Consider the following 64,275-nt stretch of genomic DNA (forward strand, 5'->3'; position numbering starts at 1 on the left):
TAACGATAAGATTTCTTGTTTATGTTATTGCTATGGTAAATTGCTTCCTTTCATACAATAAATCTGTGGTGAGAATTTATGTCACAGGTAGGATGCCTGCCCTCTGCATTTCAGTCTTCAGTAAACGTGGTGCTTGCTTTACAGTTTCACAGTTTTTCAGTTCATGCAGGAACTACCATTTTGATTGAAAAAGTTCTGCTGCATAGAGTACAAGATCTCCTTACATATGCTCTTCAGTATTATCCTTGTGTTTTGGAAATGGGCTTCCATCACTATTAAAGGCTCTTGGATACATTTGCTGTACCAAATGTGTGTGTATGTCCGCACACGCTTACAGGTATACTGAGTGACACAGTAATAGATCTGTTATATGTTATGATACATCATAATAAAAGCAGAAAAGCAACAATAGCACAAGTGCAGGTTGTTTGGGTTTGCTGATTGGTTGGACTACAAAACTGGCTGGGCTGCTGACTCTTGAAAATGGATACTGTGGAATACACACCAAAATTATCTTCAGGAGTACTCAGCAGGGTTCATGCTATTCTAAAATGAAGGCTCCACAGAGAATTACAAGCATACTTCACACACATGAGCCAGAGAGAGGAATTGGCAAGGAGCCAAAAAGTATTGGGGTAGTTAATGCCACACTATTTCTGTATTTTTAATTCTTGTTTTCTTGGGCCCCAAACTCTCCCCCTTAATTATTTGTCATTTCTGGAAAGCAACTGCATTATTGCTGCACCTCAGTAGGTCACTTCCCATGTTCTTCAGCAATCACTGTTGCAAGGAGGCCTTTGGCACTTAAACCTCAGTTGCTCTGAACAGCTGTTTTCTCTGTGTGTTTGGAGCTCCCTTCAGCAAGATATCAATCGATGTTTTAAGGAGTCGTGGTGTGCTAACAAATGTGTAATCAGGAAAGAAGTGGTCTTTCATGTGTCTCACACCCAAACGGATGCGTAGGAGAGGGAAGCAAATGGGATGTACTTCATGTGTTCCATTTGATGGTTATGCCCAGGTTATTTTTTGCATGTTTTTTTGGGTCATAGCTCTGTCTAGCTGGCCCTGAAGACATCAATAACAGCTGTCTGCATTAAAAATTTTGCAGCATCAAACAGATGATGGCCTGCTGATAAATATTTCTGAGCTTCCAAGGACCAGTCATTTTTCTCACTATCCAAATATCTTTTACATTCATTTATCTTTGAAAGCAAGGAAGCACAAACACTGCATTTCTGCTCTGGGAAAGCAGTATTTTCCATGAAGTTCAAATGCCACTGCAGATCATCATGATTGAACAATAGTGAATGATGGGCAATTACTCTGTCCATGAAATGCTGCCATATTCTATCCAATTTATAAATTAATTCCTGCAGCAGCCAGCAATTTTTATTCACTGACTGAATAGTCCAAGCACTTCAGTTCTTGTGTTTCTTACAAGCAGTAGCTCTTCTAATTAAAATACTACACAGTGGGGAAGGACAGAATTCAAGAAACACAGAGGTGCCCCTGATATGTTGGGCTTGGGCTTGACTACCCAGCAGTATGACAAATTAAAAATTATGGCAGTAGAGCAGATTGTACTAAACACTGGAGGAACAATAAAATGTTCTTTATTAGTGTCTGTCTGATGAGATAACAAATTGATGTTAAGTTGCTTAAGATGAGTTTTTATACAAAAGCTGGAAGACCGTCATGCTGCAGTTACAGTGCACCTTGAAATCCTCTGGAAGTTTTTGGCATTTTATGTATTTGTATGAGACTGGAATTGTGTTAGGTTTTTTTATTGTTGTGTGGACAATGTCATCTCCTTCTTGTTTTATTTTTATTTTCTAATGTATAAATTAAAGAAGCTTCTTGTTCAAACTAGCTATATTTCTATGTTTTTATGCCAGTGGAGGGACTGTGTCAGAACTTTGATGATTTATAACTGCCATCTAATTTCTGACTGGAAATTTATTCATGGCCGTTTCATACCTACTTACACATCAGCTAATATTTTCTGTTACATAGTTCTTATCTGTCTCTAGAATTTACAGAATCACAGAAACATTTAGGTTGGAAAAGACTTCTGAGGTCAAGTCTGGCTTTTGACTGATCACCACCTAGGACAATGCTCCAGTTGTTTCTTGAACACCTCCAGGCATAGTGACTCCACCATTTACCTGGGCAGCAGTGCTTACATACTCTCTGTTAAGGAATTTCTCCTGATGTCCAACCTGAACCTCCCCTGGTGCAGCTTGATGCTGTGCCTCTTGTCCTGTCGCTGGTTGCCTGGGAGTAGAGGCTGACCCCCACCTGGCTACAGCCTCCTTTCTACAGCCTCCTTTCAGGTCATTGTAGTGATGATGTCACCTCTGACATCCTCCTTCTCCTTTTTCCCAGGATAAACAACACCAGCTCACTCAGCTATTCCTTACAGGACTTGTGTTCCACACTTCCCCAGTTTCACTGCCCTTCTCTGGACATGCTCCAGCCCTTCAAAGTCTTTCTTGTCACAAGGGGCCCAGAACTGGACACAGTACTCAAGGTGTGGTCTCACCAGTGCCAAGTACAGGGGGTGAATTTATCTCTCCTAACATGTTCATAGAAAGCAAACTTGTTCTGGGTAAGCATTATGTTAGGCTGAATAGGCCAGTATATTTTAGCTTCCTTTCATGAAACAGATTTTTCTGTTCGTCATTTTTAGGGTTTTTTGGGGGATTTTCACATCTTTTCAGTTCATGTTTCTTTACCACATCTTGTAGCACGGTATTTGGTATTCTTGCTAGGGTCTTATACAACTACTTTTATTTTTTGCTTCTGGGAATATTTTGTTTCTTGCATACTAGGCCTACAAACAATGTTTTCAAGTCTTCCTACTGTTTGACTCATATAATATGATAGGGTAACTGCTCGTATGTGTCCTTGATTTTATCAGCAGCTTCCATATTATTGGAGAGTTTCTTTTTATTAGTCCCTCTGTGTAAGGTCTTGCTGTTGTCTGTTGTTTAATTGCATGTCATTATCAATACCCACTTATGATCCTCCGGTTCTTTCTCTATTATGTTTCAATCCTTTTCTGCATATATGATGCTACTTGGTGTTATCAGGAAATGTCATTAGCAAGGTTTTTGATATATGTTTAATTATGGCAAATAGCAAAGCTTTTAAAAATGCAAAAGCTTAGACCTAAGACTCATTTTTATGAACTCCATTAGTAACCTTCTGATCCAATAGCTTTCCATTCAGTGTAGACCACTGTTATCTCTGCCATCAACATACTTGGTTCCTTTCCCATCTTTTCTATCTTAACTGATATGGCACAGTATCAAAAGTCCATACCCATACAGCATAGTGTAAAAAGTCCATATAAACTTCCTGCATTTCCTTTATCTATAAAAATTAGTGGTCTTATCAAAGAAATATGTCAAATACATTTGGCACAATCTAATTCTGGTGGAACCTATGTGGTATCCTCTTTGATGCTCATTTGTTTTCTTCTTTGTCTTTGAATTGTGCAAGAAAGAATAATTATTCTCAGTAGCATTCTGGCTTTTGATCAATTTCATAGACCTGACATACTCTTGATTGCTTTTTCTCCTTTTAAATATAGGCACTATGCTTGGATTTTTTCTGGTTTTGAGTTGATAGATTTATTAAAAATCCTTTCTGCTGCATCTTTCATCTCCTGTTCCCATTCTTTCAGAACACTTGGATGAAGGTGATCCAGCTAGTGCATTTTCAGCTTTCAGTTTCTGCTTTCAGCTGTGTAATTTGTCCTATATTTTAATGAGTTTGTGCAAGCTTGTTCTTTGGGGTTTTTTTTTTACCTTTGGATAGATACTTAAGCTGCGCTCACAGACCCACAGAGTGAGATTGAAAGGGACCTCTAGAGGTCATCTGGTCTATCATCCTGCTCAAGTAGGGTCATGTAGAATGACCCAGGGCCATGTCCAGATGGCTTTTGAGTGTCTTCAAGGAGGGAGAGAGATCTCACAATCTCTCTTAGCAACCAGTACCAATATTCAGTCACTCTCACACCAAAAAAATTTCTTAATGTTCAAAGGGAACCTCATGTGTTTCAGTTTGTGCCCATTGCCTTTGGTCCTGTTACTGGGCACCACTAAAAAGTAACCATTTCTCCCCTCTTTGCACTCTTTCAATATGAGACCCACTCTGAAGTTTCTCCAGGCTCACCAGTCCCACCTCTTTCAGCCTCTCCCCACATGTGAGATGCTGCTTCCTTCAGTTTCATCCAGGCCACTGTTGAAATCTCAGAAAGTGATTCTTACTGTGTCAGAGCAGTTCTGGTAGAGGGGTTGTAGGTGACTTTTGTTATTTTCCATTTTAATTCTGTGTATTTAGAAGAAAGTTACTCAGACTGCACAAATACATGATTTTGACACACAACATTAAACTGCTACCACCTTAGGTTTTTAAGGGCTTTTGCATATGCAGTGTTTGAAATACAAGGCTTTACATGTAGAATTATGTATATAGAGAATTGTGTAATACTGAATTAATTTCATTGGCATAAAATCTCCATTTTTAAAGTTTTTAATTAGGAAAGAAATATTTTCTCACTTGAGACGTTGTTTTAATTAATTTATGAGTTTTGTGCAATTCCTATGACTAGTTCTGTCCATATTATTTAGTTAATATTGCTCTTCATTAGCTATTTCAGTACTGGTAGAAATACATGTTAATGAGTAGCTGGCTGTGTGTCATGATGGTTGCATCACTGTTCTAATGAATCTAATGTTTTATTCTAGATCTAGAGGATCTGATCATTACTGTAACTCCAGACTTTTAAATTTGGTATTGTTTGGCCCAGCAGAAATCCCAGACTGAACAATACCATATAATTTATGTATGTGTTCTTTCTTGACTTCAGATTCTCTTTTGTGCAAGTGGGATAATAATACCACATTAACAAAATGAGGCTTTCTTTGTTCACCTGTCTGCATCAAATTGCAGAATCTATGCTAATCTGTATTTAAAAAGAAGGCAAGCACACAAAGAGCATCAAAACCTCATGTCCAAATTCAGAAGTTTGTACTTGTGTAAAATACTGAACACAGCTCTGCTGAACCCACAAATTCAGAACAAAGATTTTGAAAATGTAACAGATTACTCTCATGTCACAACCAGCCCCTGTTCAAGCAGTCTTCCCATCACTGGAGCAAAATATGCACAGAAATGGAGTTACCCTTCCCAGAGTTTGAAGAGACACGTTCTGTGCTCTATGTCTTCTTGCTGTAGTGGAAGGAGATGGTGTGAGAATTGAGTCCTGAAAATAGTGGGGAAGTGGTTTCTGAGGAGCGTGCCATCCTGAGAGGGAAAGGAAGCACCAGGGCCCAGCAGAGCTGGCAGCTGTGGCAGTGGGTCAGGCCTGTGATGAGGAGAGGTAGGAATGGTGGAGTCTGTGTAGGAGGGGTGTGGCACAGAAAGGAAGTACTGGGCAACATCTTGATGCCTTCCAACGTCAGGGTCAGAAAGACAACTCTCACTGCTTATTTAGGCATCAAACCAAGATGCTGCTTGGTGCTGAGGAGTATGGAGGATGCCTGCATATAATGTTCTGATCCACAGATTTCTGTAAGATTTGAAAGAGATTCTAGGAAGAAGCACCATTTCCCAGCATGATACACTGTATACAGAACAGCCTTTAAATGATGTGTTCTCATGCCTACAATAGTAAAACATGTCTAAAATATAGTAGTTCTTAGAATATTGGGGTATCACTAAATATTCAAATCCATATCTGAACCCTTATAAACCATATGTTTAAAAGGCTGAGCTTTTATCAAAACACTCAGTCACGTGTTTTCACAAATGTTGGGTTTTTTTCCTAAATAAACTGTTCTAAAATAATTTTGTTAAAAAAATTAAAATCAAACCAGGGAATCTAACCTCATAAACTTATTGTGATGAGAATTTTAAGTCACTTTAATTAAAAAAACTGAAACCTTTAGGACTTGCAGAATAATGCAGTTTTTGTCAAGCATCAGACTTGTAATGTTGTATTCTGAAAACTAATGTCTCAAACACTCATTAGGAAAAAGAAGCAGAAAACCAGCATTCACACACCTTTAACAGTACTGTCAGTAATACTCAGCAGGATTTTTCTCACTGAGTATTGGGTGAACTAAAGCTGTAGACTCTTATTTTTTACATATGCATGAAATAAAGCCAGTTATAAATACACAGCTCTGTCAAAGCCACAGTTCACTTGTCATTCTAATGAGCTGATTTTGGGATTGTGCTTTGTCTGCCTGAAGTGTGGGCTGTTGGCAGAAAAGGTGTTTGGGCTCCACTCCTCTTTTGCAGTTTATTCCCATCCTCTTCCTTAGGTTGGCATCTGGATTTGTGGGTGATGTGGCACAACGGCTCAGGAGACTGATTAGACAAACTAACTTGGCTAAGAATGTGGGAAAAAAAAATCCATCTTAGTTTTTTTCTATCAGATTGTTTCCTTGTTCCATCTCACCGCTTGGCTGCATAAATACTGCATCGGTGTTCTGAAGTGGTACTGCAGCTTTCAGCTGCACCCACTGGTAACAGCAGATTAAATTGACCATGTGAATGCAGCCTGGGGACATGGCTCTGCTGAGGATTGCAGTGTACTGTACAGACACTTGGACTGGTGATGGATGGACTGTTTCAGATATTTTGCTTCTCAGCGGTTTGCTAAGTTGAAGGGGAGGACAGACTTTGCTCCTCTTCATCACATGACTGGGAGCAGGTGATACCAGAGAGAAAATAAAATAAACCTCAAGCTTAAAACTATGTGAATAAAAGTCTGGTTGTTGCAGAGGCCAAGTCAACTCATCTCTGGATATCAGAAGAGCTAGATAAAACTATTATATGGACCATATAGTGTGTAAATCTATATTGCCATTACTATTTTTAATAGAAAATTTAAAGATGAAAGTACATGATGATCCAGAATACATTTTGAGGTCTTTTTTTAATCCTCCTCTGTATTACTTGCTCTGGAGTCATTTACAGAGGGTTAATACTGCAGTACTCCTCTTACAACTTCAAGTCATGAATCAACTTCCTTGAGACACTGTAATAGAAAGAATTGCTCTGTATAATTTTCTTTTAATCTTTATAATGTGACTGCCTTTTGTTCCTTGAATGCCTTTCTCTTCAGTAAAAATGTTTGCACAGTGTGTTGTCATTAGGAGTAAAAATTGACATGATCTGTAATAGATTAAGTTGATTCTTTGGAGCTAATGTTTTAAAGAGGTTTCAAAAGTGTATCAGAAATCTTTCACTAGTTTACCAGTCAGATGCATTAATTTAATTAATTGAGTTTTGAACGTAAATGAAGGAGTAAGTAAATCAGTGAGTTAGTGACTGGTATAAAGCAAACCAGCCTTGCTGCATCATCAGCCTAGTCTGATAACCGGCATGGTGAGTGACTTCCCACCCAAAATCCAGGTACAACCTCGGCTGGCTTGTTACCTTGTCCTTCAGGGAAAGTAACGTTTACCGCTTTTACTTGCAGTTTTTCCAGTATTTTTCATCTCTCTCAGAAAGGACCTGCTCAGCTTTTCACCTGCATTTGCAGGTCCAGTTTTGAATGGGTAAACAGTGCAGAGCTCTCAGTGAATTTTGGTGCTTTGTCTAGTATGTAATATTTTTTCTAATGCTTTTCTATGATGGCAATAATGTGCAACCACCTGCTGTACAATGCAAAAGAAAGAGCATTCGCATGTCAGAGGGGCAGTGATACAGAAATAAACAGAGGCTGTTGAACTTCCCAAACACTTGAAGACACATGAGTCCATGCAAAATAGGTAAATATCATAGAATCACAGAATATACTGAGTTGGAAGGGATCCAGCTGGGTCATCGAGATCAGCTCCAGGGCTCGTGCAGGATACCCCAATAATCGCATCACGATCCTGAGAGCATTTTCCAGATGCTTCCTGAACTCAAACAAGCCTGAAGCTATGGCCACCTTCCCTGAGGAGCCTGTTCCAATACTCAGCCATCCCCAAGGTGAAAAATGCTTTCCTGATATCCAGCCCAAACCTCCCCTGACCCAGCACCATGCCACTGCCCCATGCTATTGTGCATCAAAAAATACCTGAGAACAGTCATAGATTAATGGCTTTAAAGTAGTTCTCAGAGCCTACTTGTAAATCAGGTGATAGAGTAGTGCTGGAGAAGCCAAGGTCTGTGCTGCTGTGGCAGTCAAAGCAGAATAGGAAATCTAATAGACTCTTTGGCTGCCTTGAAGTCATTGTCTAATATTAGCCCTGTCAGCAGTGCCTGGCTCTTTGTCAGTCGACACTCAGGGGGAGGTGGTTACCAGCCAGGAGAATATGACCAAGGCTTTTAAATACTGTTGCTTGGAAAGTCTTATTAATGGCTGAATATGAGATCAATGTGCAATAATTCTTTCAAGCAGCATCTTTTTAAAAGCCTTTAGCAATCTGTCATCCTCGTCTCCCTCCTCCCAGTTCAAAAGCCACATTAGTCAGGAGAAATGATCCTGGGAAGTTTCAAACTGCATCTGCTGATGCTGTGAGGAAAATGCCACTGTGCAGGGACACAGGTGCAGTTACGCTGACGGCTTCTTCTCATCCTCATCTCGGATCATCCTGGAGGGACAAGCAGAAAGAAACGGGGAGGTGGGCGAGATTCTGTCAGGTGCATGGGAGCAGTACCAAAGAGAAAAATGGAATGCACTCTTCCAGGAGACAAAGATCGCACTGTCTGTGAGTGTTAGCTCAACTTTTTCAGATCTGTTTTGAGAGAGGAGAAGATTTCAATACTGGTAATTTTGTTCTGAGTTTAGCCACCTGTTCAGCATACTTTAGCCATTGCTGTCATTCTGGTACAAATATTTCATCTTTTGGGGTTTAAAACTGATAATTCATAATTTGTAGTTATTTTGGAGGAGGCTTAAACTCCCACATTGTTTTTGACATATTGGAAACCTCAGCTTTGAACAACATCCATATTTTAAGAGGAGATCTTTAACCCTCTTATTTTGTCCTATGTCATTAAATACTGCTTCTAAGGTTAATATGTTTGACTTGCTACTAAGTGGCAAATGGTATCATAGTAAAGGACATGGGTGAGGGAAGCCCCTGTCTTTATTGGAGAAATCCTGAGTCATTTACTTCATGATGCATCAGCAAAAATAATTGGGTGTGGTTTTGATTTTCAGCTGCTATTGTAACACGGCTATGAAAGCTAGCAGTGTCTTAGTCTGATTTGTGCTTGCAAAGGTTCTTCTCAGGATGCACAATATGCCTCAAATATTCAAGTGTGATATCTGTGCTTGCAAGGCTGTAATAGATGTAAGTATTTGAGTATTTATCTATCAAAACCAAACTCTTTTCTGAGGCTAGGGAATCCTCTACAAATACAGACTTTCCATCACAGTAGTAGGCAATGTTATATTTGATTATCTTTTAGTGTTTGCCTTGATTTTCTTTTTTTTTTTTTTTAATTTTTGCTGTTTTATAATTGCATACACAATGCTTAGTCTTCAGTTTAGATGATGTTTCTTCCTAACCCAAGTCAGTGCTCTATTAAAATAAGCATTGGGAAACTGTTAAATACCCACATTAGTAAATTAGTAATTTAGTGGAGTGTTCTTTAATCCTGCAAAAAATATCTTGGGTTTAGAATGAGTCTCAACCACTTTCAGCAATGAAAAAAGGAGAATTGTAATTAAACATATGTATGTGAGTGAAATAGTTTTTAGTATGGATCTAAAATTGCTCATGGAGTTATGAATGAGGAGGAAAGGATTTTCTTTCTTGATTCTCTTAATGGGAGCTTAGCTAAACCTATACTGTACTGTAAATGGTTACAGTTGAAGGACTTTGCAATATTACTTTAGCAAATTAGAAATGTGATAAAGATAAGTGGGTTTTTTGTTGGTCTCTGCTGAGTCCATAGAAAACTCCGATTCTTCAAAATTTCAAAAACCATGTGCCTGCTCAGTACATCAGCTGTTTCTGACTTATCTTGCTTCACTTGTTAACAAGTTTTTTCCATATATAATACATATAAAGTACACCAGAGAAGAATTGCTTTTAGTCTTCTGTCTGTTCTGGAACTTTAATTTCCAGCGCTCATTTTGGACAATTTACATAATTTTTAAAAATGCCTTGGCCATAAATGTAATCCCTGTCTCCTGTGTTTCAGAAAGTGATGTGTAAGAAGCAGCAGCAACTTGGAGAAGCTATAGAAATAAATGCAGCATATTGCTGAAAAACCTTGTTTTGGTGTCATTTACTTTAGATAGTATTTCCTATCAGTAGCTGAAAGTATGATAGTAATACAATAATAAGCTTAAGCATCTCCTCTCTACTTTGTACCTTATTCATTACCATGTCATTCTGCCAGAGACAACTAGAAATAAACAAACAAACCTGACTGTCAGATGGGAGTAATACTAATGATTCTAGTTATTAACTCACTTGAGAGTGGTTGAAAGTAGAAATTCAAAAGTACTTGGAATAGATTCCTCTAGAATAATATATTGTATTAATAGGAAGGCGAGATTTTGTCATCTTCATGCTATCCACTGAAACAAACTTGCTGTCCCTTCATCTCATGTTCTAATATAAAAGCTTCTCACAAGCCTAATTTTCTTTTTTTTTTTTTTTTTAATTGCCACTTATTATTGCTTGCAAGGATAAACTTTCTGTGTCCTAAACTTCAAATACAAGTGTAGCATTTATATCATATGAAGAAATGTAAAAGCTGTTGTGCTTTTTTTTTTCATTTTTAATGTTGGACTCTTGTAAAAAGGAATATATAAATTCTGGGGGAAAAAAAATGGGAGGAAACAAGTCAGAGGCCTCCTATTTTCCCTTACCAAGAGGTATATTTTTTTAATGTTATCATGATATTTGCAGGTGAAAGCAGCTGAGCCTGACAGTGCTGATGAACAACAGCATGAGTTGAAACCAAGGAACTTTTCTCACAGTTAGAAGTGCATGTTCAAGAATATGTGCATGTCTGCGATCTTTTTTATGGTAAAGAAGGCTTTTAGGAGTGAGAGGTTTGGGTAAGGATCTAAGCTAAAAACTTGGAGCTATAATTTGTGATACATAAGACACATTATGAGATTTCATTACTGCTTTTAGAGCTTTGTGAGGATGAAACATGCTTTGTAAGCATTAAGTGTAGTACTTCTGTGTCTTGTACTGAAACACAGTATACAAAATAGGATATTTTAATGGTATCACATTGCAATTGTGGAGTTGCTTAATTAATAATTTTCTGATTCCTTGATAATATTGGAAATTTTGTATGAATGTCCATACATGAAATCTACCCTTCGACTTTTAAAAATTGCTTGAATGAATTTTCTAGACATTACTTACATGTCATGGGACATATTACCTATAGATTGGTGGAGACATCTTCCATTTTTCCTCTTCTGATTATAGGCAACTGTGAGTTATACACACCACACAGCTTTGAAAGTGACAGGCTTGTTAGGCAGCAGGAAATGAAGTACAATAAATAAATAAATAGTGTGGGTTTATGTTAGCATAGACTAATGTGTATATGCCATCTGTGCTATTTCTAATAGGACTGTAATCTTCAGATTTTTCTAAGCAAAATGTGAAGCTCCCTGTGCTACACAAGGGACCTCACTCTTAATGGAATGTTTTAGTGATTCATTTGTTAAGATTCCTAATAATCTAATTTCAGAAGGGCTTCAACCCAATTCTTATTCATTGCTTTCTTTACCCACATCTTGCATGCTTCTAATGGATTCAGAAAGGGGAACAATGGTGGTTTTACTTACATAAGGAATTTTAGTCGCAGCATTGTTCTTGGTCATTGAAGTTTATAAAAAGGTTTTTATTTTTATAGGATTTTTCCAATATGCAAGTAAGTTCTGCTAATAATATTTCAGAAAGAATGGGATAGACAAAGTGTGTGGAGCCAAAGAAATCTTTTAGGGGAAGATTTTGTAGCCTGAGTACTTTCTGAGAAGCTGAAAGAGAGGACCCATTATCTACTTAAAGGAATAACATTCACGTTAAATTTTAATTATTTTTGATTTCATAAGCTAATAGTCAGAAAACAGATTTCCAGTTCTGAACAGGGATAAAAAAGTGTATATTTACCTATTAAGAGACCACATAAAAGCCTTCTAAGATTTAGTCAGAAGGGATTTATGGAAAACTAGTAAGGTGCTGATATTCTACCTTAATTTCAAGAAGAAATAAAATCATTCTTCCTAGTTAGGGGCTGAAATTTTGTTAACATTTGGAGAGATGGTGTATTTTTCACTGTTTCTGTAGAGTAGAAAATCTACTAATTAGAATTAGATGGAAGGTTGTGATGTAATTAGATTACCAGTAAAAGGGAAGAATTGGGCATTATTACATCAATGCCATATTTCACTTACTAGTGATAGCTTTCAGGATTTTAAATAATTCAGTTTTCAGTGGATAGCCTGTCTGTGTCCACCTCTCATTCTGTCTTCCTTCATCCATTTTTGTGAGGAAATGGAACTAATTAAACAGGAAGACACCAGTTTTTTTGATCAACTTGAAAAAAATTATCTCATCATTGACACCAAATAAAGGTGCACCCTGAGATAATAGTAGAAAAACCCCTTTGTATTTTTGGGTTATTTTGCCATGCCATATTGTCTGTATGTTGGCGAGTGCCAATAAAGAGCAAGAATAGTCATGTGTCATATGGTGGCTGGCCTTGCTCGTGGCAAGTATGGTCAAGATGATGGTCAGGTTTGCCAAGAGCCTAGGTACGATTTCCTTGAAGTTCTGCCTGGAGCAAGCCTTATAACTATGATTTTTGAAGAAAACATTCTCTATTCACCCACTACTTTGTCTGTGTCTTCATATAAATGGGGAAGATTCCATGCTACTCTAAAAGTTCTTGTGTGGAGGTGTTCAGGTTGTTCCAGGTGTGTTGGCAGTGTGCAGTCTGGTTCTGTATGAAAGCTGTTTTAAGAAGACAAGGTTATGCATATCCATGCATATTCTCAGTTTGTCCTGAAGTTATTAGGTAAATTTAACAGTGTCTTAAATAGAACAAGTATTCTAGTCCATTTACTCTTCCATTTTTTGGAATTAAGGAATTCCAGTAAAATAGCATGTTCTACATAGAGAGAAACAGCCTGTCCAGAACAGCACAGTTTAATTAGAGTTGGTTGCATTTTGAAAAAGTACTCAACCATGGAAGAAGGGTACTTAGAAAAAACATAGGATTGTGTTGTCACACTGGAAATATTCTCACAAGGAAATGAGTCATTAACCTATCCTAGTGTTTTGCACAATCATTGCCTTTGGGGGTGAGTGTGGTTGTCTGTACCTGTGAGTTGCTACAAATATTTAAGTTTCAGGTAATGACTGGATGCTGAATCTGTTGTGAGTAACTTAAACGGAGTAAGCACAAGTATGATTTTGCATGCTTTAAATAGATAAGAGGGATTAAAATAATGGTGCTAGGGTTAACAAAATTCCTAAAGGTAACAAGTTAATTTGTTCATTTGGTATGAGTGATGGCTTCCAAGTTTTATTCCATGGCAAGCAGTCATTTGAGATTCCACTGTGGGTCCATAGTCAGAGGTAGGTGAGCCCCTTCACAACTTGCACCAGCAAATTAATGATAGTCGGTGTAACAATTAGTGGTAGGTGTTCTGTTGGTGGTCATTTCTGCAGACCTCCACAAATATGCATCATTTACTGTAAAGTGTTTACTTTTTATATAAAATATTTTGGTTGAGAGTATGTTAAATTAAGATGTTGGTATTCTTTCTATGAAGTTGGCTAGTTTTGCATACTCTCATTAATAATTTTTTTCAGGGGTAAAATTAATCCCTGTCTAACTAGGCTGTATCAGACAGATACAGATACAGATACAGATGCTGAGAGTTTCTCTTAAAAATGAAGTCTCTTTATGTGTCTTGAGTAGAACTGGAGTTATGCTAGTTATTGTTTTCATCAAATGTGTCCTAGGTACTGCCAAATACGTAGTTATAAACTGAAAAATAAGAGTTAAGTAAATCTAAATAGCTGGTGCAGATGACAAGAAGAAATTTCTCAGATCTATATAGAAAATATCTAATCATTCTAAATATCACTATTCTCTGGTGATCAGAATTCTGTACTTTTTCTGCTTTATTAAGGACTGTTTGCAAACCATTCATTTTGCCAGCAATTTTAAAAAGTTGAGTTTTTTTTTTGTTTGTGTGCTGTGGGAGTTTTGGGGCTTTATTTTTGAGCCAGAATACTAGTACCATCCTTTGAGAGAGCAGAAGCCTTTTTCTGATTTTTTTTTTCCATTTCTCAACCCATTCATTGCTGATTGTGTGGTTTCTGAATTCACAGTGGTGTTTTGTGGGAAACACAGAATGATTTTTAACAGGTTTTTTTCTCCTTTTTCTTTTTATAACTCCCTTTTCAGAATTCCCCACTGTACCAATATCTGCAGGATTTGGGACACACAGATTTTGAAGTATGTTCCTCAGTGTCACAGAAGGCAGAGCAATGTGCAGCAGCAGAAAGCCAAAGGGAGCAGACTGTGCGTGCTGCCCAGAAGGTGAGCACTGTCCTGTTGCTGAGTATTTATCTGCTCACAGAGAACTGCATTGCTTCACAAATTGGAGAAATCAGAACAGAGAGGAATCTCTTCCTGTATTTAAAAAAAAATAAAGGCAAAAACACCCAGACAATGAACCTCAGCCTGTTAATGTATCTTGAAGTTGTAGTTATTCAGTATAGTCTGGAGTGATTCTTTGCACATACGTAAGCCAGGGAAGCAAGAAGCTTTGATAAATAATTTTTTTGAGTGTTGAAAATTATCTTCTGTAGTGGATCTTATTATGTTAACTTAGCATGACATTCTGGGAATAGAACCTGTAATTTTCTAGAACAGAATATTTATAGTTTCCAGCCCTTCCCAGGCATTTAGTTGCTAAGTATAGCTTTGTCTGTGACAAAACATATTAAGAAAGAGGATTTCTGGGAAGTAGACATGCAGTAGCCAATCTGAATGAGATAGTTGATGTGGATGGCTCTTGCATTTCTAATAATGGTTGCTTCTATTACTGGTCACAAAGCAAGGCTGAATTTAAATCACAATTTTCTTTATTTTGAGCTACCTTTAAAAGTATTAATGGAAATATTAGGTCTACCACTTTTGGTTTTCAGAATAGTCAGCTAGCACTCACCATAACTCTTAAGAAACCACCTATCTTTATAGATAATAGGTGTTTTGTGGTATATTTACACTGAAGATACCTATTCTGATTTAGAGTAGGAAGACTTGGATTGTTTGTTTGTTTATTTATTTATTAAATGTTAACATTTGTTCACTGTTAATTAAAAAATAGGATGGCATTTCATTGGTTGATACTTTGTTAGTTGCTATGAAGTAATGCATGTACTGTCAGCTACATTATTTTGCATAGTTACTTTTGTGGCAGTGAGAAAATCAGTGTGTTACTGTGTTTGTGTATATAATTTCCACTGAATTTTATACGAAAGTGCTGGAGGGTTAAGAACCTCAAAAGTATTAAGATATACTGCTTTTAAAAACCTCAGGTATTCTGTTTTTTTCCCCTCCCTTCCCCTCAAGCATTTTACACTTAATTTTATTGTGTTGGCAGCAATTCCTCCAGTATTGTGTCAGATGTAGAAGTAATTTTTCATGCTTTGCCTTGCAGCTTGAAGGGAGTGGGTGTGTGAAAACGGGCTGTCCTTTTCTTACAAACACTAGGTGACGTTCACACTGTCTCATCTCTGTCTAGACAAGGGTACATAGTGGAAATGAGGAAGAAACCTGTGTGTAATTATTAGTGATAAATTTTCATAGGTTCTTTCTGCTGCAATTCCAGTACCAGTTGGGAAGAGTTAACACTTCCCTTCTGTAATCTGGTGTCAGAAAGTCTGTTTTTGTCATTTGATTTCTGTGTCCCATTTTGGTAGGGTGTCTCAATAGGAAAGAAAATGAGGGAGAGGCAGCTGGCCACACATTTAGGAAAATGGACTGGATTGAGGAGGATCTGAGGCTTTGTTGCAACTTTTTTATGACATACAGACAGATAATTTGCATTCCTGTCCAGTCATTTCCTCAGTTTAAATGGGACTGTTACAATTTCCCTTCTCTTGGCCTTCACTGGCCTAGTCTACTGAAATGATAAAATATCTGGAAAATAAATGGTTTCTGACTTCTGAATATGTACCTACCCACAGTCCTCATATGAAATGATCTTCCTTGAGGCTTGGTGTAACTATGATTACAGGGAGCAGATGCTATACCACACTGAGTGATTCCCAGTATGTGTAAATCACTTTCCTTCTGTTCTGAAAAGCAAGTTTCCAAATGCCTTAAACACTTCATTAAAATTAAAAGGTAAAAGCCGGAGTATTGCTTTGTTTTTGAGTTGAGGTTGTTTCCTTCTCTTGTGTTCTGTCAAGTGGGAACCCTGTGCAGCTGAAAGCAGGTGAATTTGCAGCAAGAATTTGGCATGGTAAAGGTCTACTTTGGGATCTTCAGGGACTGAAAAAACAAATCTGGGAAGAAAAAGAGGTTCCTAGTGACTGATACAAATATTTCCATTGTGTCTAGCTGTCCTGCCAAGCAGAGTGTGTGGATCAGGCATAAGGAAAAGGCAGAGGCACCAGCTGAATTTGAAGGACATTTTAAATACTTCTAAGGACATGTGGTTTTGGTGGTGGCTTTTTGGCGCGTTTTTTTTTTTTTTTTTTTTTTTTTTTGATTGGAATATGGTCTTAATGAACAGAGTTAAAAGCTGTAAAGGTTTTTTAAGGTTGTGTTCTGGGGGCTGATGAAATGCCAAACTCCCATCTGAGGGACTATGGAGTTGTGATTTAGCATAGTAATTGTAGAATTGTAGGTCCGGTGTTCCTGGCTGTGCCAATCTGTGGAGAAAGTTACAGCTAAAGTTCTGGTCTCATGATCACTTGATACTCAAAAGCACTGCTAGTAAGAGCTGCTGGACTTGTTTTCTGGGATTAAATCCCATTTGGATAATTCTACTTGATCTTTACAGAATTTATCACTTCCCATTTACATCTTTCTCAGCCATTTTCCTAAACTGCTGTGCATATCTAAATGTTTGAATTGATTATATTGTCACACCTTGTCCCACCTTAGATATGATGATATTTTGTTATTACAGCAGAAGTGGTGCTGGAGGCAGCTTCTGAGGATTGTGTTTGGGCTAGCCCTCAGTGGCTGTGCAGGTGACCTGATGTGGGATGGCAGAGGGACCAGTCCTTTGTCTAGGGCTCCCACCCACTTAGTGCAAGGTATTCAGTGTGTAGCATTATCTTCTCCTGAAGAATTTCTCTACAAAAGAGAAATAATTCTTACAATTCTTTTTTAGATTCAGATTAATTTACCTAAAATGTGCATGAATTATGATAATATTTTTTTAAATTAGGAGCTATGCATCTTTGTTATTTAGTTTACAGAGAATTTGACTGAGAGTTGTTGCAAAGCTGTAAGAATACTCCAGAAGCATTGGCACCATGACCTGACTTGTGTGTTGGTGAAAGTAGTTTTACTTGTCAGTAACTCTCCCAATGGGAATGCAAACTGTGAGACACTATTCCAATGATGTGAATAATTCAGTGTGTTGCTGTACTCTATTGGGTCACAGCCCAAGACAGTGGGTTGTCTCATTTCATATTTTCAAGCACTGACTTGCCTGTTGAGTGTTTATGCAAGCTCAGATCTTTATTTTTAAACTAAACCTTGGAGAATAAACTAAAAGATTGCTTATGTAGCACACTAGGGTTTTTTCAGTAACTCCACAGTCTACTTTAGTAAGCTGGTAGCAGTTTAATACAATCCTTGGTGTAGCTTTAAATGTTCATCATAAAAGTTCAAAGACTAACAAAGGCTAAGCAGTTGAAAATTATAGGATTCAAAAGGCATATTCTTAAATGTATGACTGTTTCTGTACCCTGCTTTCAATGTACAGAGAAAAGTACTTTTCAGTGAAATGCTGTCTGAAATTCAAATGCAGAGCAAGACCTTTGTTCATTTAATTTCAATTTTCTATAAATTGTAATTAGAAAATTTTATTTCCTTTTGCACTGCTCTGCAAGAAACCTGAAGGATAATCTAGTGCTGCAGTTAGTGATATTCTTCTGACTTATGTCATTGGCCTTGAGCAACATCAAAATAAAATCACTTGGACTTATTCCATAGTCTTAAGTGTGAATTGCTGGGATAGCTCCTCCTAACAAGCCACAGTGATGTCAGTGTTTTGGGAAGAGCTATCATTATGAGATCCCTGTTACTGGTTTACCTCTTCACTGACCTAAAAACATTTCCTTGTGGCATAGATCTCAAAATCTAACTGTATACAGAAAGATGAGACATTTGTAAAGAAAAGCTTGAGTTAGATTACTTAAATGGGCCCTAAAATAAGTTATTTCAAAAACTGTGGAAGCATAAGGGCTTTAGGGTGACAGTTTCTGATGCACCAGACTGGTTGCACTGCCTTTCAGAAGGCTGTCAGGCTGGTCACAGGTTAACTACAAAACTCTGAGCTCCTGTTGCTTGGGTTTGTTCTTCTATTTCCCACCTTGTAGTTGGGGAAAAACCAAGAAAAAAACAAGAGGGGAATAAAAAATGAAAAAAAAACCCAAACAAGAGGGAGAAACAGAAATTGTCACCTTTTATGCACCGGGCTATTACAATCTGTATGGGGCTTTGTTTTATTATTTTGAAATGGTATGCCACAAAATGTAAGCACTTCACAATTAATTCTTTTTTGTATACATTTTATTTTATTGTGTCACATGTCAGCAGTCTGAAGATTGAGTTAGGGCCTCAGAATAAATTAAATATATATAAGTAAATATTTTGAAAAATACTTCCTGTCAGTTCAGTCTGAGGAAATAGATAGAATTATTTGTCAAGAACTGGGGTTTTTTTTGTTCATTGAGTGGCTGTAGACTAAAGCAAAACCATGCATCCATTAAGTTATAACCTGTTATGCATCTTGTTTTAGGAAGATACATGAGTAGAATGTGTGATGACTGAGAGGGAGTCCCTCTTTTAGTGGCATCTGAAGATACGTGTACAGCTCAGACAAAAGCGTGGATTTAGGTTGCATAGGAAGCAGCATAGAGATAAAGTGCCTGGTGGCACACACTGGTGTGGACAGGGAATTTCTGGGGCATTTCTTCTCCTTACCATCACTCTCCCTGTCCCTGTTTACAACTCTTCTGGAGTCTTGTGCTCAAGCAGTGGGCTGCTGAGGAGAGGTTGTCCCTGTTCTGGTCTTCCACTTTTCTAAAGCCTGTCAATCATTTAAGCTTTGGGTTTTTATCTCCCAGGAGAGAGAAAGTCTTTCATATCAATGCAGTAGCTGCCAACTTGAGATCAATCTAATCTTAGCTGCAGTTATTTTTAACAGAACACCATAACAATCTATTATGCTCCAAATAGGTGGGGTTACTGAAGGCTTTATTTTATTCTCTTGCACACAAGCAAACTGACAGGAAGCAGATGTTCTCTTAGTGTGCTCTGAAGTTAGGCCAGACACAGTAAGTGAAACTTCCTTACAGGTACTTGGTCTGAGTTAACAAGAAAATCAAATGGAGAAGTAAAGTCTTTGACTGCTGTTATTTATTTAATTTTGGCTTTGGTTATTGGGTTTCTTTTAACTGGAGTAATTTCTGTTCCTTTTAGCAAGGCATCCTGTCAAAACTAGTTGAGTTTTTTAGAAGCTGGTTTCCTTTTCTACAGTATAAGAAAAACAATGACATACTTCACCGACTGGTAAGTGATCACTTTTTTTATTTTTCCATTTCCTTTCCTAATCCACAGGTCTTCCTCCCTTCCGTATCTCATCCTCTGAACAACATCTTTGGTCTGTATTGTTGGTTTTGGCTCTAAGAGTATTATTTACTCTTTAGATAATACTAATTCTGGTCTTCAGTTACTGTGCCAAATTGGGCAGAAAAGGACAGGAGCTGTATCAGTAGCCAGGTTGAGGATGTTCAATATGTGGAAGATAATAAAATATGCGAGAAATTAAATAAATTCTTGAAAGCTGAACTGAGTTTAATGTAGGTACCCCTTTGGTGGAAGGCAGTAGGGAGATGCTGACTGAGAAAGTCCACGTTTGGTATCCTAGTGCTTTGTAGAGACCACCTAAGACAGAAGGTTCTAGAGTTTCAGCTGAGTATTGCTTCACCCTCTGTTTCAGCCTGTTAGCTCAGGCACAGCACCACCACAGTACAGCTGTACTGGCCCTGGACGCATCCTGGCCTCTTTGTTTTGACACTACTCTCTGAAGGGCCTCTGCTTTTGGGAAAGGCAAATCAAACTTTGTTTACTCTTTCTCTGCAGCACTGCTTTCCAGTTTGGGCTTGTCTCAGATCTGCTTTAACTTGTACCTGCTCCTTCATGCTCCTAGTATTGCTTGCAAATGTCACTCTAGTCAAACTCTTCCAGAATCTAGAGTTTTGATTGATTTTTTTCTACTATGTTGTAGGGATGATGTCTTCAAATGGAGTTTCAAAAGAAAATGTTGAGCAACATGAGAAGTTAGAATTTTCCATTTCTCAAAGAGTTATGCTGTATCTCAGTTCTCCTTTATCTCAGGAGGGCAAAATTTCCTTTGAAAATCTCTCATTAGTGATCTTTGATTGACTTTTTTCTTCCTCCCTCTTCCCCTATGAATTGAGGTTATTATGTTAACAGCAATTTTTAGTCTTACTTTCTTGAGATGGAGGCATAACCAAAGAACATGGAAAACATGTTTGTCCTGCTGCATACTACAGCAGAGTGCTAAAATGACACAGGATGCGTCGGAGGAGGGCAGAGTTTCCTCTTGCACACAGTCCTGAAACAAATGTTTTCCATTAAAAGTAGAATGGAAGTTATCTGAGGTGACATCTGTGCATGGAATTAAATTTCTAAACTAGCTATCTTATGGTTTCATAAAGAATCTCATTCTGTCAGTGACAGAATGAAACAGATTTTGTACTGTGAAATGTCACACTTGTGTTAAAAGCTTCTATTAGAGACTTTTCAGAAATATTCTCTTTTCTCTCCTGTAATTAGCTAGATGCATGGATGCACATGTTCAGTGTTTGTTGAGTCTTGTTATGGCATTCTTAAATTGAAGTAATTATGGTTTGGTGCAGTATGCAAATGAAAATTTCTAGGGACTTCTCTGATAGTTGTATTTGTCTTCATGAGCTGCATATTTGTCTTGAAGAGCTATAGTTGGGGGGAAAGTAGCAAATGCTTATGGCATCGAATTCACAACTGAGTAACTCCCTAAAGTTTGCCTGAGGTGTAGCAGGGGTGAGGTCTCTGGAGCCCCATACTGTTTCACGTTTGGATTGAGTTCTCTTGGGAGAGGTGCAGAATCCTGCAGGAGGGTACTCCACTGCCTTGGCTTGGTGCTTCCATCCAGACCCTACTGTTATTAAGTGTCCACAAGTGACTTTCTGTTGATTAATTAGCAATATCTCCCTTTCTCTCTCTAAGTTCTGTTTGTTAATGATATAAATGATGTCATGACATTTTCAAAAAAAGTATTTTCTGTTTCTTAATGATCTTCTAACAGATTCAGTACTTCTCTTATGCAAATATATTGGCATACTCTGGCCTGTTTCCAGTTGTTACTATCTAGGTCAGATCACAAAGTCACTGTGATGCATCCTGCAAGCCTGAACTGTTAGATAGTAGTGTGAGATTATAAAGTTAAACAAATTTAATAAAAAAGTATCTACTTGTCATATATCTGAAACATTCCTGTGCTCTGGGAACAGATTGTTGTCAGTAAAGTGTAGAGTGTGGGGGTGTTTTCCTTGTTCTGCTAACTTAATTTTAAGAATTTGCATATTCTTTACTAATGCCTGTTTTTTCTCCTGCCCATTTGTATGTGGTAAGGATGTTGGATTTCGATTTGACACGCTCCGTACCATCCTGCAACAGGAAGTTCTGCTGCAGGAGGATGTGGAACTGATTGAATTCCTTGACCCCAGCATCCTGTCTGCAGGGCAGTGTAAGCAACAGGAAAACAGACAACTTCCAACGCTACGCTCCCTAGCAACTCCTAATATTTGGTACTGTATTGAGGATATCTACCATTATAGTCACTGAGAAATAAGTAAAAAATATATTGTGCATTCTTGATATAAAATGCAACATTAAAGTAACTATATTTTTTTCATGTCCTTGGGTCTTTATTCTACTAGCCCCCAGATTTTTGTATAGGCATGTTTTTTTGCATTGGGCATTTTATTGAAAGTGAATTTTAATCTGAGATGACTATATGAACATGAATGAATACTCTCTAATTAATATAGTCTATAAGGAAGAACTAACATAGTTGATTAATTCATTAATTTCTGAAGCTGTATAGAGGTGATTTTGATAATGAGACATGACTGTGAAACATGAATTGCAAAGTGTTTATTTTGGTGGGGTCTTTATAAAATATGTTGTGGGTGGGAGAAGGTGAGGTGGGATGTCCAATTAATTTTCAGACATAGTATATTAGAAGAATAAACTACAAAGTATTTCAATAAGATACATTGAAGTCAGCAGAGTCTTGTGGAATTTACTCAAGAGTACTGAAGGAGCTGACTGGAGCAGTATCTGAACAGCTATCACCTGTATTTAAAAAATAATAACATCAGTGGTTGTTCTGACAGTATCTTGCTTGGAAATGCAGTAATCAGTAGAAAAAAAAATCACATAAAATGGGCCAGTGCTATTTTCTCATATATACACTAAAAATGTAGATAAAATTATTATAAAGTCACACCTCAACTGTTTATGTCATGTCATTATTGATGCTCCCTATCAAACAAGAGAACTTTTGACCCAGATTTTTCTGGTCCTAGCATTATTCAGTTTCTTCAACTTTCAGCTGATAAAGTACACTTTAAAAAAATTATGAATGTTGTTCACCTTCCAGATGACACCAAGTTTGTGTTTTCACAGACCAGAGGTCAACAGTAGCTTGGAGAAATGCCTTGAAAATGATAGAAAATTCAATAAAGACAGAAGTTTAATGCTACACTTGGGAAGGAAAAGTCAAGTTAATAAACACCAAGTGATGAATAACTGGGTATGCAGTACTATTCCAGGAAAGGATCTGCATATCTCTGGGATGGAATAGTGTTATGATATGTAGAAGGTTGTGATCAGTCATCATTTGTTCTGTTCAGAAAAGGGAAGGATATGAGGAAGAATAATGTAATTAATCTGCCAGTGATTCAAATTGGGACTTGGGGGAAATCTTTTGAACTCTAAGAATACTTAGGAGTTGGAATGCCAATGGCCTGGGTTGTGGAGTCTCTATTTTCATCTTTGGTCTGGCCATGATGGTTAACCAACCAACAAAACAAAAGCTGAAAATAAAGAAAGTTAGCTGTTAAATCCCTTCTGGTCTTTCACTGTTGTGATTTGCTTTATTTTATTTGTAAGACTTTAATGTACCAAGGAAGTTAGAAACTGTGTGTCTGTCCCTTTTAGAGGAAGTTACATATTTGGAATATTTTAACCTTGGATCTTTACTGAGACATATCAGTAGCCAGTAGCCCTAAAGAGTTAACACTTGTAAAGCTGATTGAAATTTGACCACAAAACTGTCCAGGAAGTAGAAACCTGTGCCTTAATTTAGAAATGGAAAAATATTCCATGTGAATACTTCCAAACCTAAATTCAGGATACACAGCTTTAAGGGATGAAGGAAAAAAATATTTTTCATTGAAAACATTCTAGAAAAGTATAGTTCTAATGCACCTTGAAGCTGGTATCTCATCCATCTCTTTGATGATTGTGATTATTTTCCAAAAGCATACAATAATATCTATGAAACAGTGGTTTTTCTAGCAGTTACTTATTTATTGCATTTTTATAGAGGAAAGGAATTTTATAAAGGAAACTTTATAAGCTTTTTAAATGTCTTTGAGAAATAACTGAAATACTAGGAACCTTATACTTTAAGGATTTTCAAAAGGTGTCAGAATATTTTAAATGATTATTCAAGCCATCTTTATAAAATTGTGTTAGAAACTAGTGGTGCATTGGTGTCCAAGTTAAATGAGTCAGACTCTAGAAAAAATACAGCTGGCACTAACTGAGGGATTTTCTACCAAAAGAAACATGCCCTTCCCTACTGTACTCTTGAACCTGGAAGTACAGATTCCTACACGCCCTGGCTTATAATGCTGAGTAGTCAGGTTTTTTCTTTTTCTTTTTTTTTTAAATTTTCTTTTCTATTTTTTAAGTCATATGTGTAAGAGAAACTGACCTTTCAGGGTGGTACATTACTCTCCTACTTGTGCTGTAAAAAAGCTGAAGATTTCCTTAGAGTATACCAGCTAAGTAATATCGTGTATTTATTCATCTAAACCCATCACAAGTAGTTTTCAGTGTTTACAGCTCCCTTCAGGACCTACAGAAATGCCCTACAATAAGATGTTGTAATCTCAACTGTAACTGAAAACTTGGTACTTTTCCCACTTGTTTGCTCTCAGTAACGTGTGGTTGGTGGTACTGTCTCTGTTTGCAGGGATGTCTCGCTGTTCCTTGCCTTTGTAAGTGCACTGCTTATGTTTCCTTCGTGGTGGAAGGAATCATCATGGCTGCTGTGTGGACCAGTGCTGCTCCTCTATGCAGTCTTTAGAGTGTGGGGCACGTGGAGGACAGCCAAGCTGCAAATGTCCCTGCGAAAATACTGTCTCCAGCTGGAAGAAACAGTGGCAAATAGCCGAGCCTTTACTAATCTCGTGAGGAAAGCTCTACGACTCATTCAAGAGACTGAAGTGATTTCCAGAGGATTTACCCTGTGAGTCTGTATTTCACTTTATTTAATACACAGATCCATTCAAACCAGCTGTCATCTAGAATTGTCTTGTTACACTGTCTCCCATAACAAGTGGAATTATTGGAAAACATGATACTTCAAGGTTTTAAATTAAATGAAAGAGTATAATTACTATTCATACTAAAAGTATGAATTCTAACAACTCAATATTAGAACCCCACATCCTGTAGGTGAATTAAATCTCACAAAACTCATATGCCTTTGAAATGTCCTGCATTGCTAGCAATGAAATATATGAACAAATGGACTTTGAATGAAATTAACTATTTTGCCGAGTCATTTAGAAAGTTTTTTTATCTTACGTTACAAAATTGATGTAAATAAACTGATCTGCAAGTAGTTGCTCATATTTTAGAAAACAGGATGACATGAAAACCATTCTATTTTTATTTAACAAATAGGTCTGAAGTAGTGAGAACCCAGTAGTCAGCAAAAACCATCAAACGTCATTTCCCACCTCAAGTAAACTTAACATAGTCTTTTTTTCTTGCATACGATTGTTGAAACATATAGATTCTTAAATTATTGACTGTTGAATTTTCCTCTCTTCCACTTAAGGGATGCAAAAGTGTTTCTGATTATTTAGCTCTTGTAGTTATTTGATAAGTTTTGCTGATCTGCTGTGTGAAAGGGCATCAGAAAGTGATCAGTGTATGCAGTGATTCCAAAGCCAACATGCCTGCTGTTTCTGTGCACTCTCATTGCAGTGAATGCTTTTGTGTTGTAATCACCTATGATGAATCTATGTGTGCCAATTCTGCTTAAGGCTAAAGGGGGTGGGAAACACCAACACCTAAAATACAGTCAACTTCTTTTCAAAAAAAAAAAGCTAAAGTTCCCTTGTGGGCAACAAGTTGTTTATCTGTGCCAGACCAACTATTCTACATTCAGACACATGTTCTTACCTGCAAGTGTGCAACTTTAGACTTAAAATTATGGATTAATTTTTTAGCTTGAGATGCCTTCAGTGTATTTCACTGAAGAAATGTTTCATTCTCCCTTTGGAATGCATAAGCATGTCTTCAATCTGCCTAGCTATGTGATTTTTGTTTTGGTCTGGATTTTTGCTGAAGAAGCATATACTTGAGCAATAGGCAGTCTTATCTTTGCAAATGGGTTCTTAAAAGAAATTATTCTTCGGGCTTGTCCAAATTACAGATGAGAAAAACATTTGGATTTTAGCCTAAGTTTAAGCAAATGAACTTGTGGTCAATGTCTAAATCGCTGCTGCCTTGTTCTTTTACTACATTTCTTAGATAACAGATTAACAAAAAACAGACTGGTCTTTAAGCTGGTGCTTGATCTAATAGCTTCTTTACTTGAAACTTTGGCAAGCTTTTCAAAAGACTTTGGTATATGGATGGAGTGGGAGAAGTCTGACTGTGCCAGCATCCTCACTGGAACAACTGTACAGTATAAGGAAGTCAGTGCTGTACATGTGTTGGGTTGGTTTAACCTAGAGGCAGTTCTAACTCCAGAGTGTCCTTTTCTGCATCCATATATGCTAGAGATGCTGCTTCTGCATAGGGCAATATGAAGTTCTTTGCTTTTGAATATGATTCAAAATGCTAGTTTTCCCTTTTTCTTTTTTTTTCCTAGAATTTTCTACAACAGAACAAGTTTACTATGTTCTTCTGTAGTAAGGTTATCAAAATCTTAGTGCTTAGTCATAAAGAGTCTCATGCCAGTATGCCATGAGAAATGCTAAACCATGAAATGGTTGCATTTGAAAAGTTACTGAGTATCCTCTTGTGTTATTTTACATCCTTGAAAGAATTAAATTTCAATCAGGTACAGCATCCTGGTCAGTGTTACATGTGCAGCTGTTTTAAGGTATTGCTAACTCAGCATAGTTTGGCCTGTGCCAAATTGACCATATTGTGAGAGGAAAAGTATTGAAGCTGTCATTGAAAGAGTACCAAATTCAGACTTTGACTGGTTGTACTTGGCTAAAATCTGACAGGGCAAGTCCAGGTCTGCAGCATTGGCCTGAGGTTCCTCATTCTCCACTGCTGGTTTTCCTCCCCATGACACCATCCATTGCTGTTTTCATGGGCTAATTTACACATCCATTGAAATATCTATGGCTTTGCTTTCTTCTACCCTATTTGCCCCTTATTAATTGATACTGGACTGTCTCTGTGAATGGTAGATTTTTTCTGATGAGGTTTTGGTCAGCTCTCTATACATTAAGTGGCTTACTACTGTGTGGTAGTGACTGCTATACTCAAATAGACAGTCAAACATCCTTTTGCCTTCATTCCGCTCCCACCCAGTAAAACTGACTGCAGCTATATAGATCAGGAACTAAGAACTCAAGCAGGGAGCTTGGATTATAAAGTGGTCCCTTCCAATCTTAACTATATTATGATTCTGTAATCCTGTCAGGCTTCTCTTACATTAGCTGTTCTCAAAGACAACTTGATATTCTGATTCCAGCATGGCCTTTGGAAGTGTTTAACACTCTGTTGGAGTTTCAGGTGTGTCTGTGTGGTACCAGCTCTGTGTTGCAGAGATGGCCGAGACCTCACTTGGATAGCTTGGATTTCAGAAATTGTTTAGCAAAGGTAGGGTAGTGCTCTACTCTGGCAGAAGGGCGGTATTTCTGTCTAATTGCTTCATTTGCAATTAGCCAGATGAAGCCTGATTACAGGTTGCAGCCTGGAATTTTTGGAGAGTAATGAAAGTATGCCCATTGTCTTGCATATCATAAAACAAGAACTGAAGAAATACATAATGAAAGTTCGTAGGAGTAAGCAGCAAGTGTTTACTCCCTTGCTTGTCCCCAAAAAATTAACTTCTTTTCCAAAATGCTCCCTTTTTACTGTATTTTAAACTAGAATTAAGCTCTGTGAGCTTAATACATATGAATATATATTAGCATCCTTAGAGAACTGCTTTCATGCCGAAGTACAGTAATAGATTTTTATTAATGTGTTTATATAAATTTGTTAAAAGTTGAAAGCCAATTCAAGATTTGGCTTGTAAAATTAATGAAGAAATATGTTGTTGTTCTATACAGTAAAATGGGTTTGGAGCTGTAGGAAAGGGGAAATGCACCCTTAAATTTTTTTTGCTTCTTGTGGCTGATATGCAAAGCTGATAACATCTTGTTAACATATAAGTCCAATTAAAATACATAGAGGATAAAAGAGAGACTTTTTACAAGGGTGTGTGGTGATAGGGCAAGGGGGATTGGCTTTAAATTGAAATATTGCAGGTTTAGATTAGATATTTGGACAAAAATTCTTGACTATGGGCGTGGTGGGACACAGGAACAGATCATTCAGAGAAGTGGTGACTTACCCATCCCTGGAACTGTTCAGAACCAGGCTGGATGGGGCTTTGAGGAGCCTGGTGGAAGGTGTCCCTGCCCATGGATCTTTAGGTGATCTTTATGTTCCTTTCCAACCCAAACCATTCTGTGATTCTGTGAAGATAAATGAAACACTAGAAATTTATATGATATGACATGCCTGACAGAAAGACATATAATAGATTCTACTAATTTAAATTAGTAGAATAAAGAAGATTTTTTTTTCTAAAAAGCACTGAAACAATCCATTCCAGAAGGAAAGCAGATTGTTTTGCTGAATACTGGCAGTACATGCTGTGCATGAGTTATGCTATATTTATTCTCTATAGGAGTTGGAAAAGTCTGCATCACTGACTAGAACATAGATATCTCTCTCTTTATTATGGTAGGAGAATTTTGCTCCTTTTCTTTGAGCTTACTTATGACAATTCACATGGGCTTGGGTCTACAAACTGATGCAGGTTTATACATAAACACTTCCAGTTACTACTTTCAAAAGCTAGGGAAAGGTTAGAGATTGGCATGTATTACACTACATGCTGTGTTCCCTAGTTGAAAGATACAGCATGGCTAACATTTGAAATTTACATTTAGAAATGGAAATGAACACAGTTTGTTTTTTATTTTTTCAGATTTTAAAGTACTTTATGAGATGTTATATAAACCATTTTAATAACACATAATTTAAAATGGTATGCAGATATTTTATATTGTATTTCAGCTAGCATATTGAATAGATGGCAATATTTGGCATGAATCTGCTTGTATTAATAGTGTTAGACATACTAATATATGGCTCCAGCCTTGCTCACTGGGTGGGCTGCTGTGGTTTTCATATTTGATAGTGAAGGCCACAAGCTATTTCCTCTCCCAGTCAATGTGCAGCACGGTCCAGCTAAGCACATGGAGTAGGACTGACATTTTCCCAGCAGTGTCAGTCTGCTGACTTGGTCAGATTTTCAGTCAGATGGACTACATAAATAGTTCCCAGTGCAGCAATCCACCTCAGGCTTACCAGGTACCAGGTATGCTTTTCCCTTTTAAGTGACTGCACATGCAATCACTTCTTCACTGTGCCCTGGGAAAGGTGAGAGCAGAAGCAGGCTTCCAGCCCCAAACAATTAATCATAACTGATTGTCCTGTTGTCATTATGTCACTATGTTCATTCCTGAGCTGATTCTAGTAAAAACAGTCCCAGCAAGCAGAGTGCACCTAGGCTGTTTCCAGAGTCTCAGTCACAGGTTTGACATCAGATTGTATAGGAAGAGATACAGCTGGAGCTTAAAGTTCCACAGACCTGTTCAATGTTCACCCAGTTCACAGTTCATTGTATTTTCAGATGAGGAGATTTCTTACAGTGCTAAAGCCAATCTGAGTTATATTCTAACAGGAAAATGGCATCATTTCCTTTAAATGGTATAATTTCCTTTAAATGGTATATTCACCTGAATAGTCAGACACCAAATGCATTTTCCAATATGCTTGTGTGGTGTATACATTTCATGTGTTTACCTGTCAAGTCCCACAAACACAGCTGCCATTCATTGCATGATGATAAAATCTATGTCACCTCTCAAAAAATATTTCTCCTCACCTAGAAAACTTTCTGCATCAGGAAAGTTAAAAGAATATAGTGATTTGCAGGAAAAGCTATGTGTTGGCACCTTTTTTCTGCAAAAATTATTGAAAAAATAAATTTGGATATAAAGAGGTATATATTAAATACATGTTTATTGAAACTTCCAAAGCTCACAGTGGGCATGCGATCGTTTTGCATCCTGATTGAGATAATATTATGGTATGTATACCGTGAATGTACCATTTTGGAAAACTTTAGAGAAAATAAATGTGCTCAGGAGTTTTGCAACAGCTCAGATGAGAATAGATTAAGGCTATTTACTGAGGAATCCTGGCTGCTGTCCAAAATTTTGATTAACTGTATCATTGATATGATAAGTTTTTTTTTTTACTCTCCTAGTTACTGAGTGATTAGAAAAAGCTTTCTAAATAATGAAATAAGAAATCTGATGTACTGTTCTTTAAAAATACTTTAGGACACCTGTACAGTTGTATCACATTTTACTTTTCAAGTTTGCTTGACAGGGTCAGTGCCGCTTGCCCATTTAATAAAGCTGGACAGCATCCTAGTCAGCACCTGATTGGCCTCCGGAAAGCCGTGTATCGCTCCGTCAGAGCCAACTTCCGAGCTGCAAGACTGGCTACTCTGTACATGCTGAAAAAATATCCTTTCTGTAAAAACCCACCAGGTCAGGTAGCACATGCTGCCTTCCTGCAGAGTTTAGAGTCAGGATGTCTAGAAACATACAGTATCTAATTATGTATCTAAACAAGGGAAAGAAAAGGTAGAGTAGTAAATTGGGGTTTGTGTTTGGTTTGGAGCATGCTTAAAATTTGCCTTTTTGTGTACTGTGCAGTGTGAGATAAGATTCAGTGCACTGAAAACATTGTATCATTATTGACACTCATACTTTTGGTGAAAGTGCTGAAGATGTGTTTCAGAGCCCTTCAAGATTTTGTTTTATAATTCCTCTTAGCCCAAAATATCCCTTGCATCAAAATATCCTCTTCTCTGATCAATATGGCCTTTCACTCGACATCCCTGTGTTCAAAGGTAAGTTGGTTTTCTACTACCAAAATTAACTGCAGCAAATTTATCTTAATGTATACTTCAAATATGTTAGAAGGAGATCAGTCTGATGAACCTGTGACAGAGAATTAAAAATTGTAGGTCACAGCTTTATTCATGGTGATACAAATTGCATAATCTTGATACGTTATCGTTCTCACTTCTATTCAGCAGAACTAGAAGTTCAGCAATATTTACTTGTGGCTAGTGTACTATCTTTTAGTTAGACAGCTGCCTGCAGTGAGTACAGTTAAATAATTTTGCCCTCATTAAAATTTCTTCCCATGTAGGAGAGAAAATATGCAGTTATATATATGCCTTATACCAGGCAGTTGTGTCAAACTTTGTACACGAGTAATTTAATGAGATGGAAAGTCATATTGCTTACATTTTGTGTGGAGGGACAGTTGGGTACTAGCACAAACAACTCAGCATTTTCTTACACTATTCTTGCTCTGATTTGTTTATGTCATTGTTCAAAATCACAGAACAAAATGCCATAGAAAAGCATATTTCTCTTATTTTTAAATCTAAGGTTATATCAGGATGCAATGGCTGAAAGCCTAAACTATAAATTAAGCACTTTGGGTTAAATATTTACAGGATGTCATGTAGACCAGTTCAAAACCTCTCTGCACTGTCCTACACTGAATTGTTTGGTGATTCAGGCAGTGCTTCCCTCGGCATGCTAGCTGCTTAATACTTTTATTCTTAAGAGCCTTGTGGGTTCTGCATCATGGGAATCTGATGTAATTATATACAAGCTGGATGGAGGAAAACTTTTAGCTTATGTTACTGGCTGATGTTAATAATCTCACCCTCAGCTGATGCAGAATGGTCTGATACTCCATTTCCCTTGAACTATTTTGATAGGTAGGACCTGGGCATTGGACTGTGTACACTTAAAAAGCTTGGATTTTGTTGTGAGGTGATGTTCTTTGGTGTTAAGGCATAAATAGTGTTATTTTTTTATTAGTGATAAAACCAGACATTGGATAGTAGTATTTTAAACTGAGTGATATCTTACCCCATTAGAATGGAATGCATATAAAATGCAATCTAGGTCTTTGAGATGCACTCAGCATAGGGAAATTTGCAAATTTCCTGTAGTAAATCTAGTAAAAACTTGTTCCTTCTCCTCTGTAAAGGTTTACTTACTGCCTCATGAACAGTTAGAAAAACACATACCTTTAACTTGGGAGAGGGAAAGTTCATACAAGAAAACAAGTAAGCTACACAAAAGGTAGAGAGACCCTGTTGAGATTATAAAAACCTAAATTGCCATGCTGGAAGGTCTGAGTAGAGACACTTGGGCATTTTTCAGAGCAATGTTTCTTCCTTGACCAGCCAGTTCAAAACATGCTTAGTTCACCCCTGGTGAGCAGGCAAGAATTTTGTAGAAGAGCAGCTTGGATTTCCCAGGGATTCTATGAAGCCCTCATGTTAGCTCTTTAGATGGGAATGTGCTTTTGAATGTTCAATTGTTACATCCAGGGATACATTAGCATTCTTGTTTTTTACAGGTAAATAAGGGTGTCTAATCTGATAGAGGTTAGACATTCATTGTACAGGTATTTTATTCTGGATTTGACAGTTCATTATTAAGTAGCACTGCCTTCTCTTTCAAGCTAATAAGGTGTGTGAGTTGAACAGATGAATGAAGTATTTTCACAGAGACGAAAAATTAAACTAATCTAAGATAGTTGGGCTTTAATATTTTGGCTTTAATAGAAGGCATTTGGGCTAAAAATACTACTAGATCAAAGTGCATGAAGGAAGTGTGTTCCTGTATATAATGGTGTGTATATGTTTAAACTTTGGAAATGTTTGATCCTTAGGAAGCTAATGGGGGCATGGGATCAGTTCTCTGCTTTCATCTGTCAGACAGAAATGGGAGTGGAAGGGTTGCAGTAGAGGAGGGCAAGGCAGGAGGTGCAGGAGGCCACCAGGAATCCCTGGCTGACACAGAATAGGTAAGTGGTTCCTTGGTCAAACCTTGCATTTGAGACTGGAATTTATTTTTAGCATGACTTAGGAATCCACATGTGTCCAAACTGCTTTTTGTGGTGTTCATACTGTTGGAAATGTCATGTTGCAGGCTAACAAGGAGTACAAGTAGTTTCTAAGATAAGTGATCCTGAAGGGTTTTGACCTGACATTTCAATTTCTGCTGGAGTTACCATCCTCATCCTACGTGCTCCCTCTGCTGGGCACGCTGTCAGGTTAATTTACAGTAGACACCATTTATGTGAGGCAGCTGCTGGTGACAACAGTAATATTCTGATCCTAATTAATTTACATTGCAGGGTTTTATCTGAACACTTAACAGGCTTCTTCCTTTCCAGACATTAGGGATAAAGGAGGGAGAAATGTGGTTTTTAGATCCTGGACACTTCATTTTACTGTTTCCTGGGACTCAGAATATTACTTTTTCATGCAATGTTCTTCTGCTTAACTGGTAAACATCTCTTGAGCAAAGCACTTTTGCAAGTTCAATCCTATGAGAATTTAGCACGATGCAAATTTGGGTGTGAAAGTGGATGGAACTCGTAGCTTCCCCCAGAAAACACATTAGCTGGACAAGAGACAAGTGCTTCTAATAGGCTTTATGAGCAAGAGATGAGAGCATTCAGTTTCTAGATCAAACTATAAATGAAAAAACCATGTTTTAAATTAAGACCATCTTTTCACTAATGTGTTACAAATTATATATATTTCTGTGGAACAAATGTGATTTTGTACTAATTTTGTACTAACTTATCATTAGTCATTAATTTTGTATTAATGACTAATGATAAGTTTACATTTCTGTTTTAAAATTAATTTTACTATTTTGTGACTGGGTAACTATCAGAAAACATGCAAAAATCTTGACCTGTTCCTCCCCAGCCTGAGGTTAACCAAAATTAATGCTATTTTAAAGTAAATGCTGCATAGTCTAAGAATTATTTTATCTGTCTTCTGGTATCATTTATATTGGGCTTGCTTCCTACTTTTTAAGCATTTTTGGGGGCTAGAAATGTACATTTTCCTACCGAGATTTTAAATATGATGAATGGTGTTGATAGATACCAGTTTGCCACTCATCCTGCCAAGATCATGTCTTTACAGTGATGCAATCAATAAAGTTAGTGATATGACAGGGAGCTCCTGCTCTTCACAGAGCTCTCTGAAATGTCAAAGACCTTTTACTGTAAAGACCTCTGAGCAGTCCATCCACAGATAGACCTCTCAGCAAATTCACATCCTGACTTTAATCTGTAACAAAGGCTACCTTTAAAACTTCAAATGGCACAATTGTTCTCTTTCCTCTCTTCCTTAAACTTCTAGTTTAAGATTAACATGAACTATCTCTTGGAAACTCAGTATTTAAAAGTACGCTGTTTCAAAAGGGCTGCAGGGATTTTTCATCAATCTATTTTGTTTCTTTTTATGTGTTTGTATTTTGACATAGGTGTTCTGACAGTGTTTTATCTCTCATACTTCTAAGAACATTTAAAACTTGTGCTTCAAATAAAGATTGCAAAACTTTAAATTAAACACGATTCAGGTGAATTTGGGATGAAAGTCTGTGCTTTCATAAAAATTGCCTGGAATAAGAAACCTTATAAAGTATTTCTTTCCTTTTCTGTGTGTTTAATGCAAAAGTGGCTTTGTTTACCACCTTAACTCCAGCTAAACTTACCCTCTGAACTCGGAGAGTGACAACGTGACCAGCTACATCTGTGTGGTCCCCTTTAAGGAGCTGGGTTTGGGACTGAGTGAAGAGCAGGTCTCCGAAGAGGAGGCACACAATCTGACTGATGGCTTCAGCTTGCCTGCACTCAAGGTAAGCTCTCCCAGATGGGCTTGATCATGTAGGCTCCTGGTGAAAATCTTCCTGTTGTCATGAAGTCCTGTGGCTTGTACATCCTAGCGTGAAGCAACACACTGAATTGAGGGTAAGGTGTAATCAGTCAGGCTCTTACCATGTGTTTCTACATTTATCAGCATTCCCATGATTTCTTTGTGCATGTAGAGAAAGGGAAGTTACTAAATACAACATAAGGATTCTTTTCTGCAAATAATGGACATTCAAGTCAGTGTTATATAATCAGCTTGATCAATCCCCTTAAACATTATTTTTTTCTCTCTGATTTCACCTGATCCCAGCTGAATAAAATAATTTCCAGATTTGTACTTAATTCTTTTTTTGTCTAATCTCTTGACATATATAAAAGGAGAGACATCAGAAATCACAAATTAGCTGTAAATGCCAAAGGGAGTAGCTGCATTTATTCACACTGAGGAGTAGAAATCATAAGCTTGGACCCCTGGCTGCTGTGAGCCAGTGTTGTTCTTCAGTTTTTGAAAAGCTTTTAACTGAACAGAGTGACAACTATGTAATGGCCTTTTGATCTATTTTGTTTTGAGATGTTAGGTATTTTTTATTTGCATGAGTCAATTGGAAGGAAGATCTAATTTGAATGCAAGTCTTCTATACTCTAATGGTCCTCTGCCAGGGCAATTCCCTTTTAGCATTGTCTTTTTAATAGAAAATTCCATTATTATATGACTTCTATGTTTCTTTGGGGTTGGCTTTCATTGCATTTTTTCTCTCTTAATTTATAGACCTTGACTTCTTTTGTTCTGATGGTAAATGTTACCAGTAATAGTGATTATTTAGCTTTGAGGCTTTGACTAATTAGTTGTAAGCTAAGAGCTACAATAAATAGCAGGTTTGGGGATTTTTTTCTTGCATTTTCTTGCATTAATTGCAACAATGTAAGCCTGCTAATTTACCCACTTCTTTTTAAGCACAAGAAGCCAGTCAGAGGTACCCAAGCTTGTAAGTTAAGCCTTTGTTTACCTGCAATTTGCAGTAATTTAACTGAACAATGTTTTAGTTAAACTGGTTAGGATACTTTCTGGATACAGCTAAGCTCACAACTAATAAATCTCAATTTATGGTAGCTCATAACAGCCAGCAATGTAGGCTGGGTGTGGTACAGCTGAATCAATCTAAATTAACATAAATCAGTCGTAAGCAGATTCCTGTCTAGGGATAACATACTTTGATAACCTTGGGACATATTTGTGTGGTGAACCTTGGATGTGCAATCCAGTTTTTTTCACCTTGAGAGAATTTGTCTTTATATTAAAATGCAGGTCATGCTAAGCCATATGACAAATGTAGCATGTGTTTTTTGGCTACCTTGTCCTTGAAGTAAATTTAAAGAGTGAAAATTTTCACTAAATTAAAAAATACCAGTTTAAGCTGAGGAGAGCCAGTTGGATATTTTGTGTGTCAGCAAAGATCATCAGTAGTTATTGGTGGAGCAAGCTATTTGCAACCATAAATACATCTGAAATTTCCTTTTCTCTTGTTGTGCCTTTTTTCAGGTAGGTTTTTGAATATTGTTATCAGTTCCTGAAGTCCACTGTTTCTGTGTGCTACTTTTTTACTGCCTGTGATTTATGTCTGGTGGAAGGGATTGGTCTTCTTTTGTGCTTATTACAGCATGAGCTTTTGATTTTTTATCCAGGGCACCACACATTCAGGGACACTTGAGTGATTGCTGCCCATTTGTTTGCTTTGTATTTTTGCACCCATCCAAATCAGTCTTGCATGTGTGCCCCAAATTAATTTTATGTCATTCATGTATTCTTTTTTCTCATGAGCATCTTTTGTAAATTGAGATTTCTTTTTTTCTTTTGGAATACTCTTTCAGTTGCATCCAATTATTTTTGACATAATGAATAAATGTTTTGTCTTCCTTGGTCTGGAATGCTTGTGAATAAGTTTCAGTCTGCACCTCATAATCACCTACAGCTGATCCCTTTTAATAAGGGCCATTTTTGCAGAGAAAAACTTCATAACCTTTCTTTTTCATTTTAGACATAAAAGGTGCTGCTGTTCTGTCATGGTCCACTGAGCAAACTTCTCTATACTAAGAAAACAGTCATTTCATTGGAAGTGGAAGTTTTCAAGAAATTGAAATTTTGGGTTGCCTTATTCCCAGGTGGACCAGCCTCTTTAGTACCATAGATAACACTGTGGATCAATCAATTTCTTAGAAGTCTTTCCTTCCTTAGTGGTATTGGTGGAATTTCTTACTTTGGCTGAAAAAAGAAATAAGTTAGCAGCTCAACTTTCTTCAGATGTAAAATATTTTTTTGTTGAAGTACAGTGCAATTAGGCTCACGTTTCAAGGTTTGGTGTGGGGCAGTGCGGTAATTATTAGATTGTAGAAATGACAGCTTTTCCTTATAAAGGGAAAATGTCTTTGCTGCCACTGGAATTTTGGCAGCCCTTTACGAGCTGTAGGGTATGTGGAGATTGTAGCATATAATGAAACTGGCCGATGGGAATATGAGGTTTTGGACTCCGACAACTTTCTGAGCATAATTGCATTTAATATCCTTCATCAAGGAATTAACAGTCACCTAAGGGTCACAAGATCCGAACCTCACGTGCTCTGGAATACCCTTCATAAACAGTCAGCGGATTTTTGCAGTTTTTCTAAGTTCCTGTTGCTGGCCAAGGAATGTTTTCCCATGGTGTATCTGTACATTTACTTTGGAAGCTGATTGCCTTCCAGGTGCACAGAGCTAACTAACCCTACCCTGTTTTGCAGGTCCTCTTTCAGCTCTGGGTAGGGCAGAGTTCAGAATTTTTCAGGAGGCTGGCGCTGCTGCTCTCCCCAGCCAACGCATCCCCCAAGCCCTTGGTGTCCCCGGAGCGGCTGCCTCACCACATCCTGCGCGACGTGACCCAGGGCCTACCTCACACCCACGCCGCCTGCTTGGAGGAGCTCAAGAGGAGCTACGAGTTCTATCGCTACTTCGAAACTCAGCATCAGTCGGGCTTGGAATGGCCAGCCAGGACCAAGCGGGAGTCCAGAGAGCTCAACAGTCTCCAGACAGCGGTACGCAGCTTGCAGCTTCACCTCAAGGCACTGCTCAATGAGTAAGTTTACACATGAATTAACAAAGTATAAAGAAGTTGAAGTTCTTTGGGTTGTCAGCTTTTATCCCCAACTAAAAGCAAAAAATGTAGATACATACAGTCTTTGCAATTATAGCCACACAGTATGGGCTCAAAGATCCTTGGTTTACTATGGAATCTGGTATTTTTCCTGGGTATTCTTTGAGTATTTGGTGAAAACTTGAAGATAAGCAGTGCACTAAGATTTTGCCTTGCTTTTGTCACTCCCTTATAAAAAATACGAAAATGTAATTATCTTCCACTGATTTTTCAATATATCAAATGCTTTATAAGAACATTTAGCTCATAGTAACTATCTAATAAATATCCTTAAAGATTTGTTACTGACTTGGTAAAATGGTTGAGACTGTCCTATTCCTTTAATCTTACATATAAGAATTATTATAAAAAATTCAGGTAAGCAATGTATCTTGATGTAGAAAAAAATACTTTAATTTTAAAATTTTGGGGAGTCTTTGAGGAATTGACTGAGTTCTTAAAACTTGAAGAAAATAACAGTATATTACATGAAATACTTGAACGAATGGTGAAGTCAAATATTTATTATTACTTACTGCTGTTGTTCTCCTTATCACTTAGGGTAATAATTCTTGAGGATGAACTTGAAAAGCTTGTTAGCACTAAGGAGACACCTGAGTTGACAACAGAAGCCCGTCAGGTTCTGGAACAAAAACTAAAGTTTATTCAGCCTCATATCCAGGCAAGCAACAGCTGCTGGGAAGAAGCCATTTCTCAGGTGGAAAAAATAAGTGGAAGAAACCCAAATAAAAAAGGTAAATGTGAGAGATTAATTTAGCAGCTAATGGGATACACTTCAGAGATGAAATAGTCAAATGGATCAATGACAGTGTTCAGCCTATGTATCAGAATTTTAGCTAAAGAAGGTTTTACAACCATACACTTTGAAAAACTTTGTCCTTTCATCAGGCTTTTTCACTGTGATGGCCTTGAAGCTTTCGTTTCAGCAAGAAATGCAAACATATTAACTCAGTCTGTTAGACCCGTGGATTCAGATGGTTATATTTTCAGGTGCAGACTGATCATGGCTTTTTGCCCTTGATTGGTCAATCACCTGTGAAGGGGTAGGATTTTAATGAATCACCCTCAAGATCTTCATTTATTCACTGCATTAAAATTATCCCATTAATTGAAATGATAATGGCAGTGTCATGAAACTTTTTTGACAATCACATTTCCTGGAACATTTTAAATCATGGAGGACATGTGGAGCATATAATACCCATTTACTTCCTCTGTCAAAGACTGTGAGCTAATCTTTGGTATTCTTAAAAGTCTTAGTGAGCAGCATATCCCAGCATTTTGTTTGTTGTCCTTCTCCTTAGGATCTGTACTGCCCATGCTGTTCTTGTTATTTAAGCACAAACAGCTTAAATAACTGCAGTGAACTTAGGCTCTCCTGTCATGGAATTGAACCTGTAATTTATAATCTTTCTTTTTTCCATGAGCATTTTTACTGTCCTAGGAAGGCACAGCCCAGCATCTGAAAAATGCTGGTAATGGAGACTGCACTAGGAAAATTGAGGGGAGAACTTGGGGTATCAGCAAGTTACCTGCAGAAATCCAAATCTGAGGTGGAGTATCCAGTAGATGCATAAATATTGCTGTGGGCCTGCAGGCAGGCTGACCTTATTCATTCTTACATCAGAACTGGGAGCACTGGGAGGCTTCTTGCAGGCTCTGTGCAGGTCCAGACATGGTATAAACAAACTCCTGTAGTTTGCCTGATAGTGCAGTCATACAGCTTCCCCCTCAGTGCTGCATAAAACATCCTGTGAGGATGTTAGATGTAGCCTGATACATTTGCATGTGCTGACCTGTTGTGTTCTGTTGATGCTCTCCACAACCTGCAGATCCACTGATCTTTTTTCCCCCTTTCCTTAAAAGTTCTTTCTAGACTACACACCATAGTATTTTTAGTTATTTTAGTTTTATTTTTACTTTGTGTATAAATTTCACAGCAGGCCTATTTATTATAACTTACTTCCTTTTAAAGTTCAGTACAAAAATAACCTTGTGTGTGATCTAGAAGGAAGGGATTGCGTGGGAAATAAAAAATAAAATAATCCTTCACGTTTACCCACCGCTTTCCTGGAAATGTGTTGGGATTGAACTTCTATTTTGCAACAAGTTCATTGAACTACTCCACAGAAGCCACCTTAAATTATTTTGGTCATTGAAAACTATTTTTATCTGACAACATTTGACTTTCCTGATACATTTCTAAGCCATCCAGCTTCTGCGAGTTGATCTTGTCAAGCTGCACATGAAATCAAATTCAATTCTTTTGCTGTCTTCCTACAAATTTTAACAGCTGGTCTGTCAGTCATGTTATGTAAATTACTTCAATAAATTGTCTCATTTTTTTTTCAATACTTTATGAAAGCTCTTTGGGAGAAGATACCTTCCTGTTGAATTAACATAGCAGCTCAGCACAGCTTTTATGTTTATGCATCATTATCCAAAACTAAATCAATCTTTTGACAAGAGCTGTTTCAAGAACCCCATGGGCTTAGAACATTGTATCTAAGTGGATGCTGAGCACTTTTGCTGCAGTAGATGTTTAGTTCAATTAACGAGTTCAGCCAGTAGAGCATCTGTATGAAGAGGTGAGTCCCCTTCAACAAGCAGTACATGCTTCTTGCCCTGAATCATTATATGTCCAAGCTGGTTTGCTTTCAGGTACAAACAGCCAAAGCGAAGCCTTTCAGGGTAATAAAACACTCACACTCTCCTGTCAGCCTGTCATTGGTGGTGAAAACAGAATGTATCTTATATTTTAGCATATGGTTCCTTCAGGGAATGCAGTTTGGCTTCCTCCTCAATTTGGTCTGTTTCTAGAATCAGTGCCTTTACTCACTGATCCTGTCAGGTACAGAGCAGAGCCTCAGAACAAGTGGGGCTTTAGCACATGAAAAGGAATTCACCTCTATTTAATTACTTGGGAAATGATGGACAATATATCATTCATATACATGTACATCTTCGCTCATTTCCTAGAACTTTAAGCTTCTTCTCTTTATTCTTTCACATTTTTTCATCACTGATAAAATTTACCATTTAAAGCTTCAACAATTTAAGCATGCAGTAATCTACTGCTAATACTATATTACAGAATGGAGTACTCTTTATGGCTAGTTACAGCATTGTATTTATGATCTTTGAAACAGGTGCCCTCAAACTGTTTATTTCCATCCTTTTTCCTTTTAAACTGTCTCTGTCTTTGCAAATGTAGACAACTATTTTAGATATTTATAAGAGAATAGCCATGGTACTCTGCTGCAATCTCACCATCCCTAAGTGTTCAGTGTATAGATTAGAAATGGAAAATAGGGTTAGGTGGGACTTGGCAAGGTCATTTAACCCATTTCCCTTCTCAAGGGTAAATTAGTATTTGTGAGTAAATGTTGTTCTGTTCCTAAAAAACTCTCTTTAGAGACATTTTACAGTATTTCCAGGCATCTATTCCAGCACTTAATTCCATTACCAGTAGAATGTTATTACTGAATAGAAGAAGTACCTCTTGCTGCAATTTAAAAGCAGTAATTCTGATCCACCCACAATGGAAATCCATTTCCTCTTGATGGCTCTTATGTTAGCAAAGATGATTATTATGTTTCTTTCTGTCTTCTCTACATGACTCCCTATGCTTCAGCTTTTCCCTGGTGACTATACTTTATTTAGTCCTCTTATAATTTCCAATGTTTTCTTCTGTACTCCCTCTAGTTGGCCCACTGTGTTACTGAATGAAGGGGCCCCAGACTGGGCACTATGTTCCATCCACAGCCCAATCAGTGCCACAGTAGAAATGTTATTTCATGTGTCTAACAGTCAGTGCTGTTGCTTGTATGTACTAGTTTGTAGTTTGGCTTTTTGCTTGCAGTGGGGTTGAGTGGTGCTCCCCAGTCAGTTGTGATGTATTTGCACACTTTGCTATTCCAAAGCACAAAAATCTGCAGCCACTGTCACCAAACTGCTGGGTCTGAAATCTCTGGGAATCTCCCAGAATAATCTGGGTCATATCTCTGATTTTCCAGTATTGTTTTTTTATTGTGGTGGTGCCCTTCAGTGTTCTTGCAGATTATGCCCAAATCAACAGATTTAATGAGATGCAACACTTTTCTTTCGGCCATTGGAAATATTGGAGAGTATTGGGCTTGAGACAAATTCTCACTCAGTGTATTCCAGAATGAAAATGGTAACCATATTGTGAGGCTGTTCTGTGCACCTAATAGCAACTTTTCTTGGCCTTTGCATTTTGCTTATAAGGATGTCATGACATGATGTCAAAAGTCCTATTGAAAACAAAATGCAGGATTGTCTTTGGTTCTTTCTGTACACAAGACCTGTTACTGCATTGAAAATTTAACATCTTCTATTTCCAACAAATCCACACTGGCTGTTACTTGTCTCCTTGCTACCTCACAAATATCTTCCTGTAAACTTTCATTAATTATTTCTTCCAATATTTTCCAGTTATTAAAAGCTAGTTTACCTATATATATATATTTTAAACTTCTGAATGAAGTCTCTTTCTCTGGTTTTACTGATTTTGCTTGCCATCTGCAGGTTTTCAAAATCGATAAAATTTCTGAGATTTGTTAGTTGAAGTGTTTCAGCACAAGTTCCATTGGACCCAGCTTGTATCAAAACAACCAAGTTACTTAAGTGCTCTCTGTTTCAGTGTAACCTAACCAGCCTTCTCACCATTTTTTTCATGTGTGCAAATCCTGCTTATGAAAATACTTGGACCCTTCCTGAGTGAGTCAGAAACATCATTGAGTACTCAATTTTATTTTTTAAAATCCCTTTTCTTCTTTCCCCTAAAGGCAAAATTGAAGTTTCCTGTGACAACCTACAGCATACTACAGTACCTTTAACACAGCCTGCCATATACATAGAAAACAAAGATCCAATCCCTGAAGAGCAGGTAAAAAAAAAAAAAAGGATCATTTAAAATACATTTAAAATAATAATTGAGGATTATTTGCTGTATCCATTCTTTTTTTTTTCAGTTGCTTGTGCAGTGACCTTGATGTCTTGCCAAGACAGACAAGTAAGTGGCCAGTGCCACTTCACAATTGGACTTGTAGAAAAAAGAATTTTGTACATTCCTTTTGCTGTTCCATGGGGAGGTATTCCCCATCCTGGAAAAAAGAGCACTAGTATTCATTTCTCATATATATCATTAGCAATGAGTGACCGAAGGAGAGCAGCAACACAAGTCAGAGAATTAAAAAGTGAGAATTACTTAAAGGCAGCATATGAAATAGTCCTGCTTTTGCTGGATAAACTGATACAACTGCGAAAGTGACAAGCTCGAGCACAAACCATCCTGCCTTCAGTTTGCTTAGTCTCTGCATTTTTGGATATCTTTTCACTGTAACACTGAAAAGTTTTGTGTTCTTTGAGGAACTCCTGAGTGATGGTTGGGCTGTCTTGAAGAGATGTGGGCCTCCTCCATCCCAGAACTGAGTGGCATATGCATTCTGAAAGCACATCCTCTGTTCTGTTCCTCCCTTGCTTCTCCCCCACATGTATTCTCTCCAGATGGTTTTCCATATCAAAAAGCTGGGACTAATTATTTCATTGAAAATTTATTATAACATAAATGCTGCTCTGTTTTTTTATGCTTGTAATCCACCATATTTAAAATTGGAAGAGAAGTTTGCTATCCTCTATATCCTCTTAATAAGGACTTATGTAAGTTAAATCAGCAAGATGCCTGACTACCAAGAATTGGTTACAGTGTAAATTTAAAAAAAAAAAAAAAATAAACCCACATCAGCATTGCTTATTTCCACCTGTAATTATGGAGAAATGGTTTCCCATTTTCAAGGTATATCACTTGAACTTATTTCTGTATGAAGGGAAATCTCATTAATGAGTGGACTTGCTCCAAATCATACAGATATCACCAAGAGCAGTGTCAGGTCCACTGGCTCTGCTCAAACAGGGCTCCACCCTATTACTGTGGTTGGCTTGTGTTGACATCTTTGATCGTGATCAAATTGTAGGATTGAGTCCACTCTGACAGTGAAGATCAAGAGTTTTTTCCTTTCTTTCTTTAGGAACTGGAAGCATATGTTGATTATTCAGATACAGATAATGAGTACAAAAGGGAAGATTTTTACTGCTTCTCCCAAGAAGAAAGAGAGAGGCAAGAGCGAGAGAGACAGGAATCTAAGAGGGTGTTACAAGAATTGAAATCTGTACTGGGATTCAAAGCTTCAGAAATTGAAAGACAGAAGTGGAAACAGCTACTATTCAGTGAACATGGTAAGCATTTCTTTGGAAAATTAATTCCTTCCTTAGAAAACATAGGTGTCTGTTTGCTAGGAATTTCTGAGTATGTTAGAATTCAGACAGTGCTTAGCTGTAGTAGTGTCTTTGATAGAGCTGTGTGGTCTTAGATGCCATTCCATCTCTTTATATTTTAATAATCGTTTTACTATATATTGAAATGAACTCATATAAGTGGGAATTTGGCTTTAAACAAAACACTGAGCTAAAATATTAAACACACAAAAACATTAAAACAGCAAAAAGAAAGTTTTCAGGATATAAACCTGAAAGAACTGACTTTCTTTCATGGCTTTCCAGTAAATATGAGTTTTTATCAGGGTGCATAAATAAATTACCTTTCAGAATTTAAAGAAACCAGCAGAAATTATCCCGGAAGTACAAAAGTATATAGGCTAAAGCAAAGAGCTAGACTTTGAAATATTAGAGAAATAAAATAATAAAACTGGCTTTTCTTTCCATGAGAGAGTGAATACAGAATCTGTTCTCAAAAAAACCCCCACAAATCATCTAAGAAGAAGAGCTCTTTCAAACTAGCCTTTAGTAACCCAGAGGACTGCTGGGTAGCTCCATCCACTTCACTTGAAAGCAAGAATATGAAAATTTCTCTTAACAAGACAGTTTGTCTGTTACAACTCAATTCCTCTCACTGCATGAGCTATTTGATTTACTTTCTTTAAAATTGGCAGGAGTTTGTCTTTTCCTTTTTCTTATTTTAATTTCTTCCTCTTAAAGACAGGTTAGGAAAAGCTTTGTAAAAATTTTCATGTTCTATGTTATGAAAAACAACCCTCAAGTCTGGCACCATATCCAAGGATTCTGCCTCTGAAAGTGTCTACCAGGAAAATGACCATGGATTGTAATTTTTCAGTAACTTACTAGGAACAGAAAGTAACAAAACATACCTATTGTCTCTTGACATCAACCATCAAAAATATATTTTCTGAACAATTTTCTTCATTCTATCCATTAAGCTGTAACTGTGGTAAAAGAGATCACTTGACCATTGGTACTGATTTCTCTTCTAGTTGTGTTAAAAAACCCCAAGACATCAATTTACACCGGAGTTTGCACAAGAGTAGGATTTCTGTATTATCCCTCTGGTGTTAGATATGACACCACACAACTCGTCACATAAATTTCTTCAAGTCTTCCTTTCCTAACTGTTGGAGGAAGAAGTGATCCTACCTCCAGGTCAAGTCTTGAAAGAACTAGTGAAATTCTTGCAGAAAGAGTTTCTGTCAGGAGAACTTGCCTAGGATATTTCCTTACCTAGAGCAGCTGATGCTTGTCCATATTAACATATCCTCAGGACATCCGTGGCCATAGCTGGAAGGAGTCAGCTGACTCCTGTAGTTAGCAGTAACTGTTCACCAGAAAACCTTTGTGGCTCATGTTAATTCCTTTTCTTTTCCATGTATAGTTATTTGGTTTAGGATTAGAGATAAAAGGGTGAGGAGGGAAGAAAGTATGATTTTCTCCAGCTGCATAGGACTGATCATTGATTATTTCCATCCTGTGAAAACCTGGAAAACATGAGGCCAGTTCATGAAAGTAATTAATATTGTCTCCTTTTGGCTCAGATTGTATGTGTCTAATCTGACAGACTGATATGTACACCAGAAATAACATCTTTTACTGGTTTTTAAGGAAATCCTTCAATATTTCTTCAAAAGAAACACAAGTCAGTAAATGTGACATCATGGACCTTGGCATATTATGGTTTTATTTATCCACACACAAGTCAGTCCTTAAAGAGACATGTGATCTGCACGTTCCACATTTCTGACTTGCCTTATCTTGAAGATTGAAACCCAGAAAGGTTTATATTCTTCTCTCCATTGGCCCAAGCCAGTGGATGGCCATGATACCACTTTTGCATAGTCCTCTTGAATCTTGCTTTTACAGGACAATCAAATTCCAGAAATCCTGGGTTTTTATAACTTCTGATTATTGTGGAAAAAGTTCCTGAAATATTCAAAGATTTTAATCTGTTAGTCAAGGCACCCAGCTAGCCATTCTGACTTGTCCTAACGAGGACATGAGAAAGTCAATTGGAGATGATAGGATGGATTCCAGAAGAAAAAAAATACCATCTTAGCAAAGCACTAGACTAAAGCAAGTTTTCCAATGGCCAGTACTGTGGCAATACTTCTTACAGTCTGAATAGTAGGTACTTTATTGGAGTGTAGGTAAGCTTATGTTTCTGGTCCTTGGGCCTCCTGTTGAGCCACATGGATGTGCTTTTGAGAAGGTCTGCAAAGTTTTTAGTAGCTTCATTTCCACTTGTCAAGCACTGTAAAACAACTTTCTACTGCTGCAAAATCACTTCCAGCCTTTCCCTAACCTCTCCTCTGCAAAAAAAGTTCATTCTGTCAGTAGTTGTGTTGTATCCATCTGTTTCCCCTTCTCCCACCTTGTCCATGCAACAGTTGTTACATAGCTATTTATCAGATTTGGAAAGCCATGCTCTCAAAACTGATGAATTTCACCCTGTTTATTCATTTGTCAACTCAACAAATTGGCCAGCTACCACTCTCAAGTATCTATTTATTTTTTGAGAAGTTTTGTCTTTCAAAGTATTCTTTGGAGGAAGCAGTCAAGAAATTTGTTCCCAAATGATGACTACTGTGCATATTCCTGTCTCTTCAAGCAAATGGGCAGAAATAAGTAGCAGCATATTTTTTAAGAGACAGGGAAAGAAATACTCCATAAACAACTGAGATGAGTCTGGTGCAGTGCTTCCTTTTTTCATATAAGGTTTTAAAGCAAACAGTACAATGCACATTCAATGCCAAAGTCTTTCAGCCTTTCAGTGACAATAATTATCAATGTAACAACCATAATGATGTGCCTGCCTTCAGCTAGCTAAAGTGAATATTACTGAAATAGGATGCAGTTAATAAATCCTAATACCGTAAATTTTGTTTCCCATGAAAAGTTTGTGTATTTCCCAGAGTTATTTTCATCTCTGCTTACAGGGGTAAAGTCAGAATGGAATTAGAAAGGGAAATGCAACTTGGGAATCTGCTGTTGCCGCTCTCATTTATATTCGTGCTGCTACTATAATGGAGCTACTGCAGTTTAGGGAATCTGTTACTTGGAAATGGACATTATATCGTTTTCTTAAAATGAAAGACATCTGTTCTTCAAGGAGGGATTGTACCAAGTTACACTAACCCTTAACACTGGGAGGAGAGACTTCCTGGCAAGCATCCCGTTGCTGGCAATGGGACTCGCTGCTGCTACTAACTTCAAGAGAGGCTAAATTAAACCACACTTTACTTGTGAGGACACCTGACCTGACTGTGTGGATATGTGTTGTGTTTGTATGTTGTGGTGTACGAAATCCCATACTGCCTATAAGGACTTTTTCATGTACCAGCTGCCTTTAGTGGATTAGGTAAACTGTTATTCACAAGAAGACAGTTAAATCTGTATGCAGTACAGTAGTTTTACTTGGGTTTTGCTTTAACACTGAATTCATCCTCTGTGTTTGATGCTGGCTTTAAACACCTTCAATTTTGTGCTGTCTCTTTGCGTCACAGATTTTAAGGAATAGTTACAAGTAGTGGTCACATTTCACTTCAGCTTTGTGATTAGAAAACACTTTCATTTTAAGTTTTGGTGTGGGTTGTGTTTCCGTTGCTTTGGGATTTTTTAAAGTAATTTTAGCCCTTATCTTGCATCTTTTCAGGCAAATAAATTATTTTTATATAGCAGCTCACTTTTAGTTATCATTTAATTTTTTCCCCCTTTTTAAGCTGCAGTGAAACCCTTGTCTCCTGTAGAACCATTGAAGCTACTAAATAATGTGGAATCACATATGAATTCAGATACAGAAAAGCAGGACTGCAGCCAAAGTTGTGATAAATCTGAAGAAAAAGATTCTAATCCAGAAGTGAATGCTGCTGATAAAAGCAGGACAGAATATTTGTATGAAGATCCTGAGATGGAGAAAAACAAAGACAGTACTGCAGCTAAAGATGTTTCTACAGGGGCAGAAGAAAGAATGTACTATCACTGTGAAGGGGATGCTGAAGAACTCAAACCGAGCAGTGTGGATGGAGTAGAGGCTTCACAGCCTCCCTCTAAGGATATATTACATTCAAAGATCAAGGATAGGCTGGCCCAGCTCCACATATCAACAGATTTTAACTTCACATCTGGTCTGGCTGCACAAGTTGCTGCCAGGTCTTTCACTTTTACTACAATGCAGGAAGAGACTTTTGGAGATGATGGAGAGGAGGAGGAGGAAGAAAAGACAGAGGAGAATGAAGACCTTGTGGAGAACTGTGAAAATGAAGAGAGAGGCTCTGAAAGTGAAGGAAAAGTATAAGTCTGAGCTTTTTATTAAACCAACTTTATTAAACCAACAGCAGGCAGTTTGATGGAAAAAAAAAACTAAGGTGGGGGTTGAAGCTGAAAATACTGGATGGAAAAAAGGAGACCTAAATATAATACATCGTGTTCCGTAAGACTGATACACTAAATAGGACTTCTAAGTATATTGAAATTTTGCAGGTAAGAGAAGTTTACGCTGCATCCAAAAAAGAGATGGCTGGTCCTTTTTTAAGATCCTAGTGAGGGGGGTTAGAATTTACCTTTGTGTTTTCTGTTTTATTTATTTTTATTATAGTTTCTTGTTTCTAAAAAGAAGGAAAAATGCTTTGATTTACAACAGACTCATTTTTTTTTCTCTCTGATTATTTTGTCATGGTATCAGTGTTTGTTCCAACAAAAAAAAGCCAGGACATTTCTTTTGGAAGAACCTGAACTGTTCCCTGTGATCTTGCCCCACCACTTTTGTTTCACTCCTTGTGTCTGCAGTGTGTTGGCTAAGCCACGATAGGCATTTGTGATTCTGCAACTAGTGATGTGGCACCCAGCTAAAATGAAGAATTTTAAATAAAAACTTGAAAGAGCTAGTATTTGATGTCTCCTGGGGTATGGGGCTGAAATAGTATAAAATTAATCATGCTTCATATTAAAGTTTATTTAGAATTTTATGAAGGGTTAATAAATTATTTCTATCAGTTGTATTTCATGTTAGAGAAATGTGTTGTTAGTAAATTTTAGGGAAGATTATAAGCACACCAGTAGAAAGTACTATAGACATCTAGAACCTATCTGTTGGATTGACAGAGATGAGAAGTAAACACCTATTTATTAAGCCAGCTATTAATTGTTTGTTAACCTTTTGTAAACTGAACCTTAATGTAATTGTGTGATTTGATATAATGATCAATTGTACATTTTTGCTTATGTCCTGAAGTAATTTTCTTAAAGGAAATTATCTGAGAGCTTAACAACATGCTGCATTTTGCTTGAACACCATAGTAGCTTTTCACTAATGTTCTTTCACTTTTTCTTAGATTGTGGCTTTAACCTGTGGGATTAAGAATCCATGAAAGAACTACAGTTGTGTGTTTTGTTTCTTGTAACTTAGTTAACTGATGATGAAGTCTGGATGTCTGGTATGAGGTCATGCAAATTCCTTTTTTATCTCTGGTGGTGTTACAAGGAGCAGGAAACTGATGCTCACCTCACAGAAGAGCTGCTTAATGGTTTCATTGCCCTCTCTTCCTTTTGCTCTCTGACACAAAATGAAGCAAAGCTCCCGTGTCTCTAATGACGAGAGCGTCACTTCCTTGTGTAGAATACTTGGACTCAGATACACTTCCAGGACAAAATACTGCAGCTGTTACTTAGAGTATGTAGTGGGTTTTGCAGATTCTAAAGAGTAAAGAGTTTTTTTAGATGCTGGTGGTGCAGAGCAATATCTTTCCTAAGTTGGTGTCATGGAAAGTGGGGAAGGTAACGCAGGTTAGCAGATTAGGATGGAACTCTTGATGGTATGTCAGAAAACAAGTGTTCTCTTTCAATTCCCTGGCCTGTATTATTTTGCATGAACACTGTGAAATATGTGGACTTTTTCACAGATGGTAAAGAGGTAAATATCAATTGATAGAGAAGAGAATATGACTTACAGTGTTCTTTCACTGTATAATGCCTGTCCTCTCCTTCACACACAGGTTTTGGGAAGAGAATGTTTTGCCAGTTTTCATTGACCAGTAACACTGTGTTCTGTGCCCTTTATTTTGTGTGACTGGAAGCTGAGTAGTTGATGTCTTGAGGAGGTTGTAGAAAAAACAAAATAATCAGATGCTTTTCATGGTGTATTCAGAAGATAACCCTCCTCTTAGTGGTAGAGTATATTCTTCTGTACTAAAGATTAGGCTGAGATGATGAAACACTTTTATTTTCTTTGTGGAAAGCAATTTTTTTTATCAAGTCTAGAACAGCTGCTTTGGATAGATTGTGTTTGAAGCATTGGCCATGCTTCTGAAGAAGTCTTCCTCATTCTTGACTTGAGATCCTCAAGTTCACAAAGTGCCCAGATATTTTTTTGTTCCTAGCTAATTGTTCTGACAGCATAAATGTATCTTCCATTAATATTTTTACATGAATTTGTCCACCATCATCTCATGATCTGATATTGTGTATCCCAGAAAGGGTACTCCTGACCTTTTTCTGTGGGATCCAAATCATATTTTACAGTGTGTATGGCTATGATACCAACTTGGAAATGTGATCATATTTAGGATATGAATTATCACTGTGCACACAGTTTCAGATGAAGTCAGTAGTAGCCTGAGTTGCATTGGTACTGAAATCGGTGACAGATCTCACATTTATATAAGCTGCTATCTCTTTATTCCTTTGCTTCAGTCCTTAGTGAAAATCCTGGAGAATCTACTTTGGTGGCTCACTTGGGGTCTAGTTTTATTATATGCTGATCTTGGTAATGAAACTGGCCTAAAAAAACCCATCCATCGTGAGTTGTTCATTTCTATCCAGCAGATGTGTCAACATGGGGTGTTGTGGCTGTGTTATAAACCAGTTAATGAGTCCACCTAGGTCAAAAATGCACCCTTTTTCAGGCTTTTTTGCTTTTCACTATTCTTACTGCAGCAATGCAGTAACAGCAGTTACCTACAAATGCCTGTATCAGCACATACTGTGTTGCTGGCCTGAGGCTCAGGATTGCCCACATTTACATTATTGGCAAAGATGGTGTAGTGTGAAATTACAGCCTTGACATTAGGCATGGCTATGATCAAACGATGAGTTTTTGGTGGAAGTCCTGATCCTAGTTTGAACAAAAAGATTTTCTACAAGCAGTTTAACTGATTTCCATGGTCTTACTTAATGCAGTTTTAGAAGTTGCCCATATGAGCACCTGGACTCACTTGTTTTCTTTGCCTCTCATCACCTCTGTATAAAACAGCGATTAGGTCATTTATTTTAATCTATTTAATATTCTCCCTGAAGAAAAATATTGCTAACTGTGTACAAAGCACAAAGCCTGACTTCTCTTGATTTGATAACCAGGTTCCCTCTATGTATGTCATACACTCTGTTATGATCCAGATTTCCTCATAATTATGTCATTTGAAATGACTGTATATACATGCTGTAGATTCCTTCATGAACCTGACAGACTTTTTGTCATAATTTATTACTGCCTTTAAAACAATGTTTATGAACACACCGAAGTGTGCATTAGCTCTTATGAGTTGTCTTAATATATTGAGCATGTCAAGGTCTGAATGCTGTTCTGTGTTCTTTGGCTCGTTACCCGAGATAGGGATTTTTGTGAAAACAGAACATTTGCTTCTTAGAGTTTTGTAACTTTTTGAAACATTTAGCAGGAAGTCCATACTAAATTATGGGTTGACAAAGAATATCAGCAGCCAAAATCCTTTGTGAAGAGCAGAGCTAACAATAAATGCATTTTCCCTATCCCATTTCCAATTAGCAGTTCTGTGAAGTAAAGAAACAAGTACAATTAACAAGGGTTAAATAATTTCTTCTCCATCTATACTACCTGGAAAGCATTTCAAAGACAATACTTGCTTCTTGGATTGGATTGCAGTGTAACACTACATCTTTTTATATCACTTCACTTTACAGCTGAAGATCTAGGTAAAGACTTAAATCTAGGCAAAGATCTGTGATAAGAAAGTAACTTGTCCCTTTTGTTAAGTGTATGTTTTCTTGACAGAAATTAAACGGTTGTATCATGGAAGCAAATGCAGAGAGTTACAGATACAAGAGCATCTTCCAAATACAATTAAATGTGCCTCTGTCGACTATGGGCAAGATTTGCAAATGTGAAGGCTTCTGCCATCAGTCATAGAAATGAAACCATTTTACTCCCAGCAAAGGATTGCTGGAAATCACTGAATCTTGTACTTAGATTTCTAAGTGCAAAATGGAATCTGGTAGAGTAGCAAATTTTACTGAGATTTTAGACTTTGTCCCAAGCACACCTGTCTCTGTGTGACTGTTTGTTATAATATTGGAATTTTTAATTTTTTCAGAAGTGTCAAATTTGCAACTTTCTCGTTAATTTGTTTGGTAATAAAAACCCAGTTATATGGTGGACTCTGTGGAGTTGTTTGCCCACACTGAATTTTGTGATCACGTAGGTTTATCCCTTTCTTCTTTTTTTCCTTTTTTTTTTAACAAACAAGAGGACAAGTATACTAAACTGCCCTTGTCCTTTAAACTATTTTGTGAAGGGTGGCTGTTGTGCAAATGGCTTGTTCCCAGGGCTAATTGTGTTTTAGAAATAACAGGTTTCATACTATCTCATCTGAAAAAGCAAGAGTGTGAGAATGGCACTTGGTCAGTATAAAGGGCCAGGCTGCTCCAGGATCTTGTCTGTGACAGGGACTAAGCAGATGATGGAGAAGACTATGTGTAGTGGTACTTCTCCAGGCTATTCCTCAGCAGTTTCTGGCTCAGGGGCTTCTTGACCCAGTGGTAGTGGTTGTCAGCTTAACAGGTTCCGATGGAATCCTTTTCCGTAGATTTGCTCAGACTCATATTTGGTCAAATATTCCCAGTTCCAGTGCTAGCATGTGGTCATCTTTATATTGTCATTACCATCTTGTACACACAAGAAGATTTGTCAATAAAATTTTTTGATTTTCCACTTTCCTCAGTCCTTCTGCAGAGGTCATGTTTTTCTGCCTTTGGTTTGCCTTCCTTAGAAATCTCTCCATTTTTGGATGTATAATGACCAAAGTGTGTTGCAGTGCTCCAGACTAACCTCAGGAGTGCAGAGTACAGAGTAATAATTACCTCCCATAAAACACCAAACCATTCAAATATATTTGAGTCCATATAGAAAGAAAAATCTTTTCATATCTTTCAACTCTAGCCAATAGCATGGCAAATGAAAATATTTGGTCTGATGGAGGAGAAATATTTATTCAGTGTCAGCAGGATTTGGCTGGACAAAGTTTTTCTTAGTTAACAAAACAAAAAGTTGTTAAAACAGAATTATCTCCCAACAGCTGCCACCTGGTCTAATACAAACTAAAGATGCCAAACACTTGTTTAAATTTCAGCTTGACTTTTTAGAGCATTTTGGGCTCTGATGAATAAGCATGTACTGCAAAATACGTTATCACACAAGAAATATAGCAGTGGATATATGGATATCAGAGATCAAACTGAAGGCCTCTGTGGTTAATTTTTAAAATGCATGGTGGTGTGCTTTATTAATTTTCTCATTATATTTAATTCCCTCCTACATATGTGTTTATTTTGCCACCTTGGATTTTAAAGGCTAAAAAATGCATTTGATTTCTTTGACTTGGAAATTTGTGGAGAAATCAGATAAGAGGTAGTGGTAGTGTGTGATAAGACACAGTCACAGCTAGGGGTGAAATCTACCTCCCATGAACTTGGCTTTATAGATGGATAAAGTAATCTGGGTTGAGCTACAGCTGGATATGAAGCTGTTCTTATTGTGCTGCCTTCCCTTTCACACTGCCATGGCTCAGGTTATTGGCAGCTTATCAGAACACAGGGTGAGCGCAATGTTAGTCCATGTTACACTTTCTGAATTGAACACAGGATTCTGAAAAAGTGACTACAATTTAGTAGACAAGGAAAAAGTTTCTCTGTTACGAAGTGGCTTATTGTAAAAGGGTTGAATGGGACCAAAACTCGAACACTTTCATGTGATCAGCGTATTTTGACCCTTGTACCTTCTCAGCTTTAACTCTTAAAGGCCTCATGGGCAGTTTGCTTTAGGGGATGCATTTCTGTGACAGCTTAAGTAACTTCATGGCCATGAAATCCCAGTCCCTCATCTAGACTGGCTTTTGTAACCACTCAGTATTTAGGATATGGATAGATAGGACTGGAAGTGCATCAGTGCTTTAACTTGCAGTTGGCTTCCTCAGTCCTAGTGAGGATGATACCACTCATTATTTTCCTTACTCATTGTGATTCCTTTTGTTGATGTTGCTATTCTTGAGGCCTAGGCTGCCCAAGACCATTTGCATCTTATTCCCCAATGTTTCTAGGAACTGTTTATGATACTGCCAGTAAAACTGAAATTACTGTGCCTGGTTTTTTTCTACTTCCTTTTTTCACCCTTCTGGACCCTCTGACACCCATGGTCCTCTCCCTTTACTTTTTACTTTAGTACTCTTAAGAGGTTCAGGTTTTAAAATAACACACAAAATCTTTTTACATGTATTTGTAACATGAATAACTAGATTTAGAGTTGTGTACTGACTTTTTCACTTGAGAACTGAAACAGCAGGCCAGCACCATAATGGGGAGCATACAGTCAAAACAGAAATAATAATCTATAGCAGCTCAAATTTATACCGCACTCTTGGTGTATAATGGCTCTTATAAATAATTGTGACTTACTGAAAAACTTTTTAAGTTGCATTTTAAAAATAACTGCAACTCTAGTACAAGGTCCCAAAATAAGTGTTATTAGTTGGCTTGATCTGTGCTCAAATCTTAATATTTAAAGATTGCTTCCTGACCTTCTCCAGCTGCATGGATGAGAACTGAAAAAAATCTCAGATTTCCAAAAGAGAGAGAGACCAATCCTTTCTGTTACTTTGTGCTATTAAGGAAAGGTCCATTCCTAAATAAACAAAAAGAGAAACGTCAGTGCTTAATATCTTCAGTAGCCATTACTGACAGAGAATCATGCATTTGATCTCAACAGAAGCACCATAAATGTGGACTATTTATAATGTTTGGTATCTGTGTTTCAATAATAATAATAATAATAACAGGCTTTAACTGTACTATGGGATAAAAGCCAGAAATCTACAAACTGTCCTGTAGATCTTTCATCCAAAGGCACAGCTGGTGAAATTTAAACAAGTTCGTGTTGGCTGTTCCTGCACTGCTCGCTATGACATTGTAGTCCAAGTTTTTCATGTCCCAGTGTGGGTGTTCACGGGTGGTCTGCAGGCACCTGTGTGCTTGAGTTGCACAAAGCTTGCAGTGATCACAGAACAGTGCTGAGTGAAACCTAAATAGGAACAGGATGTTTCACAAGTATTTTGGGTTTATTGTCTGTCTTCCTCTATTGCAGCATCCATGTCATATACAATTCCACTCGTGAACTTTTGCCTTCCTGCCTTTCCTTTTCATAGGCCCCAGTTGGGGAGGGTTTTATAGTTTGTTTCTCACCTACAGGGCTATCTGTAATGCACCAGGTAAGTTGTCCCCAAAAGAAACCTAAACATTGGTGGCCAAACTGCAAAAGATAGGGCCTGGGCTGAAGAAGCTCTTCTGGTTTGACCACTTCTTCAAAGTGTTCTCCTGAGGTGGGTGACCACTGGAGTGCTGAGCTAGATGTGACGACTGCAGGTGTCTTTCAAAGCTCCAGTTTTTACTAGGTCTGTCCTTTACTCTGATTGTCTCTCTCTTCCCTCTTAGCTGCCTTCAGCTCTCTCCAGTATTTTGTTGCCAGCTGCTGAGGAATTTGGCCACTATTTTCCTTCAGTTCAGAGGCCTTTGTCTAAACTTTATGAAATTATAGGCTAGAGGGAACCCATGCCAAGGTGCTGCTGTGCATTCTCAGTCATAAACTTCTAAACAGAAAGGTTCTTAGGGCTGGTGCAATGTCTGTCCTGACATTCCTTCCAGGAAGCTTTGACCTACATTTCAACCTGGCCTCCTATTTCTTCCTGGCCTTCAGAACATTCACTCCCAGGAATTGCCTTCCCTCTTTAATAATTATAAGATGGTAATGGCTTCTCAGCAAGACTGACCCTCAAACACGTGTTCCTCATTACATGAGCCTTATTTGTTCTTTTCTACAGGAGGGTGGCACAGTCGTGGCTGAGCTGCCTTCCTCTAAACAAGCTTGCTGCTTTCAGCAGTAGAGGCTGAACATGTACTCTCCAGCTGCTGTGCCAATGTGCTTTGGCTCCACAGCTGCCTGACCTTAAGCTTAGGAAGCTGGGATCTAGCAGTTGTGCTTAAACCTTTCCCACTGGTAAAGAGCATGTGTTTTCAGAATACAAGTATTACTAAGTCTCCATGAACTGAACAATTTTGACTTTTTATTGAGGAGCATAAACAAATTATGTCATAATTTAAGGGGTTTGAATAAGCTTTATAAATATATATGTATCTATATATATATACACATACACTCACACAGACCCCTTATGATGTTGATGTGTATTGCTGGGTATCCCACTGCAAGGTTTGTCTGGCAAAGAGGTTGAATTTTTCTCATATCAAAGTACCCAGTTATTTACTTGAAAGGTAAACAGAAACTTAATTCCTGCTATCCAAAGGCAAAAGAATTGTATTCTACCAAGCAATCTATGTGGAAGTATTTGAAACCTGATTTTACATCTTTTATTAGAAGAGCTGTTTCGCTTCGTTTTCACTTATCCAGGCTTTGCATCTGAGCTGCTTTGAGTGCCTGTATGCCCATTTGCCCTGTCTTAAACATGTAAACAAATACATGTTCCTTAACATCTCCTGCCTGCTAAGTCTTAGCATTTCCCAAAACAGGGTCTAAAGGCAGCATAGATTGCCAAGGAACCACAGGGAAGGGAAAGAAAATAATCTTGATAAGCTGCTGCTTAATTGGCTAATAAATGAGAGCTAAAATGTTAGAGGAAATGTTCAAAAGAACAAACTGCAGCAAGAGACTTCTGGCAGGGCTACAGAGAGAAATCACATGATACATTCTGAATTTTGCAGACACTGGGAAGGATCCACAATTTCTTGTCCATGTGGAGACAGGAAACGCTCACCAGACCGGTAGTCTTCAGCAGCTTTTTTAAAAAAGCCTCTATTTTATCTGCGTTTCATTTCCACAGAAATACTCGGTGCTGCCGTCTCAATCGGTGTGTAATCAATCCCTGCATCTCTTCCTTTAAGTTCTGTGTGAAGTCAGCCTCCTTCCTTCCACTGCAATGAAAACTTGTGTGCTTTGGCTCTGTGGAGTCTCCCCTGCACCCGCCCTGCCAGCTGCTGATGCTGCTTTAAACACTGTTCATTTGAGGAGCTTTAGATCCGCAGGTCCTTAAAGCAGGTGTGAAGCCTGGGGGCTGGCTGTGCTAGGGCTCCAAGATCTCAAGTTCTGGGTTGCATGTAGGCAGTAACAGGAAGACATTCTTGGATGCTGACCCTGTGTTGTGTTAGGGTTTCCTGCCTGTGATACTTTTACAATTTATTTTGTTTCTCTTTTTTGTACTTTCATTTACCTCCATTCTTTTTCCCATGGATATGAATCAGGACCTGAAGTGTTTTTTACATATTTAATTGTGTACATCACCAGGGTTATTTTTAAGTAATTTTAAAATTTGTGCCTGGGCTTCTCTAGTTTCAGAAGTAGTTTTCTCAACTGTAATGTAGTTTTCTCAACTATAATGCTAACCACTTTTAAAGTCTTTTTGGTTGCTATTATTTCTTCAGCATCTGTAACAAAATTCTGCCTTACTAATGCCTGTATCATTTTTTCTCTTTATCCTGTATCCCTGACAGTTGCCTAGGTGGAGTGGATGTGGCTTATCTAACCTCCAATTAGTAATGATTAAATGGAATAGAGAATGCTTATACAGGGATGCAAAAATGCTGTATGAGCACTTTGCTTGATTTTTAATACAGAATTTTAGTTATAATTCCACTTTCATCCTGAAGATTAAATTAACTTTAAGCAATCCTGGCAATAGTTTCTGCAGTATTTTTTTGCTGACTCCTTGGTACAAGCACTTTAGTAATGAGCACTGGTTACTATTTTCTGAATAAGTGGTTACTGAAGAAAGAATGTTTTTCTGTGTGTCATATGCTTCTCATTGTACCTTCCCATGATCCTTCAGAGACCTCTGTGCTGTGGCAGCTGTTGGCAAAACCCCTTTTAGCATCACCTAAATGCCTGTGTAGGTGGGGCTTTAGGAAGAAAATAATGTGTCAGTTGAGGATACTGGTAGCAGGTAGATCTTTAATCCAGAAACAGGGTTTAGGTGCTCTGCAGTAGATATATTCTACTATATTCTATAGTCTCCTAAGAGACAGCCTTCCTTTGTAGGCTTCAAAAGTGACAAAAGAGTGGCAACAGGGCAGAGTGGCTCCTTTTATTTGGAGCTTTTTGGTTCCCTCTTAATGCTTAGACTTTTGTGTCAGAACTTACCAAAGGCTGTGTTCTACTGCTGGTATGAGCAGCACCAGGAGGCGACGTGCACCTCTTCCTGTAAACATTCCCTGATCTGGTTTTAGGGTCAACAGCTATTGACCACTCTTCTCACTTAGGTATGACCCACTCTCACCTAATTCACATCCCCAGGAAGGCAAGCTTAAAAAGTTACTGGGAAGAAGGGAAATAATTTGATCATGAAAGGTAAGAGGTGAGGGAGGAGTATTTTTTCTTATCTTTTGAATTTTGCTGCCAAATTGATGCATAATTCATTGTGCAAAAGTTCTTGCTTACTGTTCGCTGTTTTCAGGTTTGTGTGGTTTTTTTCATATTGAATACTGAACAGATCCAATTGCTGCTGTTAGAAGGAGATGTCTGTCTACCAAAAAGGAATCCAAAATGTTTTCCTTTACTTGGAGACTTCTTGAATGCTAAATTGCCTGTGTGTATACTTCATTATGTACCATATGCAAATATCCTTCAGGAATTGATACCACACTTCAGTCAGTATTTTCTATGTTAGAACTGTATGTTTCCTATACTGCCAAGAATGTATATATATCTATGAAGACTTAAGATTGTATCTTTTTGAGCAAGCCTCTTTCTTCAACCACCTGAAACTTTCTTCCTGTTTCTCAAATTTTCTGCTAATTTATTAGACTCTTGTGTTATATTGTGTACTTTTTGTATCAGTTGTATTGCTGTATTTCTTCTTTCTCTCATTAAAACCTGTTCTTCTCATCCTTCTACTGTGCCGCTTCATATTCAAAGTACTCACACCATACCAAGTAACCTGAATCTAGTGTAGTGGGTCAGCGTGAAGTGGATCCAAACCAGTCTTAAAAAGCCAGTCATTCAGACTACTGTTTAATTGTTCCACTGATCCCAACATGTAATCAGCTGTATTGTATTAAGCTTAATTTTGGAGCATAGTCTGTACTTTTATAATATAGTAAAGAAGAAACCTGGAATGGACTCTTCAAGGTATAAACAAATGGACAAGACACAAAAAACGTACTGAATGATGAAGCCCGTAAGTCTTACAGATGGTTGGTTCTGCTTACATTCACTAAGGTATTGGTGGGCTTCCTAAAGGAAGCAAATTTTGAGGAGAGATTTGTAAGAGGATTCCAAGGGCTATTTTTTCCTAAAAGTGTGGCCATCAACCAAAGTAAGTCAGTTATCTGTGCCATCTCCATGCGTAATTCATCACACAGTAAATGAAGGGTACTATTCCTGTACCACAGGTAAATGAAGGGGAAAAAATATAAATGCAGATTAGGACCTGTTTTCTTACTTCCATTAAGAAACAGCTGATTTACAAACAAGAAAATGCTGTCTCACAAGAAATCACTCCATGAACAGATAGAGAAATGACAGTGCTTTTTTTAATCCTCCCAGTGAAAAGCAAGATCTTCAGTTTTTCACTGGTGCTAATTCCTTTTTAGGAGTGCAGTATCTTCCCTAACCTGGAACTCTCAACAGGATCTCTTCCCCACAGAATGGTGTACAGCAGGAACGAGTTCGAAGGTCCTGTATAGTGGACCCAAGGTATTGAAAGAAAGGAAGTGAACAGAACATGCATATACACCTGTGTGTTGAGTGTCTGGCAAATTTTGAGGCTAGGAGATCAGCTGGAAAGATGGGAAAGTACCGGAAGCTTCTGCTCTTGGAAACTTGAGGATGAAGTTAATCTCATCTTCAGCAGCATCTTTATAATTATGGTAGAGTATGTGGAAATTGCTGTGTCACCTAGCCTTGGTTTTCACACAGCCTCTTCAACACCCTCTCCTTCATTAGAACTATTCCTGTACCACAGTTGCACATGAAAGAACCCCATGGAATGTCCAGTCCATTTAAGGATTCCTTGTCATGGTGTTGTGGTAGCAAGGAGCAGAAGCACACAGAATAATCATGCTGGTTCTGACCACACCTGACATGGGTTATACGTAGGTGTAGAGTAGGCAAATGCCTTTCTGTGCAACTGCATACATTTGCTATTTGCTTCTAAAGTTGCATTTAAGGATGATGCCACAGTAGAAAATATTAAGGAAAATTCTAGTATAGAAAACCAGCGCAGGGAATTTCACAGGCCAGTGTAGTTTATGGAATCACTCTCAGAAGTGTTTGCAAAAACACCCAGCCTAAAGCTGATCCGTCCAGACCTCAATCAAGAGCACTTGACTTGGAGAGAAAGCATGGTAGGCTAGTAATTAACATGTTTGAAAATGCTATTGTTAATTATCTGTTATATTTAATCCCTGACTTCTCTACCACTCCAGTAATTGTTTTGTGTGCACAAGAAGTGACAAGCTTCCTTCAGAGATGAATGGACTGCAAATATAATATGTGCCATTGTTTGATATAAATGAAATACATTGTTCTATTAAGTTAAAAATAAGTCTAAGAAAGAGACTTTCCATGACCTGTCTAAACTAGCTGAAAGCAGCTCAGCAAAAGACTGCATAATTCCTTTTGGCCTATATGCTGTGTGCTTTGTTGTCACTGTTATCACTTGCTTCTTAGCAATTAACAGTAGCTTAATAGATCATCATCATTGCCTGCATGATGTACTGGTTAAATCAAGAATGGAAGACGGTGACCTTTGAATTCATTCCAGGCACTCTGAAGTTTCAGTTTGATTACTGGCTTGCATCAACTTTAAATTGAAAATAATTATATGGTTCCCAAAAGCCACGTAGTAAATAAATTGCAGAAGTTACAATTATTTCCTTTTCCTGCCTGTCTTTATTTCTGTTTTGAAAACTTCCATGAGAGAGCCAACTGTTGCAGCACATGCTTTAGCTCCTGGGAATGCTCCTTCAGGAGCTGTATGCTTAGTATGAGGATGGGAGGTATTTGACCATCTCCTGCTGTTTCTCTAGGTTATGTTTCTAAAGTTTCCCTGCAACTATTAATGAGGGGAAGAAGCTAATTGCTAGAAGACAACTGGCTAAAGTAATTTCTCCTTTAATTGCAATTAAATTTTTATGACAAGTGCCAAAACTTAAGTATAACAGCCCATAAAACAAGTCTTGGTCAGACATGCACAAAGAAACGGGATGAGCCAAGGACCTCTCTGTCTTTCCTTGTTTCCTCCTTGATAGTAACTACCAGTAAATATTCTGTGACTCAGTAGCTGGGTTTAGACAGCCCAAACTGTTGAATGGGACAGGAAGGAATATATACAAGATGGAGAATTTGTAAACACACCAAAAATGTCCCAAGTACTTTGATACTGAGACTGCTGTACTTGCTGCTCTGAGTCACAGTGTTTTATATTTAAGAAACTAAACAAAGAAGCCAAAGGTCTCAGAATGAAATGATTAAAACCAGTGCTGATGGAAAGTAAAATACCTGAACGTGAAATCACTTGGAAGTAATCCATGTGATAATCACTGTTTGTCTTAGCTATTTTTTTAGCAGTCAGTAGACTGCTTGTACCCATTGATAATAGAGTTGGCAAAAAGCAGCTTTCCTTGGATGTACATCTGCCAAAGAAGAGAACAAAAAATTGCTGAATTGGCAAGAGCAGCCTCTTATTGTAAATGAAGATTATAGTTGAAAAACAAAGAGGGTTGTTAGGTAGCCTTACTTATAACTTTATTATGGCTTTCAGCTTTCACCTTTCACAACCTTATTGTATAAAATATTTTATTTTATTTAAGAATTAAAACTCAGATTCTTCCAGTCCTTCCAAGATTTCCAAAGAGCATACAGGAGTGTACAAAACAACATTTTGCATGCTGCTTCATGCACTATCAAAACCCACCATCCATCCTGGTAACATTTTAGTTTAGGTGTATCATAATATGACAGATATGAAGATGAACACAGGAAAGTACCTTAGACATAGGGAAATACATCTGTTTGTTTGGGTTTTCTCTTCATATGTTAACAGAATACTTTTCTTCGATTTGTTGTTGTTGTTGTTTTGTGTTTTTACCAAGAAGGAGTAAAGTAGGATATCCTGCTTCTAAACTTTTGTAAGTAGCAAGGAATTTTCCTGTTTAAATACTGTATCCCTTAGGAAACTTTTCTGGAGAAGAAAGGTGACAAAGATTATTTGACAAGTGATTATAAACCTATGGGCATTAACTACTACTTTGATATGCAAAGCCATAAATTTTCAAAATGTGGGCAAAATCTGAAACTTTAGCAACTTTTTTCTCCCTAGAAAAGTGAATCACGAAACTAAAGCAAATTCAGAGCTGTTCAGAAAGATCCAGAAACATTTCCCAACTCTTATTTCCACAGTTTTGAACATGATTTTGATTCTGAAGTGAATTTCATGACGTCTCAACCATTTGAATGTTTCCTGAATCTGATATTTAGATTTCTATCACATTATGACATTCTCAACAAAGCAGATGAGTTAAAAGCCAAATTCTGTTTTGTGCTAAAATTCTTAAACAAGTTTGGTTAATGATGCATTTTGTAGTAAGATGTCAACAAATGAAAGGAGGCAGCCTTCTGGATTTTTAGTGTTTCTAATCACTTTGGGTTTTAGTCACAGTATCACACACTAGTCTATGTCCCCAGATTCAAAATCACCAGAGCAAGTTCAAATAAGAGAAATGATTTTACAACATATTGCAAAGAGTGTTCCACACAGATACAACATATGGATGATGTCAGACTTAGGGCTTGAGAAAAAAGCCTGCTGAAATACTAGATACAAGAAGAAAGGTGAGAACAATAGCCTTTTCTTGGCTGATGATGTAGTTGGGCTGGATTCATGCTGACATAAAGGCCCATGTCATTGTTCTGGCAGTGTAAAGGAGTCTTTGTTTCAGAGAAAATTGGCTGAATTGAATTTGAAACTGTAAGGATCATTTAAGCCAACGTACTATCCAAAGCTGCTTGTGTTATGGGATGTTCCCAGTATTAAACAACTGGAAACCTCTGGCTTACTTCAGTGAAGCTCTCAGCTTGCAGGACTCTATGAATACTTCAGGATAATGCATATTCAAGCAACAATGGATGTATTATTCACTAGAAGGAAATCCAGAGGACCACTGAATTGCCTTCATCTTACACTCATACCGGTATGAGTGTATGTAATCTGTAATATAATCAGTAGTGAATGTAACATAGAACACTGTTTTTACTTATGGGTAATTGAGAAGGGGAAAAAACATATCATGCATTTTTCAGTTTCATAGGCAAAGAATATTATAGCATTGTTTTACTCAACTCTGAAACATTTTTCTTTTGGTTGAGTAGCATTATTCTCATTACTATGAAGAGCTTCATTTACCTGTGTGAGAGGAACACTCAGAGCAGTGCAGATTTGGAAGTGATGAACAGTTACATAACATAATACATGTCACAATATGGTAAAGGTCCTCATTTCTCTGTCCTTTTGTTTAAATTCACTGCTGGGAGCTGTGTCAGCATTGTAATGAAGGGAATCCTATAAGCTGTCCTTGGGGTACAGTTTTGAGTGTACGTCAGCAAGTGGAAATGACACCAGCACTTGGCTTCAGCTACTGATTCTCTGGCTACATGGACCCTTTTATGTCTGTGTTCTTTCCCTTAGGGCAAATTCTTACTCATTTCTTCTAACTTTCCTGACTCTTGATTTTCCTATTCTTATTTCATTCTCTTCCTCATCTTGTACTATGTTTCTCTCCTTGCTTTTTTTTTTTTTTTTTTTTT

General features: G+C 37.6%; 1 protein-coding gene across 5 annotated transcripts; it reads left to right on the forward strand.

Moving 5' to 3' along the window:
* The first annotated feature begins 10,855 nt into the window (after window positions 1–10,855).
* Window positions 10,856–59,360, forward strand: VEZT (vezatin, adherens junctions transmembrane protein). Of its 5 annotated transcripts, none has more exons than XM_033514234.1 (12): window positions 10,856–10,997; window positions 14,413–14,547; window positions 19,681–19,770; window positions 21,898–22,073; window positions 24,533–24,808; window positions 30,256–30,405; window positions 34,493–34,640; window positions 37,429–37,760; window positions 38,379–38,572; window positions 42,647–42,747; window positions 43,889–44,096; window positions 47,102–47,842. In XM_033514234.1, exons 1-12 carry the CDS (start codon window positions 10,959–10,961, stop codon window positions 47,122–47,124), a joined length of 1,872 nt encoding a protein of 623 aa, XP_033370125.1. In that variant the 5' UTR covers window positions 10,856–10,958; the 3' UTR covers window positions 47,125–47,842. The 5 variants fall into 5 exon arrangements, with proteins under 5 accessions (XP_033370125.1, XP_033370126.1, XP_015483363.1 ...); XM_033514235.1 differs by having other exon boundaries at window positions 10,857–10,997; window positions 30,268–30,405; XM_015627877.3 differs by lacking the exon at window positions 47,102–47,842 and adding an exon at window positions 47,885–59,360 and having other exon boundaries at window positions 10,864–10,997.
* The last annotated feature ends 4,915 nt before the right edge of the window (window positions 59,361–64,275 follow it).

Source organism: Parus major, chromosome 1A, assembly GCF_001522545.3.
Source record: "Parus major isolate Abel chromosome 1A, Parus_major1.1, whole genome shotgun sequence".
Taxonomy (NCBI): domain Eukaryota; kingdom Metazoa; phylum Chordata; class Aves; order Passeriformes; family Paridae; genus Parus; species Parus major.

What these genes read in the sequence shown, in the direction of transcription:
- VEZT (XM_015627877.3), top strand. Translation starts at nt 10,959, where the DNA reads ATGTTCAAGAATATGTGCATGTCTGCGATCTTTTTTATG. An exon ending in ATTTCCAGAGGATTTACCCT is followed by an intron (nt 24,809 to 30,255) that starts GTGAGTCTGTAT and finishes TTACTTTTCAAG; the next exon opens with TTTGCTTGACAGGGTCAGTG. An exon ending in ACTCTGTACATGCTGAAAAA is followed by an intron (nt 30,406 to 34,492) that starts ATATCCTTTCTG and finishes CTCCAGCTAAAC; the next exon opens with TTACCCTCTGAACTCGGAGA.